The sequence below is a fragment of the Heloderma suspectum genome, chromosome 2 (genome assembly GCF_057233095.1).
Source record: "Heloderma suspectum isolate Gila_16-S chromosome 2, 16-S_ref, whole genome shotgun sequence".
Lineage (NCBI taxonomy): Eukaryota > Metazoa > Chordata > Lepidosauria > Squamata > Helodermatidae > Heloderma > Heloderma suspectum.
This window is the reverse complement of record NC_139459.1, coordinates 350,728,900-350,800,836: the sequence shown is the minus strand read 5'-3', so window position 1 is coordinate 350,800,836 and position 71,937 is coordinate 350,728,900. Positions and strand designations below refer to the sequence as shown.

At 47.0% G+C, this 71,937-nt stretch overlaps 1 protein-coding gene across 1 annotated transcript; it reads left to right on the top strand.

Moving 5' to 3' along the window:
• The first annotated feature begins 19,148 nt into the window (after nucleotides 1-19,148).
• LOC146355494 (vomeronasal type-2 receptor 26-like) lies at nucleotides 19,149-48,791 on the top strand. The gene is made up of 4 exons (XM_084840965.1): nucleotides 19,149-19,199; nucleotides 36,081-36,372; nucleotides 41,270-41,336; nucleotides 48,307-48,791. Exons 2-4 carry the CDS (start codon nucleotides 36,091-36,093, stop codon nucleotides 48,348-48,350), a joined length of 393 nt encoding a protein of 130 aa, XP_084697091.1. The 5' UTR covers nucleotides 19,149-19,199; nucleotides 36,081-36,090; the 3' UTR covers nucleotides 48,351-48,791.
• Nucleotides 48,792-71,937: the final 23,146 nt, after the last annotated feature.

Here is a 71,937-nt window from a genome sequence, read left to right as displayed (position 1 = left end):
ATAAATCTTTACGTAGTCTATCACTTTTTTTGTTTGTTTGTTTGTTTGTTTGTTCAACTGGAAATGGTGGTGGCGGCAGCTGGTTGGAAGACCGGCCACCGCTGCCACCCAACTGCCGCCGGAGCCGCCGCCAGGAAGCCGCCCAAGGTAAGTCCCGTCCTGGGGGGGCGGGGGGGCAGACCGTTCCCCCACTGATTTCGGGGGGCCGAATGCGCTGGCATTCGGCCTCCCCGAGATTCGTGGCGGAATTCTCTGACATCCCTATGTGTTTTTCTCTCCCAGCAATGGCTTTCTTCTCGCCACTCTGCCTTGAAGCCCAAAGAACAAGGTAAGGAAAGGTGGAAAGTAATCTTTCGAACTTTCTAAATAAATTATCTAGAAAAGAAAGAAAGGGAATAGTTGAAAGAAAGTGGCATTGAAAAAGGCTGGGCGGGAAAGAATAAGAACAAAACTTCAATACAACACACACACACACACACACACCACAGATCTACCTAACAACCCAGCACAGCTCTCTCTAACTGTAAGCACCAGCTCTCTCTCCCACAATGAAACAAACACAGGCTGATCTGCAATATACCCAGTATCAGCCCACCCTCCTCCACTACTATAACTGGTTGGAGACTGCTGGGTGACGTTCAGCCCTAATTTGGCAACTAGAGTTGCCATTTGCCAAAGCTCCCTCCCTCCTCCTCCTCTCCCCCTCCCTGATCTTTCTCCACTTGATACATTTTGAAGACAGACTGTCTGGGCTTCAGAAGGCATCAGAATAGCTCAGAATCTCCAAGGTGGATGGAGGCACTGCTTCGGTGACATGCTTCACTTTGGACCACCTTGGTGCTGGTCTGATTTGCTTCAAATCACACAGAGGTGCCCCTGAAGTGCCCCAGACAGCTTTGGGGTTTGGATTTAGCACTGAAGTGATGCACAGCCCTGGTTTCCACACCCACCTTAACGCTGGCCCATATAAAGTGCATCACAGAATTCCAGTTTTGAGACTACACTCCTGCTCCTTCAGAGAAGAGTAACCCCATCCAGATCAGGCAACTGACCACGTTCCTGGACAATGAAGCCACTCACCCATGGAGTGACTTTGACTGGTAGAGAATCTGGAATCTCAGGGAAAATCTCGGGAAAGGGGATTCCTGGAACCTTCTTTCTGGGATCGTTTTGGGGTGGTGATGCAGAGGACAGAACCTGCAACCTTCCCCATGCAATCATGTCCCCTGCCACTGAATGCAAGCAGAGCCCTGTTGGTTCACATCAATGGACCATCTAGTCCAGCAGGCTTTTCTGAAACCATACAACCAGGTGCCTCTGAGAAGCCCATAAGCAGGACATGAAGGCAATAGCCCTCTCCTGTTGTTACTATCATCAGCTGGTATGCAGAAGCAGACTGCTTTTGTATCTGTAGGATGTATATAGCAATTTATGATTGGATTATGCAAAGCATTTTTATCCTGCTCTTCAGAAAAAAAGGTTCCCCGAGTGGCCTACAATAGATCAGAAAAAAGACAATGCTGATGGGCTTACATTATAAAAAGACATGGCACACGATGAAAAGGGATGGGGAGGCCACCATATAGGCACCATGATCACAAGGTACCATGATCACAAGGTATTGATAGACCTCCATGGATGTTTCTAATCTTTGTTTAATGCTACAGGCCACCACCACATACTGTAGCACGGCATTCTGAAATCTGGCCTCTATTCAACTCTAATTCATTTTGTTAGTTTGTGCTCTCTCCCGCATCCTTGTGTCACCTTCCTCTCATGGCATCCATGCTTCCACCCTTAACATAACTTATAGGGCAGGGCTGGGCATAAAGTAGATCTCCAAATGTTTGGAATTCAGCTTCCAGAAGCTCCTGCTAACATGGCCAATGGAGAGAAACCTGGGATTGGAATTCTAAAACCTCTGGAGATCTATTTTCTGTCCACCCCTGTTTTAGAGAATGTGATAGACCACTGACTAAGAATGATGTAAAACTGAGTGTAGCAGCTTTCCCCAACCTGATTCCCAGAACATGTTCTGGAGTTCAACTGCCATCAGTCCAAACCATGATGTCCAATGGTCAGCAATGCTGGGAATTGTAGTCCAAAACGTTTGCAGGGCACCACCACCTGGATAAGCCTGGATTATAATAATGCTGCAGCTAGTCTTTCTCCTTCTTCTTCAGATGCAGGCCATTGCAACAAGTGTCCAGATGATCAACATCCAAACAAGGACTGAGATCAATGTGTTCCTAAGGTTGTAGCAGCCATATCAGGGGTCAGACTAAGTAGCCTCATGCAGTCTCATGCTTCATGTTCTTGCTGAGCTCTTTCTCCCTTGAATATATTGTTGTAAGCTGACGAGACACAGGAATTCCTTATCTTGTCAAAGGTCATACAGTTGTATATCTTGTTCTCTGCTGTTCTCTTCTGTTCTCTCCTTATCATGGCTACCCTATAACCCAGTTCTTGTATTATAAACAATAGTGCTAAGAGAAGAAATGTTGAGGATTGCAACCCCATGCGGGAGGGGGAGGAGGAGCCGTTTCATATGTGTCACAATGTCTATAAAACCAATGTGCTAAGGTAAATCGGGGCTTCTGGCTCTTTGGAAATGATTCCAGCCTTAAGCCCGCGCGTTAAATAAAGAATCTCTTTTTCCTTCACTCTGTGGTCTCTCTGACTCTGGGTTCTGCAACATAAATGGTGCCGTGACTCGGATGTGGCAGGCTCTGAGCCAGACAGGTGGCAGTTGCCTGCTCTTGATCGCCGCACCGGGAAGACGAGCTCGGCGCATGCCTCCCTTTCTTGGCGCCACCGACCTTTTTGTCGAGTGAATGGGAGAAAGCCTGCACCGGGATCGCCCAAACGGTAGTGAGCAGCAAGAGAACCTTGGGAAGCGGAGGAAGGAACTTGAGCCCTGCCTGTATCGCAGCTGCAATTGAGTTGAAACCCACATTGGAAGCCTTCAGGAGAAAGGCAAGTATATGGGAAAAAGAGGGCCCCGCCTTTAGGGAGAAAGGCCACTGGGCAGAAAAAAAGAGGGCCCCGCCTTATGAAGGTCAGTGTTGGTGGTATACGTATACAAAAGAACCTACTCCTTGCGGGTAGAAGGGGGGCCTGATCACACCCCCGAGTGGGCGCCAGTACCTAGCACGCCAGTACTCAGTAGGAAGCTGAGGAAGCTGGGGAAGCCGTTTTCCGCTCTGGTAAAAAGTGGGAAAAGTGGGTGGCAGGGACATATGGATGCAGTAGAGAGAATGATGATTGTGTGAGTGGCTACTGCGGTTTCTGAAGCATACCGTTGACCGTCCGGGTGCCCAGGCCAGTAGCAAAGTGTGTGGTGTGAAAAATCCTCTTGTGTCGGCCAGTGAGACCCCTTACTCACTGACCAATTCCCATTCCCTAATTGTGTCTGTCTTCAATTTAGGAGGGAGGCTATGGGTGGTGGGGGAAGCAAACCTTGCACCCCCTTGAGATGTATGTCAAACAAAGAAGGAAAAAGGTTTTTTTAAAAAGATTCAGAATAGAGAGAGAAAACAGCAAAAAGCTCAAGGTCGAGCTGAGAGGAAAAAAAACAAGATCTGAGGCTGTTAATTAGAAAAATGTTGCAGGACAGTCTGGCTTTTAACAAAGCGTGGGAGCGTGAGAGTGTAAGGCCGAAAAAGTAGCTGTTAGCCTAGCGCGCCGAGAGGGGGGGGGCAGGAAAATTGCCCACAACGTTCTGAGTTGTGCAACATCATCACCTCGCCTAATTGAGATGAAATCCCTAAGAAATGGAAACTGAAAATGAAGACCCAGAAGATGAAGGCAAAATAGAAAATAAAGGTGAAGAATCAGCCCCCAGAGCACAGGCTAGACCCCTCTTCGAGTGAAAAGTGTGCCATAAGACTGGCCCAAAGCAGAATGAAGCGGAAAGACCACGTTGAAGATCTCTGTCAAGGTAACCGTGTTTAGCTTTGAACTGTGTTAAAATTGCATAGAGCCTGTAGCTACTGACCATCAGGTATATGATTTCTGAAGAGCGTAACCATTAAGCTTTTGCCGTGGGATTCCCTGCAATGAAGAAATCTCACTGATTTGAGTGTCCAGTGTTACACTGCCTAAGTGTGTGTGCTAAAGAGACCGAGAAACCAGACAGCATGTTCCTGGCCAAGCCAAAATCACGCTACTGCCATGCTCCTGGAAGCTGCAATAAACTGTGTAAGCTGGGAGACCCAACCTGATTGAGAAGAAAACAAGATATTGGAGCAACTGTCTTGAAAAACAATGAGATCTGTGTAGCTGGCTGGCTGACGCTGTCAGTGATGTTACAACTTTAAATTAAGACTGTTTTCCTGTTTGAGACCCCAGCGAAGAAAGCTGACCTGAGTTATTTGTTGCCCGTGCCAAAGCAAGAATTTGGCTGCCCTGTACCTCATCGTGTCCTGTTTTGAGCTTGGGATTTACAAATACAAACAAACTGAGAAGCTTGCCTTTGAAGTCCTGCAAATCACCCCACCGCCTCCCCGAAGATTAATGGCTGCTTGAAAAATGCAAGTATAAGGCGATGCCCATCACCCCCCAGCGTCCTGAGTTTCGGCACTCAGTGTTTCAGTGCTTTCGTGTACCAGGTTAGAAGAAAAAAAAAAAGAGTAAGTTTTTAAAATGTCTGTGAGAGAACCTGACAGAAGTAAAATAAAATTTACAAAGGAGTTGCCCAGGTTAAAGTGTCACGGCTAGAGAGCTGAGCTGTGCCGCTCTGTTTAGACAGAGGCCTTGCTAAAAAGTTAAAGGCCCTTGTCTGTCAAAAGGGGTGTAGGGCCACACTTTCCCTTTTTAAACTGATGCAAAAGTAGAGAGCCTTTGCTGGAAACATCACATCTTCATTGCCCAGAGCCGTCTCTGTTTGCTTCCATCAATGTCTGGGCTTTTTAGAGACACTCTGCACATGAACTAAAATTTTAAATTGTCAAAGACTTGCCATGGACAGTGCTGTGAAGCTTTTGATAAACTTGAACTCTCATCGCTGTGGACCATGTGTCTATGTTTGTAGTCAGCTCAGTGTACAGCAGGCTAAGTTTGATTTATAACTTTTAAATTTCCTTCTGCTAAAACTCATGCAGCATAGAGTTGCTGATGCAAAAATGGTGACCTAGAACTCTTTGTGTGTGTGGGTATGCCTTTCCCTTGATTTTGATGAGCCCTGAGCTTTCAGCCAGAAGAGCAGTATAATTGCTGGATCTGCTCCATCATGCCTTACCATGCAAAAAGTGTTTTCCATTCATTGTGTTAAATTGCAGAAAAAGTTTGTTGTGTATATTTTATGATTTCTTAAATATCATGAAATATATGTGATATTTGCAAATTAGTGTTAGTTGCAACTCCAAATGATACTAAGTGTAGTTCCCAATGGATGACGAAGAGAAAAGACAAAAGCAAGTAGAAAAGAAAAAATAGAGAAAGTAGAAGACAGATAGAGAAGAGAGAAAAAGAAAAGGCAAAAGGCAAAGAAAAAACATTTGTAAAAAAGAAGCGTGGCCATAGTTGCCCCCAGGGTAAATTAAAAGCAGCTGATTGTGCCTGGAGCTTATTACCTGGAATAAAGTAGCCACAATAATGTAATAGTTCTTTAAGATAAAGAAAATGTAACTAGAAGGAGAAGAAGAGCCTATCCCAAATGTGTGTCATTGGGACTAGTGTAAGGCAGAAAGGTTTAAGTAAGTTTAACTTGAAAAAGACAAATAAAGAGACAAGGCTGGTGCATGGAGCAGAAAGTTTTGTGTAAAAAGTTTGAAACATGATCTGCAATACAGGCAGATCAGCAAAGAAAAAGAAAGCAAAAAAAAGAGAAAAAATTTGTCTTCCCACACTAATAAATAAAAGTGTTCTCAAGCACTCTGAGAAGCGAAATTGTTTACAGGAAGCTGTGCCTGAGAACCAAACACTTCTAGCCTATGCTGAAAATGCTTGCTAGTGTTGTGCTGCCTCATGGGTAACATGTATGGTATAAAACCCATTTAGCCCAATAGCTCGTGGTTCAGAGAAGCTGTCTGATCCAACCATTAAGTACGCCTGTGTGCTGTAAGTTACCCAATAAAGCCTCCTTGTAAGTACCCCCCCCCCGCTGGAATCCCAAAACACAAGTGGGGCTAGAGCGCCTCACCCAGTATCAAACCCTGCTGTTAGAAGCCATGAAAGCAGGTATGAAGAAGTCAGTTAATATGACCAAAGTGTCTAAAGTGCTGCAAGGTGCCACCGAGGCCCCAGAGTGTACTTGGAGCGTCTTTCAAATGCCTATCGCCAGTATACCTCCCTCAACCCAGAGGCCCAAGAAGACATGGATGAAAGAAGAAAAGAAGAAGACCCAGCAGAGGCAAAAGATTCTTAAAAAAGAACCAGTGTGCCCAGTGTGGACAAGATGGACATTAGTGGCATGAATGCCCAAATAAAATAAATCAAATACACAAAGGAAAAAACCAAAGGGGCCAAAATGGGCGAAGAGGGAGACAGCTTGAGAAGGGCCGTGACATTGACTGTGAGGGGCCGTGACATTGACTTCATAATTGGCACTGGAGCAGCATCAAGAGCAAGCAAACCTTAGCCTTAAACAAGAAGTCCAAACACTGAGCGAAGTTCTTCAAGCCCAGCGTCGCTTTGTCTTAAAAAATAAGCCCCCAATTCCCATCACAGAAGTTCATCCTTTCCAACCAAGAGTTAAAGTATGAGTTAAAGAGGGAAAAATAACCCTTTGACTCCCAGATAGAGAAGACTGAAAACTGTCATACTTTCCACCCCCGCAGCTATGAAAGCAGCTAGAGTTAAACCCTAGATACATTGGACACGAGTCAAGAGAGCGAGAGGGGGAAAGTAGAATATAAACAGAAATCCTGAAAATCCTTTAAAAATCATTCTGAAAAAGCAGTAAGAAGACTCAGGCTAGACCTTACTGTGGACACACCGGGAAACTGTCCCCCTGCGTACAGTCAGACCTGCAACTGGAGAATTGAAGAAGGGGACTAGACCCTACTGCAGCTTGCCAGGTGAATAGCTGCCCAGCGTACGGTCAGATCCCAAAGAAGATCAAACATGTGTGTTGTAGTGTTAGTAGTGTTGCATTGTGTTTCCTTAATAAGGTGCAAAAGGGGGGTCTGCCACTGGAAAAAAAAGTTTGTCCCAGTGATTTGCTGATAATTACTGGCTCCACCTGGCTAACATCACGAGAGTAAAACATTTTTGTTTGCCAAGAGGTATACCTGCAAACAGGCTTATTAGCTCTTGCCTAATACCTGTCTGTAGACATCCTGGGAAAATTCAAAAAGATACCATGTTAAGAGTTTATGGTGTAAGTTTAACTTATTCCCAAAATGCTAATTGGGGCGTAGTTGCAAAGATCCTACCCCCTACAGAGTTCACTCTATGCACCCCCATCGTTGCTGAAACAAATGCTACGTGTGCACGAATGCTTAATTGTCAAAAAATTTTTTCCAGAAAATACAAAGCTATCCCTGGCCCCCTTCCACTGTAATAAAATTCAAAACATATCTTTTAATGATGCCCACATACTTTTGCCTCATGGATGGTTTTAGACATGTAATTCCCGCACTTGGTCATTCATTCCTGCCAACTTGTCTGATAACCACCCATGTTGCCTCAGCCGCCAATTGAACTGGTGCCAATTCTTCCCCTGTAGCCCGAGAAAATCCGTCAACGGCAGCCTCGAGCACTCCAACTAACTAAAAATTGTAATAGTCATGTGCAGTGATATTCTGACTCAGAAAAATTGGCCTTAGCAATGTCACTAGTTGAGGTTCCAGGTTTAGCCGTGGCTGATGGTCTGGAAATCAACCGGTTAGCTTGCAGCTTAGCCAAAAGCATAAATGCAACCTCACAAGCATTGTCATTGTTAAATAAAGAGTTGCGTGATCTAAGAGGTGCAGTTCTAGAAAATAAAGCTGGTATAGATTACCTCTTCCTTCTTCATCATTTAAGTTGTGAGACACACCAAAAGCTCTGTTGTTTTAACTTAACTGATAATGGCAATGCTGTAAATAAACAAATCAACAAGCTGCACAATATAGTAGCTAACAAAACAATAAGACAAAACAATTAGCTCAATTAGTTAACCCCTTGGCTTCCAGATCTTAGCTAGCTTGAAAGCATTGTTCATCCTAATTCTACCAGTGTTGTTCATAAAGTTCTGTTATGTCTCTGCGTTCCTTGTCTTATGAGCTGTTTAACCAATCTGTTTTATGTCTCAGCTAGTAAAACTGCTGCCCTCTATGCTCTAATAGCCCAACAAAAGGCTAAGTAATATGTATGTCACAAAAAGCTTTGTATAGTTATCAGAAATGCTATAATTGTAATGAAATTATGCATTTAAGGGGGGAATGTAGCAGCCATATCAGGGGTCAGACTAAGTAGCCTCATGCAGTCTCATGCTTCATGTTCTTGCTGAGCTCTTTCTCCCTTGAATATATTGTTGTAAGCTGACGAGACACAGGAATTCCTTATCTTGTCAAAGGTCATACAGTTGTATATCTTGTTCTCTGCTGTTCTCTTCTGTTCTCTCCTTATCATGGCTACCCTATAACCCAGTTCTTGTATTATAAACAATAGTGCTAAGAGAAGAAATGTTGAGGATTGCAACCCCATGCGGGAGGGGGAGGAGGAGCCGTTTCATATGTGTCACAATGTCTATAAAACCAATGTGCTAAGGTAAATCGGGGCTTCTGGCTCTTTGGAAATGATTCCAGCCTTAAGCCCGCGCGTTAAATAAAGAATCTCTTTTTCCTTCACTCTGTGGTCTCTCTGACTCTGGGTTCTGCAACAAGGTGATCAACTTTCTCTCCTACAAAGGAATGTTGGGGATCATCCTCGTCTTCTTTTCCCTTTTCTTGTCCCTAACCACTGGACTTCTTTTAGTTATCTTCATTAAATATCAAGAAACACCAGTAGTCAAAGCCAACAACCATGACCTCACCGACATGCTCCTCGTCTACATGCTCCTTATATCTGGATTTTCATGAAATTGGTTTTGGTCTGCCAGGGGTGCATGAAATGAGAAAAGCTGAGTACACTTTACTTAAAGACCTAGTTTCACATGTCACACACTTGAAAGCGCCATACTTCAGCTGCATCCAGCCAGTGTAAGCTGAGCGAATGAGAGAGGCTTGTTCCCCACTCCTGACCAAGTCCCTCTGCTCGGGGAAGATTTCATCCCTGTATCTTCCCCACACCTCTCCCCTGTCATCCACCATTGGGATATTGTGAAAGATTCAATGATACTGCGCTATTATGAATGGGGAAAACAGGCATCGTATTGTGATATAGGGGTGTATGAAACCCTGCTTACCTGGCTCTGCCAGGTTCCGCAGGTGGGGGGAGGAGATCCGTTCCTCCCCCCGGAATCCTCAGTGGGGGGGAGGCAATCCGTTCCTCCCCCCCCCCCCGGAAACCTGCCTGGCTGGCTCTGTTCCGTGGCCAGGCCAACTCGCAGTGGGGCCTCTAGCCGCTGCCGGGCTGCTGCGGACGCAAATGGCATCCTGTGTAGGGGACGTCATTTGTGTCCCTAGGCCAGCCCGTGATAGGCTACATAAATATTTACGTACCCTACCACGGCTAAAGCAGGGATGCAAATGCTATCCCCTATGCCATTTGCATTCCCGCTTTACCCGTGATAGGCTACATAAATATTTACGTAGCCTATCATGGCAAAAAAGAAAAAGAAAAAAAGGGGGAACGCAAATGGCGGCGGCTATGGTGGCAGGCATTTGTGTTCCCTTTTTTAACTGTGATAGGCTCCCTGCATTAGCTGTGATAGGCTAGATAACTATTTATGTAGCCTGTCACGGCCATTCGAAAGACGCGAATGGAGACTGCAGATGCAGCCACCATTCGAGGAGCACCGGAACGGCTGACAAAGGTAGGCTCTGTTCCGGGCCCATTTTGCGGGCTGGGGGGGCCGGGGGCTTCGTTCCGCCATGGATTTTGGGGGCCGAATGCGCTGGCATTCGGCCTCACCAAGATCCGTGGCGGAATTCTCCACCATGCCTAATTGTGAATGGGAAAAGCGGCTTCTGCGCTGCTCTGAATGATTGAAACTGTACTACTGTGCTATCATGAATAGGAAAATCAGGCTGTATACTGTGAATGGGTAAAGTGGTTACTGTGGTAGGCTTTATATTGTGAATGGAAAAACAGTACTATGGTGATATAGTGAAAAGATGAAACAACGTGAAATAGTGCTAAGTGGGAAAGGAAGCCTGTGTCCAAAAGGGCCCTGCTTTGAATGGGAAAAAAGAAGGAACAGGGGAGGGGAGGCAGGGGGAAGGGGTGGCCCCACCCCTTGACAATGTCACTGCCGGGTGACAGAGGCACGCCCAACCAGGATTCAGTGCTGGGTGGAGGGGGCACACTGTAGCAGAACCGTATGGGGGCTACGTTTAAGGGGAAAAATATGTACTAAAAACTGAGTTTCCAAAAATGTGCCATTTCCAGGGGGAAGCTGAGGGGTTGTTGTGGATTGGCAACAACATCATGTCTCACAAGCAATTGCTTTGCACTACATCATCCTTGTCGATTGGCCCCAGGAGTGTTTAAGTCTGCTTGGTCCTTGGTTGGCATTTCGGTGTGCCAGTAGCGAGATACACATGTGAATTGGATCATTTGCAGCTTCCTCTCCAGCTCAAAGCCTGATACAGCAACAGAGGGAGTAGAACAATCAGAACACCACTGCCCATGCATGTGAAAGATGCAAAACATCTATCCTGAGATCAGCAAAGGACGAGGGCTGTTCTGGTGGGAGCGGGAACTCTAGCTGGTGCTTGGAGAAGGGGACCTTCCTTGCAGAGCTGCTGAGTGGTGGAACAGGCTACTTCAGGAGGTGGTGGGATCTCCTTTCTTGGAGGTTTTTGAGTAGAGACTGGAGGTCTGTATAGCAGGAATTCTGTAGCTGTATCCGTCATTTGAGGGGATGGATTGGGCAGGGGGTTGAACTAGTGGATCTTCACGCTCCCTTCCAACTTCGTAATTCTACAGTTATACAAGGGAGAGCCCTGGAAAAGTTATTGCCATGGTTGGAAGCGAGAGATGTTAGACACATAACGACACAGCCTCCTCTTCCTTGCCCCTATCCTGAGAAAGAGAGCATGGGGAAATGCTACACTTCCAAGGAGATGGGCTGGGGGGAGGAGCTCAGCCAGAGTCTGTGAGGAAGGAGTGGCCAGAGTCTGCTGCATCTGTGGAGTCTGAGCCTGTGTTTGTCTCTGTCCCTGCCCACCAGGTATTTAAGGTGGGGCTGCCAGGGGCAGCGCCTCAGCGATGCACCAAGCGTGACGCTAAGTACACACTTAGCATTGCACTTGGTGTCACACTCGCTGCTGCACAGGAGGTCAGCTACCTCAAGAGGCTTCAAGCGGTCTCTACAATACATTGGAACATACTGTGGCATGACGACCCATCGTAAAACATCAGAAGGACATTCCATGGGACTTGGTCTCACTGTAGCAGCCATATCGGGGGTCAGACTAAGTAGCCTCATGCAGTATCATGCTTCATGTTCTTGCTGAGCTCTTTCTCCCTTAAATATATTGTTGTAAGCTGACGAGACACAGGAATTCCTTATCTTGTCAAAGGTCATACAATTGTATATCTTGTTCTCTGCTGTTCTCTTCTGTTCTCTCCTTATCATGGCTACCCTATAACCCAGTTCTTGTATTATAAACAATAGTGCTAAAAGAAGAAATGTTGAGGATTGCAACCCCATGCGGGAGGGGGAGGAGGAGCCATTTCATATGTGTCACAATGTCTATAAAACCAATGTGCTGATGTATTTCGGGGCTTCTGGCTCTTTGGAAATGATTCCAGCCTTAAGCCCGCGCGTTAAATAAAGAATCTCTTTTTCCTTCACTCCGTGGTCTCTCTGACTCTGGGTTCTGCAACATAAATGGTGCCGTGACTCGGATGTGGCAGGCTCTGAGCCAGACAGGTGGCAGTTGCCTGCTCTTGATCGCCGCACCGGGAAGACGAGCTCGGCGCATGCCTCCCTTTCTTGGCGCCACCGACCTTTTTGTCGAGTGAATGGGAGAAAGCCTGCACCGGGATCGCCCAAACGGCAGCGAGCAGCAAGAGAACCTTGGGAAGCGGAGGAAGGAACTTGAGCCCTGCCTATATCGCAGCTGCAATTGAGTTGAAACCCACATTTGAAGCCTTCAGGAGAAAGGCAAGTATATGGGAAAAAGAGGGCCCCGCCTTTAGGGAGAAAGGCCACTGGGCAGAAAAAAAGAGGGCCCCGCCTTATGAAGGTCAGTGTTGGTGGTATACGTATACAAAAGAACCTACTCCTTGCGGGTAGAAGGGGGGCCTGATCACACCCCCGAGTGGGCGCCAGTACCCAGCACGCCAGTACTCAGTAGGAAGCTGAGGAAGCTGGGGAAGCCGTTTTCCGCTCTGGTAAAAAGTGGGAAAAGTGGGTGGCAGGGACATATGGATGTAGTGGAGAGATTGATGATTGTGTGAGTGGCTACTGCGGTTTCTGAAGCATACCGTTGACCGTCCGGGTGCCCAGGCCAGTAGCAAAGTGCGTGGTGTGAAAAATCCTCTTGTGTCGGCCAGTGAGACCCCTTACTCACTGACCAATTCCCATTCCCTAATTGTGTCTGTCTTCAATTTAGGAGGGAGGCTATGGGTGGTGGGGGAAGCAAACCTTGCACCCCCTTGAGATGTATGTCAAACAAAGAAGGAAAAAGGTTTTTTAAAAAAGATTCAGAATAGAGAGAGAAAACAGCAAAAAGCTCAAGGTCGAGCTGAAAGGAAAAAAAAAACAAGATCTGAGGCTGTTTATTAGAAAAATGTTGCAGGACAGTCTGGCTTTTAACAAAGCGTGGGAGCGTGAGAGTGTAAGGCCGAAGAAGTAGATGTTAGCCTAGCGCGCCGAGAGGGGGGGGGCAGGAAAATTGCCCACAACGTTCTGAGTTGTGCAACATCATCACCTCGCCTAATTGAGATGAAATCCCTAAGAAATGGAAACTGAAAATAAAGACCCAGAAGATGAAGGCAAAATAGAAAATAAAGGTGAAGAATCAGCCCCAGAGCACAGGCTAGACCCCTCTTCGAGTGAAAAGTGTGCCATAAGACTGTCCCAAAGCAGAATGAAGTGGAAAGACCATGTTGAAGATCTCTGTCAAGGTAACCGTGTTTAGCTTTGAACTGTATTAGAATTGCATAGAGCCTGTAGCTACTGACCATCAGCTATATGATTTCTGAAGAGCGTAACCATTAAGCTTTTGCCGTGGGATTCCCTGCAATGAAGAAATCTCACTGATTCGAGTGTCCAGTGTTACACTGCCTAAGTGTGTGTGCTAAAGAGACCGAGAAACCAGACAGCATGTTCCTAGCCAAGCCAAAATCACGCTACTACCATGCTCCTGGAAGATGCAATAAACTGTGTAAGCTGGGAGACCCAACCTGATTGAGAAGAAAAGAAGATATTGGAGCAACTGTCTTAAAAAACAGTGAGATCTGTGTAGCTGGCTGGCTGACACTGTCAGTGATGTTACAACTTTAAATTAAGACTGTTTTCCTGTTTGAGACCCCAGCGAAGAAAGCTGACCTGAGTTATTTGTTGCCCGTGCCAAAGCAAGAATTTGGTGGCCCTGTACCTCATCGTGTCCTGTTTTGAGCTTCGGATTTACAAATACAAACAAACTGAGAAGCTTGCCTTTGAAGTCCTGCAAATCACCCCACCGCCTCCCCGAAGATTAATGGCTGCTTGAAAAATGCAAGTATAAGGCGATGCCCATCACCCCCCAGCGTCCTGAGTTTCGGCACTCAGTGTTTCAGTGCTTTCATGTACCAGGTTAGAAGAAGAAAAAAAAGGACTAAGTTTTTAAAATGTCTGTGAGAGAACCTGACAAAAATAAAATAAAATTTACAGAGGAGTTGCCCAAGTTAAAGTGTCATGGCTAGAGAGCTGAGCTGTGCCGCTCTGTTTAGACAGAGGCCTTGCTAAAAAGTTAAAGGCCCTTGTCTGTCAGAAGGGGTGTAGGGCCACACTTTCCCTTTTTAAACTGATGCAAAAGTAGAGAGCCTTTGCTGGAAACATCACATCTTCATTGCCCAGAGCCGTCTCTGTTTGCTTCCATCAATGTCTGGGCTTTTTAGAGACACTCTGCACATGAACTAAAATTTTAAATTGTCAAAGACTTGCCATGGACAGTGCTGTGAAGCTTTTGATAAACTTGAACTCTCATCGCTGTGGACCGTGTGTCTATGTTTGTAGTCAGCTCAGTGTACAGCAGGCTGAGTTTGATCTGTGACTTTTAGCAGACTTTTAGCTGATCTGTGACTTTTAGCAGATTTCCTTCTGCTAAAACTCATGCAGCATAGAGTTGCCGATGCAAAAATGGTGACCTAGAACTCTTTGCGTGTGTGGGTATGCCCGTCCCTTGATTTTAATGGGCCCTGAGCTTTCAGCCAGAAGAGCAGTATGATTGCTGGATCTGCTCCATCATGCCTTACCACGCAAAAGGTGTTTTCCATTCATTGTGTTAAATTGCAGAAAAAGTTTGTTGTGTATATTTTATGATTTCTTAGATATCATAAAGTATATGTGATATTTGCAGATTAGTGTTAGTTGCAACTCCAAATGATACTAAGTGTGGTTCCCAATGGATGACAAGGAGAAAAGACAAAGTCAAGTAGAGAAAAGACAAAAGCAAGTAAAAAGAAGAAGGAATAGAGAAAGTAGCAGACAGATAGAGAAGAGAGAAAAAAAGAAAGAAAGAAAAGGCAAGAGGCAAAGAAAAAACATTTATAAAAAAGAAGCGTGGCCATAGTTGCCCCCAGGGTAAATTAAAAGCAGCTGATTGTGCCTGGAGCTTATTACCTGGGGTAAAGTACCCACAATAATGTAATAGTTCTTTAAGATAAAAAAAATGTAACTAGAAGGAAAAAAAGAGCCTATCCCAAATGTGTGTCATTGGGACTAGTGTAAGGCAGAAAGGTTTAAGTAAGTGAGTTTAACTTGAAAAAAACAAACAAGGCTGGTGCATGGATCAGAAAGTTTTATATAAAAAGTTTGAAACATGATCTGCAATACAGGCAGATCAGCAAAGAAAAAGAAAGCAAAAGAAAGAGAAAAAATTTGTCTTCCCATACTAATAAATAAAAGTGTTATCAAGCACTTTGGGAAGTGAAGTTGTTTACAGGAAGCTGTGCCTGAGAACCAAACACTTCTAGCCTATGCTGAAAATGCTTGCTAGTGTTGTGCTGCCTCATGGGTAACATGTATGGTATAAAAACCCATTTAGCCCAATAGCTCGTGGTTCAGAGAAGCTATCTAATCCAACCATTAAGTATGCCTGTGTGCTGTAAGTTACCCAATAAAGTCTCCTTGTAAGTAAATCCCCCCCTCGCTAGAATCCCAAAACACAAGTGGGGCTATAGCGCCTCACCCAGTATCAAACCCTGCTGTTAAAAGCCATGAAAGCAGGTATGAAAAAGTCAGTTAATATGACCAAAGTGTCTAAAGTGGTGCAAGGTGCCACCGAGGCCCCAGAGCGTACTTGGAGCGTCTTTCAAATGCCTATCGCCAGTATACCTCCCTCAACCCAGAGGCCCAAGAAGACATGGATGAAAGAAGAAAAGAAGAAGACCCGGCAGAGGCAGAAGATTCTTAAAAAAGAACCAGTGTGCCCAGTGTGGACAAGATGGACATTAGTGGCATGAATGCCCAAATAAAATAAATCAAATACACAAAAGAGAAAACCAAAGGGGCCAGAATGGGCGAAGAGGGAGACAGCTTGAGAGGGGCCGTGACATTGACTGAGAGGGGCCGTGACATTGACTTCATAATTGACACTGGAGTGGCATCAAGAGCAAGCAAAGGTTAGCCTTAAACAAGAAGTCCAAACACTGAGCAAAGTTCTTCAAGCCCAGCGTCGCTTTGTCTTAGAAAAATAAGCCATTCCCATCACAGAAGCTCATCCTTTCCAACCAAGAGTTAAAGTATGAGTTAAAGAGGGAAAAATAACCCTTTGACTCCCAGATAGAGAAGACTGAAAACTGTCATACTTTCCACCCCCGCAGCTATAAAAGCAGCTGGAGTTAAACCCTGAATACATTAGACACGAGTCAAAAGAGCGAGAGGGGGAGAGTAGACTGTAAACAGAAATCCTGAAAATCCTTTAAAAATCATTCTGAAAAAGCAGTAAGAAGACTCAAGCTAGACCTTACTGTGGACACACCGGGAGACTGTCCCCCTGCGTACGGTCAGACCTGCAACTGGAGAATTGAAGAAGGGGACTAGACCTTACTGCAGCTTGCCAGGTGAATAGCTGCCCGGCGTATGGTCAGATCCCAAAGAAGATCAAACATGCGTGTTGTAGTGTTAGTAGTGTTGCATTGTGTTTCCTTAATAAGGTGCAAAAAGGGGGGCCAGCCCCTGAAAGGAAAAGTTTGTCCCAGTGATTTGCTGATAATTACTGGCTTCACCTGGCTAACATCACGAAAGTAAAACATTTTTGTTTGCCAAGAGGTATACCTGCAAACAGGCTTATTAGCTCTTGCCTAATACCTGTCTGTAGACATCCTGGGAAAATTCAAAAGATACCATGTTAAGAGTTTGGCCTTAGCAATGTCACTGGTTAAGGTTCCAGGTTTAGCCTTGGCTGATGGTCTGGAAATCAACCGGTTAGCTTGCAGCTTAGCCAAAAGCATAAATGCCACCTCACAAGCATTGTCATTGTTAAATAAAGAGTTGCATGATCTAAGAGGTGCAGTTCTAGAAAATAGAGCTGGTATAGATTACCTCTTCCTTCTTCATCATTTAAGTTGTGAGACACACCAAAAGCTCTGTTGTTTTAACTTAACTGATAATGGCAATGCTGTAGATGAACAGATCAACAAGCTGCACAATATAGTAGCTAACAAAACAATAAGACAAAACAATTAGCTCAATTAGTTGACCCCTTGGCTTCCAGATCTTAGCTGGCTTAAAGCATTGTTCATCCTAATTCTACCAGTGTTGTTCATAAAGATACTGTTATGTCTCTGCGTTCCTTGTCTTATGCACTGTTTAACCAATCTGTTTTATGTCTCAGCTAGTAAAACTGCTGCCCTCTACGCTCTAATAGCCCAACAAAAGGCGAAGTAATATGTATGTCACAAAAAGCTTTGTATGGTTATCAAAAATGCTATAATTGTAATGAAATTATGCATTTAAGGGGGGAATGTAGCAGCCATATCGGGGGTCAGACTAAGTAGCCTCATGCAGTCTCATGCTTCATGTTCTTGCTGAGCTCTTTCTCCCTTGAATATATTAATGTAAGCTGACGAGACACAGGAATTCCTTATCTTGTCAAAGGTCATACAATTGTATATCTTGTTCTCTGCTGTTCTCTTCTGTTCTCTCCTTATCATGGCTACCCTATAACCCAGTTCTTGTATTATAAACAATAGTGCTAAAAGAAGAAATGTTGAGGATTGCAACCCCATGCGGGAGGGGGAGGAGGAGCCGTTTCATATGTGTCACAATGTCTATAAAACCAATGTGCTGATGTATTTCGGGGCTTCTGGCTCTTTGGAAACGATTCCAGCCTTAAGCCCGCGCGTTAAATAAATAATCTCTTTTTCCTTCACTCCGTGGTCTCTCTGACTCTGGGTTCTGCGATGTTCTGTTCTATCAAATTGGATGTTAGAGTTACTCTGCAATATGTTATTGCAGACTGGGGGAGCCAGTGTGCAGAGACTGCTCCTTCAAACCGACTTTAATACAGGTTTTTTAACAAATTTTACTTGTTTAGTTAGAATAATACTTTTGCTTTTTATAGTTTTAGAGCCGATGAGGCCAAAATATCCTTTTTTAGTTCTCCGACGCTTGCGGAAACAACCTTAAAGCAGAAATATCACTGACTTATCCTTTTAGTTTGCTTGGCTGGTTGTTTGAAAGGAATTTTATTACGTTGTTGTTTTAATGTCGTTGCTTTTTTAAAACTATTCTGTACAAATTTTAAGATATTTTAAAATCTTTCTTTTTAATGCTGTTAGTATGACATCTTTCCCTTTTTCTTCTAACGAGGGCGTGGTCTAGATGGAGACTCTGAAAGGCTGACATAGCTCTTTTAGTGACTTCAGGGGTAGATAGTTCCTTGATTGGTAATAAATATTGCAGGAACAGAAAGTGGTTTGACCATGACTGTATGCTACTTAAGAATCAGATTACTCAGGTTTACACTATGTACCAGAATTAAAGAGCTAAATGTTTACCTGAAGAGTATTATAAACTGAAACGAGAATATCAAGCACTTATCGGTCAGAAGAAAAGACCTAAAGAGAGAGAGAAATGGAACCTACTGATATGTGCTACACAAAAGAGAGATAGCAAATTATTTTGGTGACTTGTTACGGGGGCCCTGTTGGAACTAGGGATGTACGAAAGTCACTTACCTGTTCGCGGATTATGTTGATGGGGGGGGCATTCCGTCCCTCCCCCCGGAATCCTCGCCGGGGAGGAGGTGCTCCGTTCCTCCCCCCTGGAATTCTCCGAGGCCGGCTGTGCTCCACGGCAGCTCTGCGGAGCAGCCGGCCAGGCCCGGCCAGGCCAGAGCCGTCCGCAGCCGGATTTCTGGCCGCGGAGGGCTCTGGGTAAAAAAACAAAAACCGCGTAGGCAAATGGCGGCGGCTATGGCCACTGCCATTTGCATTCCTTATTTTTGCCCTCTTAATCTACGTAAATATTTACGTAGACTATGACAGCGAAAATCAAGGGGAATGCAAATAGTGTAGCGGGCGCTATTTGTGTCCCTCTTTGATTCCCAGTTATAGCCTACGTAAATATTTATGTAGGCTAAAACGGGGAACCAAAAAGGGACGCAAATATCACCCACTACGCTATTTGCGTTCCCCTTGATTTTTGCCGTCATAGTCTATGTAAATATTTACGTAGATTAAGAGGGCAAAAATAAGGAATGCAAATGGCGGCAGCCATAGCCGCCGCCATTTGCGTACACGTTTTTGTTTTTTTTTTAACCCAGCCAGCCATGATAGGTTACGTAAAGATTTACGTAGCCTATCACGTCATGTTTTTTTTAAAAACCTACTCATGATAGGCTACGTAAATCTTTATGTAGCCTATCACATCTTTCTCTTTCTTTCTTTCTTTCTTTCTTTTACCAGAGTGGAAATGGTGGCGGCGGAGCCGCCGCCCGGAAGATCCGCCCCAGGTGAGTCTCGTCCCAGGGGGGATCCGCAGGGGGGGCAGGCCTTTCCGCCATGGAGTTCAGGGGGCCAAATGCTCTGGCATTCGGCCTCACCGTGATCCGTGGCGGAATTCTCTGCCATCCCTAGTTGGAACACCAGAAACATCCTGCCTTTGGTATTTCCAATTGTGAGTGGGAAAGACGGTTTTCTGCAATTCTTCAGGATCCTGACAAGTTCTCTTTGCTTAGGGCATTTCTGTACTAGCCTAATCCTGCATTTAAAATTGGGCTTTCTGTTTCTGTTTTAAATGCAGTATCACGACTGACTCCCTTTACACACGCTTTCTTCTCCGCTCTCCTTTCCCCACCATCTCCTTATATCTGAGTCTTCCCTTCTCTTTCATTGATCTCACTCCACTTCTTGCCACTTTAAGTCTTTGCATGGAGGAAACTCAAGTGGAACACAATGGGGTAATTTGATAGCTCATTATCTGCGATCTATTGACAAATGGCAGGGACGCGGCATCACGTAAAGAGCCCGCAAATGTCCGTGAAGGAGCCATCTCAATTGCAGGATAAAAGATCTGGGTGAGGAAGCCCATAGTTTCAAACTATCCTCTGACACTCCAGAATGGCAATCTGTTAGTCCAAGTGAAATTATTGATTTGATTGCTGAACTTAAATCTGTTAAAGCTCCTGGCCCACATTCTATCCACACACACACCCATCTTTTAAAATCTGACTCAGAATGGTGGGCTCCTTTACTTTCAGCTGTATTTATTTTCATTAGTAACTCTGGAAAGATCCCTGATATTTGGAGTCAACACAGATGTGGGCAGCAGGGACAAGTTTCTACTCCAATCTCTGCTACAAAGGGTGTAAAAGACAGGGTTGCATTTTGCCCTCTTTTCAATTTATTTTGAAACAATTTGGCCTCTTATGTTCGTATTGTTGATTCCCATCCTTCCAAGATGTCCAGCGTTAAGACGCCTCTACTTATGTGTGCTGATGATGCTGTACTGCTGTCACTTTCCAGAATTGGGTTAAATCGCTTATTGTTTGCATTTGCTATGTATTTCTCCAAGAATAGTTTGACTATCAATTACAGGAAGTCTAAAGTTTTAGTGTTCTCAAAAGCCTGTAAACAATATAATGGACTTTAAATGGTAACAGCATCAAGCAAGTCTCCCATATAAAATACTTAAGCATACAAATGCAGAGCACTGGATTCTGGTCTAAGCAGCATAGGCAGGCAATAGATTCAGCAAACTTTAGCCAGCAGCTGATCTCAAGATTTTTCTTTATTCATCCCCTCTGAAATTCAAATTTACAAAGTGAAGACTCTGGCCCAGCTCACTCATGGCATTCCTGTTTGGATGTCCGGATTCTATTCCCAAAGGGAAAGAGTCCAGTCTGTATTTGTTCGGAAGCTATTGGGCCTTCCTTCTGGTGTGGGGAACCCAGCAATCTATCTGGAAATGGGGATCCAATCAGTTGAATGGAAGGTATGGATTGATGCCTTCAAGTGGTGGTTAAGTTTATGCTTTCTAGCAGTTCCTGATAACCATATCTCCTTACTGCTTTTGGATTCCTTTGTTGCCTGCTGGATGAGAACAACTGAGAGCAACATAGGTAGGGATGTACAAATCCCTTACCTCTGGTCCGTGGGGGGAAGGTGGGGTCTGCGGGGGGGGGGAGGAGATCCGTTCCTCCCCCCTGGAATCCTCACTGGCTGGCTCTGCTCCATGGCCAGTCCGCGGAGCCGCCGGCTGGCTCCATACCACAAGTGATACAGCCGCCATTATCATGCTGTATCGCTGCTGAGCACAAACAGGAAGGGATCTGGATGCACATTGCATCTTCTACGCCATTTGCATCCCTGATTTTTCTTGTGATAGGCTACACAAGTATCTATGTAAATACAGATGCATAGCCTATCGCAAGAAGAAACAGAGACGCAAATGGCATAGAATCATAGAATAGTAGGGTTGGAAGGGGCTTACAAGGCCATCAAGTCCAACCCCCTGCTCAATGCAGGAATCCAAGTCAGAGCATCCCTGACAGATGGCTGTCCAGCCTGGTCTTGAACACCTCCAGTGTGGGAGAGCCCACCACCTCCCTAGGTAATTGGTTCCATTGTCGTATTGCTCTAACAGTAGTTCTTTTGCGTTCTTTTATCCTACGTAAATATTTATGTAGGCAATTACGGTGGGAAAAAAAGGAACGCAAATAGCACCCACTACGCTATTTGTGTTCCCCCTTTTTTTGCCGTAATAGCCTACATAAATATTTAGGTAGGCTAAAACGGCGAAAAATAGGGAACGCAAATGGCGGCCGCTGTAGCCGCCGCCATTTGCGTACGCGGTTTTGTTTTTGTTTTGCTTGCCATGATAGCCTACGTAAATACATACGAAGCCTGTCACGGCTATGATGGAGAAGCGAATGGCAGCGGCAGGGCAGCCGCCATTCGCGAGTCAGTGCGGACGGCAGCAAGTAAGTGCTCCATTCCATGAACCTTTCGTGGGTTGGGGGGGCGGGGGCTTCTTTCTGCCATGGATTTTGGGCATGCATTCGGCCTCACTGAGATCCGTGGTGGAATTCTCTGACATCCCTTTCTAACAGTCAGGAAGTTTTTCCTGATGTTCAGCCAGAATCTGGCTTCCTATAACTTGAGCCCATCATTCTGTGTCCTGCACTCTGGGATGATCGAGAAGAGACCCTGGCCTTCCTCTCTGTGACAACCTTTCAAGTACTTCAAGAGTGCTATCATATATCTCCTCAGTCTTCTCTTCTCAAGGTTAAACATGCCCAGTTCTTTCAGTATATCTTTACAGGGCTTTGTTTCCAGTCCCCTGATCGTCTTTGTTGCCCTCCTCTGAACCCTCTCCAGTTTGTTTGCATCTTTCTTAAAATGTGGTGCCCCAAACTGGACACAGTACTCCAGATGAGGCCTAAGCAGTGCTGAGTAGAGGGGGACTAGTACTTCCTGGGATTTGGAAGCTATGCTTCTGTTAATGCATCCTAAAAGAGTATTTGCCTTTTTTGCAGCCACATCACATTGTTGGCTCATATTCTGCTTGTGATTGACAACAATTCCAAGATCCTTCTCGCTTGTAGTGTTGTTGAGCCACGTATCCCCCATCTTGTAAGTGTGCATTTGGTTTCTTTTTTCCTAGGTGCAGAACGTGGCATTTATCCCTGTTAAATTTCATTCTGTTGTTTTCTGCCCAGTGCTCCAGTCTATCCAGATCACTTTGAATTTTGTTTCTATCTTCCAAAGTATTAGCTATCCCACACAACAACGTGTCATTTGCAAATTTGATCAGCATTCCCTGCACGTCCTCCTCCAAGTCATTAATAAAAATGTTGAAGAGCACTAGGCCCAGGACTGAGCCCTGCAGTACCCCACTCATTACCTCTCCCCAGTATGAGAAGGTCCCATTGATAAGCACTCTTTGAGTCCGATTCTATAGCCAACTGTGGATCCACTGGATCGTTGTTTCATCTAGCCCAATTTGAGCTAGTTTACTCATCAGGAGATCATGGGTAGGGGTGGACGAAAGTCACTTACCTTTTCTCGCAGCTTGTTCGCGGTGGGGGGGAGCGCTTCGCTGCTCCCCCCGCGAAGTTCAGGCTGGGGGGGGAGGCTTCCCGCCTCGCCCGGCCGAAATTCAGGCCGGGGGGGGAGGCTTCCCACCTCGCCCGGCCGAAATTCAGGCCGGGGAGGAGGCTTCCCGCCTCGCCCGGCCGCGAATACGAAAGTAAAAAAAAAAAATAAAGTCCCCTGATAGGCTACGTGATGATTCACGTAGCCTATCATGGCTAGATCTGCAAAGTCAGCCGTGATAGGCTACGTGAATCGTCACGTAGCCTATCACGGGTGACTTAAAAAAAAAAAAAAAACGCATACGCGAATGGCGGCCCCCATAGGGAGCCGCCATTTGCGTTCCTTATTTAGTTGCTGTAGTCTACGTAAATGTTTACTTAGACTACGGCGAAAATAAGGGCAACGCAAATAGCGTTGCCCTTATTTTCGCCGTAGTCTACGTAAACATTTACGTAGACTACAGCCACCAAATAAGGAATGGGAATGGCGGCTCCCTTTGGGGGCCGCCATTATCTGTACACTCTTTTTTTTTTTTTTAAAGTCACCCGTGATAGGCTACGTGATGATTCACGTAGCCTATCACGGCTGACTTTGCAAATCTAGCCGTGATAGGCTACGTGAATCGTCACGTAGCCTATCACGGGTGACTTAAAAAAAAAAAAAAAACGCATACGCGAATGGCGGCCCCCATAGGGAGCCGCCATTTGCGTTCCTTATTTAGTTGCTGTAGTCTACGTAAATGTTTACTTAGACTACGGCGAAAATAAGGGCAACGCAAATAGCGTTGCCCTTATTTTCGCCGTAGTCTACGTAAACATTTACGTAGACTACAGCCACCAAATAAGGAATGGGAATGGCGGCTCCCTTTGGGGGCCGCCATTATCTGTACACTCTTTTTTTTTTTTAAAGTCACCCGTGATAGGCTACGTGATGATTCACGTAGCCTATCACGGCTGACTTTGCAAATCTAGCCGTGATAGGCTACGTGAATCGTCACGTAGCCTATCACGGGTGACTTAAAAAAAAAAAAAAAACGCATACGCGAATGGCGGCCCCCATAGGGAGCCGCCATTTGCGTTCCTTATTTAGTTGCTGTAGTCTACGTAAATGTTTACTTAGACTACGGCGAAAATAAGGGCAACGCAAATAGCGTTGCCCTTATTTTCGCCGTAGTCTACGTAAACATTTACGTAGACTACAGCCACCAAATAAGGAATGGGAATGGCGGCTCCCTTTGGGGGCCGCCATTATCTGTACACTCTTTTTTTTTTTTTAAAGTCACCCGTGATAGGCTACGTGATGATTCACGTAGCCTATCACGGCTGACTTTGCAAATCTAGCCGTGATAGGCTACGTGAATCGTCACGTAGCCTATCAGGGGACTTTTTTTTTTTTTCTTTTATTGCAATGGCGGGGGCGGCAGCTGGTCGAAAGACCAGCTGCTGCTCCCGCCCCGCTCGAGCACCCGATGAACCGCCAGCCGGACCCGCCGCCGGGAGGGACATTCGGCGAAGGTAAGTCCCGTCCCGGAGGGGGGAGCGGGGGGCGGGGGGGGCAGAGGATTTCTCCCCGAAACTTGTTGGGGGGGCCGAACACGTTGGCGCTCGGCCCCCTGAAGTTTCGGGGAGAAATTCTCCGCCATCCCTAATCATGGGGCACTTTCTTGAAAGCTTTTCTGAAGTCAAGGTATATTATGTCTACAGCATTCCCACGGTCCACAAGGGAGGTTACTTGATCAAAAACTGAGATCAGATTCATCTTGCAGGATTTGTACTTCACAAATCCACATTGGCTTTGAGTAATCACGGCATTGTTTTCAAGGTGCTTCCAGATAAGAGATGTCAGAGAATTCCACCACGGATCTTGGTGAGGCCGAATGCCAGTGCATTCAGCCCCCCAATCTCCGTGGCAGAATGGCCTGCCACCTCCCGCCCCCCCGCGGATCCCCCTGGGATGAGACTTACCTGTGGCGGATCTTCCGGGTGGCAGCGGCTCCAGCGGCGGTTTCGGCAGCGGCGGCGGTGGCTGGTCTTCCGACCGGCTGCCACTGCCACCATTTCCAGGCTTCTAAAAAAAAAAAAGACGTGATAGGCTACGTAAAGCTTTATGTAGCCTATCATGGCTAGGTTAAAAAAAAAAAACACGACTTATTAGGGTACGTAAATCTTTACATAGCCTATCATGGCTGGGTGGGTTTAAAAAAACAAAAACCCGCGTACGCAAATGGCGGCGGCTACGGCCGCTGCCATTTGTGTTCCTTATTTTTACCATCTTAATCTATGTAAATATTTACGTAGACTATGATGGCGAAAGTAAAGTGGAACGCAAATAGTGTAGCGGGTGCTATTTTCGTCCCTTTTTGAATCGCCATTTTAGCCTAAGTAAATATTTACGTAGGCTAAAACGGTGAATTAAAAAGGGATGCAAATAGCGCCCACTACACTATTTGCATTCCCCTTTACTTTTGCCGTCATAGTCTACGTAAATATTTACGTAGATTAAGACGGTAAAAATAAGGAATGCAAATGGCGGCGCCATAGCTGCCGCCATTTGCATACGCGGTTTATTTATTTATTTTTTTACCAAGAGCCCTCCACGGCCAGAAATCCGTCTGCAGTTGGCTCTGGCCTAGGGATGTCAGAGAATTTTGGCACGAATCTTGGGGAGGCCGAATGCCAGTGCATTCGGACCCCCAAAATCAGTGGCGAAACGGTCTGCCCCCACGCCCCCCTGGGACGGGACTTACTTTGGGTGAATCTTCCTGGTGGTGGCGGCGGCTGCAGCAGCGGTTCAGCGGCGGTTTGGCGGCTGCGGCTGCGGCGGCCCGTCTTCCGACCAGCTGCCACCGCCGCCATTTCCAGTAAAAAAAAAAAAATGTGATACCTACGTAAACATTTACTTAGCCTATCACGGCTGATTTAAAAGAAAAAAAATGAGCGTACGCAAATGGCGGCGCCCATGGGTGCCGCCATTTGCATACGCGAGTTTTTTTTCTTTTAAATCAGCCATGATAGGCTACGTAAACTTTTATGTAGCCTATCACGGCTGAGTACAGGGACAGAAACGGCGGCGGCTACGGCTGCCGGCATTTGCAGACCCGGCCGGCCAGGATTCGGGGGGGGGAGGGACAGAGCGCCTCTCCCCCGGCCAGAATTTCAGGGGGAGGGACAGAGCGCCTCCCCCCCACTGAGAATCACCCCCTTCAAAAAGGTAAGTGACTTTCGTACATCCCTACTCTGGCCTGGCTGGGCCTGGCTGGCTGCTCTGCGGAGCTGCCACGGAGCACAGCCAGCCGCGGAGGATTCTGGAGGGGAGGAATGGAGTGCCTCCCCCCCATCCAGGATTCTGGGGGGAGGGACGGAATGCCTCCCCCCCACCATCAACATAATCTTTGAAAGGTAAGTGACTTTCATACATCCCTATTCCAGATGGATTGCTTTGTCATCTGCTCCAGAATTTTCCCAGGGACTGATGTCAGACTGACTGGTCTGTAGTTCTCTGGTTCCTCCTTTTCATCCTTTTTGAAGAGAGGGACAACATTAGCCCTCCTCTAGTCATCTGGCACTTCCCCCGTCCTCCATGATTTCTCAAAGAGAATAGACAGCAGTTCTGAGAGTTCTTCTGACAGTTCCTTTATTACTCTAGGATGCAGTTCATCTAGCCCTGGAGATTTGAACTCATTCAAAGTAATTAGGTGTTCCTTGACCATATGCCTATCGATCTCAAGCTGCAATCCTGCCCCTTCAGCCTGTACTTCACCTTTGCCAGGGGTCTTATAGACCCTCTTTTGGGACAAGACTGAGCCAAAGTAGGAATTGAGCACCTCTGCCTTTTCTTTGTCATCTCTTATCATTTTGCCATCTGTATTTAATAGCTGAACAACCATTTCTTTCCCCTGCCTTTTACTACGAACGTAGCTGAAGAAAGCCTTTTTGTTGTTTTTAGCTAACCTCAGCTCGTTCTCAGCTTTAGCCTTCCTGACACCATTCCTGCAATTCTGTGCTACCTGCCTGTACTCTTCCTTTGTTACTTGGCCTTCTTTCCACTTCCTATATGTGTCCTTTTTTTGTTTTCAGGTCATCTCTAAGCTTTTCGTGAAGCCACATTGGCTTCTTCTGTTGTCTTCCCCCTTTTCTTCTTGTTGGAATGGTTTGTAATTGTGCCTTGGGAATTTCCTTTTTGAAAAGCTCCCACCCATCTTGGACTCCTTTTCTCGTTAGAGTCACTTGCCATGGGACCTTACTGATCATTGTTCTGAGTTTATTAAAATCAGCTTTCCTAAAATCCAGGGTACAGGTTTGACTACACTCAGCTTTTGCTTCCCATAGAACCAAGAACTCAAGTACAACATGGTCGCTTTCCCCCAGAGTTCCTGTCACTGCTACTTTATCCACTAAGTCATCTCTGTTGGTTAGGATCAAGTCAAGGATAGCCGATCCTCTAGTTCCTTCCTCTGCTTTCTGTAGGAGGAAGTTATCCACCACACAAGTCTGGAATTTCCTGGAGGGGCTATGTTTTGCAGAATTTGTCTCCCAACAAATATCGGGGAAATTGAAGTCCCCCATTACTACTACATCATGCTTCCTTGAAACATTGGCTATTTGCTTTTCAAAGTTTCATCCTCGTCTTCTCCTTGATTGGGTGGCCGGTAGTAGACTCCGACCACCAGGTTCCTTTTATTCTTTCCTCCATTTATTTTGATCCAGATGCTCTCAATGGGGCTACCAAGCTCATCCTCCTGTATTTCTGTGCAGAGATATGTATTTTTCACATACAGTGCAACCCCACCCCCCTTTCTGTTCCTCCTGTTCTTTTTGAACAAGTTATATCTTTCAATTGCTGTATTCCAGTTATGTGAGTCATCCCACTAAGTCTCAGTTATACCTATCAAGTCATAATTTCCCTCTTGTATTAAGAGTTCAAGTTCGTTCTTTTTGTTTCCCATACTCTGGGCATTAGTAGGGATGTCAGAGAATTCCGCCACGGATCTTGGCGAGGCCGAATGCCAGCGCTTTCGGCCCCCCGAAATCCATGGTGGAACGAAGCCCCCTGCCTCCCCACCCTGCAAAAGGCACGCAAAATGGAGCACTTACCTGCTGCCATTTGTGCTGCTTTGAGAATGGCAGCCGCGCCATTTGTGTCCCTGCAGAGGCCGTGATAGGCCACATAAGTATTTACATAACCTATCTTGAGGGGGGGGGAAATGGAATGCAAATGGCAGCGGCTAAGGTGGCTGCCATTTACGTTCCCTTTTTATCACTGTGATAGGCTACGTAAATATTTATGTAGTCTATCACGGCAAAATACATGACCCCAAATGGCGGTGGTTACGGCGGCAGCCATTTGCATCACTGTGCAGGCTTCCCAGCAGCCAGATGTCCAGCTGCAGGCGGTCGTGGCCGGTGGCTCTGCAGACTAGCCGCGGAGCCGGCCAGGGAGAATTCCAGGGGGAGGGATGGAGCAACTCCCACCCCACAAATGTCACCCTTCGAAAAGGTAAGTGACTTTCGTACATCCCTAGGCATTAGTATATAGACATCGAAGACCATTTGCTTCATAGTCTGGCTTTCTTCCTACATGTGTCTGAAGACTATTATTGGTGCTATTAGAGCTGTTCTCTCTGTTGCTGTGCCTACATCCAAATGTTACCCCCAACTTTGCATCTCCCTTCCCCGTAGGATTCAGTTTAAAGCCCTCCTGATGAAGTTCTTCATGCTGTTGCCAAACACATTCTTTCCATCCTTTGTGAGGTGCAACCCGTCCCTTGCCAACAGACCATCTTCCAGGAATTATAGCCCGTGGTCCCAGAATCCAAATCTCTCTCGTCGGCACTACCTTCGTAGCCAGTCATTCACCCGGAGTATTTTTCTTTCCCTTTCTGTCCCTCTTCTAACTACTGGAAGGATGTATGAGAAAACTATCTGGCCCCAAGTTCTTCACTTTCCTTCCCAAAGCTTCAAAGTCTGACGTGATTTCTTTGTAGCTCCACTTGGCGGTATCATTTGTTCCAGATGCAAATAGTGGATACCATTTGCATCCGGATCCCTTCCTGGTTGTGCTCAGCAGTGATACGGCACAGCAATGGCGGCTGTATCATTTGCTGCACAGAGCATCTGGCAAGGAGGATTCAGCTCCGCATGGGTCCTGCGGGAGGCGGAAGTAAGTGGAATAGTTACACCATGGACTCCGGAGGCCAGATTCCCTGGAAATCAGCCTCATTGGAGTCTGTGGCAGAATTCTAGGGATGGCGGAGAATTTCTCCACGAATCTCGGGGAAGCTGAATGCCAACGCATTCCCGAAATTGGCGGTGAAATTCTCGCCCCCCCCCCAGGATGGGACCTACCTCCTGTGAATGTCCCTCTTGGCGGCGGGTCCCGGCGGTGGTTCGGCGGCGGTTTGGCGGGGGTGGGGGTGGCGGCTGGTCTTCCGACTGGCTGCCGCCGCCGCCGCCATTACAAAATAAAGTAAAAAAAAAACAAAACACCCGTGATAGGCTACGTAATGATTAACGTAGCCTATCATGGCTAGATTTCCAAAGTCAGCCATGATAGGCTACATAAATCGTTACGTAGCCTATCACGGGTGACTTTGAAAAAAAACACAAAAAAGCGCGTACGCAAATAGCGGTGCCCATGGGCGCCGCCATTTGCGTTCCTTATTTGGGCCCGGAAATGGAGTAGCACTCATAGTCAACAAAAGGGTGGGAAAAGCAGTACTGGGGTACAATCTTAAAAATGATAGAATGATCTCAGTACAAATCCAAGGCAAACCATTCAACATCACAGTAATTCAAGTCTATGCCCCAACCACTGAGGCCGAAGAAGCTGAGGTTGATCGGTTCTCTGAAGACCTCCAACACCTTCTAGAACTAACACCAAAAAAAGATGTCCTCTTCATCATAGGGGATTGGAATGCTAAAGTAGGAAGTCAAGAAATCACCGGGATAACAGGCAGGCATGGCCTTGGTGTACAAAATGAAGCAGGACAAAAGCTAATAGAGTTTTGCCAAGAGAACATGCTGATCATAGCAAACACTCTTTTCCAACATCACAAGAGGCGACTCTACACATGGACGTCACCAGATGGTCAATATCGAAATCAGATTGATTATGTCCTTTGCAGCCAAAGATGGAGAAGCTCCATACAGTCAGTAAAAACAAGACCTGGAGCTGACTGTGGCTCAGATCATGAGCTGCTTCTTGCAAAATTTCAGCGTAAATTGAAGAACGTAGGGAAAACCACTAAACCATCCAGGTATGACCTAAATCATATCCCTGATGAATATACAGTGGAGGTGAGGAATAGATTTCAGGGATTAGACCTGATAGACAGAGTGCCTGAGGAACTATGGACGGAGGTCCGTAACATTGTTCAGGAGGCAGCAACTCAATCCATCCCAAAGAAAAAGAAATGCAAGAAAGCAAAGTGGCTGTCTGATGAGGCTTTACAAGTAGCTCACGAAAGAAGGGAAGCGAAAAGCAAGTGAGAAAGGGGAAGATATACCCAACTGAATGCAGAGTTCCAGAGACAAGAAGGCCTTCTTAAATGAACAATGCAAAGAAATCGAGGAAAACATAGGGATGGCGGAGAATTTCTCCCCGAAACTTCGGGGGGCCGAGCGCCAACGTGTTCGGCCCCCCGAAGAAGTTTCGGGGAGAAATCCTCCGCACACCCCCCGCCACCCGCCCCCCCCGGGACGGGACTTATCTTCCCTGAATGTCCCTCCCGGCGGCGGGTCCGGCTGGCGGTTCGTCCGGTGTTCGAGCGGGGCGGGAGCGGCAGCCGGTCTTTTGACCGGCTGCCGCCCCCGGCATTGCAATCAAAGAAAAAAAAAAAAACACGTCCCCTGATAGGCTACGTGACGATTCACATAGCCTGTCACGGCTAGATTTGCAAAGTCAGCCGTGATAGGCTACGTGAATCGTCACGTAGCCTATCACGGGTGACTTAAAAAAAATGTGTGTACGGATAATGGCGGCCCCCATAGGGAGCCGCCATTCCCGTTCCTTATTTGGTTGCCGTAGTCTACGTAAACATTTACGTAGACTACAGCAACTAAATAAGGAACGCGAATGGCGGCTCCCTATGGGGGCCGCCATTCGCGTACGCGCTTTTTTTTTTTTTTAAAGTCACCCGTAATAGGCTACATGACGATTCACGTAGCCTATCACGGCTGACTTTCCAGATCTAGCCATGATAGGCTACGTAAATCGTCACGTAGCCTATCAGGGGACTTTTTTTTTTTTTTTTACTTTCGTGTTCGCGGCAGGGCGAGGCGGGAAGCCTCCTCCCCGGCCTGAATTTCGGCCGGGCGAGGCGGGAAGCCTCCCCCCTGGCCTGAACTTCGCGGGGGGAGCAGCGAAGCACTCCCCCCCACCGCAAACAAGCTGCGAGAAAAGGTAAGTGACTTTCGTCCACCCCTAGGAAAACAACAGAATGGGAAAGACTAGAGATCTCTTCAAGAAAATTGGAGATCTCAAGGGAACGTTTTGTGCAAAGACGGGCATGATAAAGGACAAAGAAGGCAGGGACCTAACAGAAGCAGATGAGATTAGGAAGAGGTGGCAAGAATACACAGAAGAACTATACAGGAAAGATCTGAATGTCCCTGATAGCCATGATAGTGCGGTCACTGAACTTGAGCCGGACATCCTAGAGAGTGAAGTCAAGTGGGCCTTAGGAAGTATTAGTAACAACAAAGCTAGCGGAGATGACAGTATTCCAGCCGAGCTATTTAAAATCCTAAAAGATGATGCTGTTAAAGTGCTGCATTCAATATGCCAACAAATCTGGAACACTCAACAGTGGCCACAAGACTGGAAAAGGTCAGTTTACATTCCAATTCCAAAGAAGGGCAACGCCAAAGAGTGTTCAAACTACCACACAATTGCGCTCATTTCACATGCCAGCAAGGTGATGCTCAAAATCCTACAAGCTAGGCTTCAGCAGTATGCGAACCGAGAACTACCGGAAGTACAAGCTGGGTTTAGAAGAGGCAGAGGAACTAGAGATCAAATCGCCAACATTCGCTGCATCATGGAGAAAGCAAGGGAATTCCAGAAAAACGTATATTTCTGCTTCATTGACTACGCTAAAGCCTTTGATTGTGTGGATCACAACAAACTGTGGCAAATTCTTAAAGTGATGGGAGTACCAGACCACCTTACCTGTCTCCTGAGAAACCTGTATGAGGGTGAAGAAGCAACAGTAAGAACCAGACATGGAACAACCGATTGGTTCAAAATTGGGAAAGGAGTACGACAAGGCTGCATATTGTCACCCTGCTTATTTAACTTATATGCGGAGTACATCATGAGAAATGCCGGGTTGGATGAATCAGAGGTCGGAATTAAGATTGCTGGGAGAATTATCAACAACCTCCGATATGCAGACGATACCACCCTAATGGCAGAAAGCGAAGAGGATCTCAAGAGCCTCTTGTTGAGGGTGAAAGAGGAGAGTGCAAAAGCTGGTTTGAAACTCAACATTAAAAAAAACGAAGATCATGGCATCTGGCCCCATCACTTCCTGGCATATAGAAGGGGAAGAAATGGAAGCAGTGACAAATTTTACTTTCTTGGGCTCCAAGATCACCGCAGACGGTGACTGTAGCCATGAAATTAAAAGACGCTTGCTCCTTGGGAGGAAAGCTATGGCCAACCTAGACAGCATAGTAAGAAGCAGAGACATCACCTTGCCGACAAAGGTCCGTCTAATCAAAGCTATGGTTTTCCCAGTAGTAATGTATGGCTGTGAGAGCTGGACTATAAGGAAGGCTGAGTGCTGAAGAATTGATGCTTTCGAACTGTGGTGCTGGAGAAGACTCTTACGAGTCCCCTGGACTGCAAGGAGGTCAAATCAGTCCATCCTAAAGGAAATCAACCCTGAGTGCTCATTGGAAGGACAGATAATGAAGCTGAAGCTCCAATATTTTGGCCACCTAATGCGAAGAGAAAACTCCCTGGAAAAGACCCTGATGCTGGGAAAGACTGAAGGCCAAAGGAGAAGGGGACGGCAGAGGATGAGATGGCTAGATAGCATCATGGATGCAATGAATATGAACTTGAGCACGCTCCGGGAGAGAGCGCAGGACAGGAAGGCCTGGCATGCTATGGTCCATGGGGTCACGAAGAGTCGGACACGACTGAACGACTGAACAACAGCAACAACAAGTCTACGTAAAGATTTACATAGACTAAGGCGAAAATAAGGGCAACACGCTTTTTTTTTTCTTTCAAAGTCACCCGTGATAGGCTACGTAACGATTTACGTAGCCTATCATGGCTGACTTTGGAAATCTAGCTGTGATAGGCTACGTAAATCGTTACGTAGCCTATCACGGGTGTTTTTTTTTCTTTCACTTTTGTATTTCATGGCCGGGGAGATGGGGCGCTTCTCCCCGGCCTGAATTTCGGCTGGGCGAGGTGGGGCGCCTCCCCCCCCAGCCTGAATTTTGGCCGGGCGAGGCGGGGCGCCTCCCCCCCCGGCCTGAACTTCGAGGGGAGAACCAAAGCGCCTCCCCCCCACCGCAAAACAAGCTGCGGCACCAGGTAAGTGCCTTTCGTACATCCCTAGAATTCTCGGACATCCCTAAACATAGATGAGGCTTCTCTGCGGAAGTCGTGGGCAATGATGGGCTCAAGAAGGCCCAATTTCTTGTTGTTCAGAGACTAATCGATGTTGATCTGTAGCATCTGAGAACTGCTGCAAATGAAGCTTGTTCTCCATTACTTTATAATAAATATAATAATTCTAAAAATTATGAAATCACCGCAGCTCCACATCTGTCCACATTAACCATTCCAAAGTATAGAAGAGCATTTGCTCTTGCCTGGTTTACTGTGCTGCCTTCGGCACTATTAATGGACGATTTAGTAAGATCCCCATTAGTGAACAGCAATTATCTGGTGCTGGAGGAACAGAATCAGTTCAATACATTTTCTCATACTGCAACTTCTATAGGGAATGCAGAGAAAAGCTGATTTACTTTTGTTAACAGCCTTCTCAAGAAGCAGCTCCACCCCTTTGGTATCAGCATGTTCAAGGGATGAAACTTCTTGTGTCCTTGGAAGAGTTTCTCATGATTTCAGTACAGACCAGGAAAAAAATGTTATTTTCTTGATTGAAGGAACATTGCATTTTGTTCTTATACCAGTTGTAATTGTGTTTTATATGTTTCATATTGAGTTTGATGATCTGTGACCCTAATACATCACTGTTGGTTTTATTGTTGACTTTTACTGTTGTTTTTATTGTTTTTGTATTTTTTCAATTTTAATATTTTAATGGTTTTTATGTATTTTATTGTTGTAAGGCACACGGGGGGGGGGTTGCCCTGAAAGGGGGCCACGAAATAGTATAAATAAACAAATAAATAAATAAAGTAATACATGAATTTATCCATTCACTAATTTTATTGACATATTGTAACACTAAATACATCAGGAATTCAATTCCCCCCCCCCCCGAAGGTCAGTTTATTTTTGCCACCACTCATGTCTTTAGTAACTCCTATATCCTAGACATATGGGAATCCAGACATGAGGGTTGTATTCATGGAGAAGGACAAGTCATTTTTCCCAGAAATCTCTTGAAACTCCTTGAACACCAGGATGGCACCTGCCAAGTGGTCCAGGTGTGAGTAAACCACCCCAAGGTGGGCCAAAGAACTACATCAACCTCAATGTCCAATATAAATTTTGGAGTATATTTATTCATGAACTAAGCAGAAAAAAGTTCAGAAATGGTCAGCTGTTTTAAAGAAATAAAATGAAAGGTGACGTTAACTAGCTAATGCCAGCCAAAGCTTGTTGAGCTGCTGCCTCCCTGAATCATGAAAGAGAATTACACCGGGGAATGGTGCAAACATGTTTTCTCCAGATGGGCACCTGCCCATGGAGCCAGAGAGAGAGAGAGAGTCAACAAGTTTGCAGAAGAGATTTTTGCTCTCTTATAATTACACAAATCATGGTTATTTATTCCACTTCTCACCAAAGCCTGAGGGATGTTGATGTCCAAAGATCACTATTGAAAATGATGCAAGGAACATCGAATCAAGAGTAATAGTTGGTGACTCTTCATACCTGCACTTGAAACACTGGTGCATAAATAGCTCCTGAGCCTCTGGGAGCCTGCGGGGAGATGCAGGCTAGGAGTTCCAGTGTGAGGTTTCACTTCATCAGCTTCTAGGTTGGCCAAGCGTCGTACATTACAGAGGACAATCTTCCATTTTGGAGAGCTAGCAGAGGACAGTCCTGCCTTTGGAAGTATTCTGTCTCAGATGAGCTGTCCAGAGCAAGTCTGCTTTGAAAATAAAGAACCACAAGGAGGCAGAGGACGCAGGGGCCTTGAAGGTCCCTAGCAATACAACCCGGACAGCTAACTGAGTAGGCACACAGGTCACCTAGGCAGTCTCTCCACTATGGTGGGATGTCTTATATTTCCATTTAAACAATAGTTATTATTTGCACCTATACATATAAAATTGCATATGCAAATGTATTTGTTCTCTTTTCTTGGCAATCTGTAGCTGGGCACCCTATGGCCCTTTCATTGCTGAGGCCACTCCAGACCACAGCTTCATTAGTCAAGGCACTGAAGCAGTGAGAGAGGCTGGCTCTGAATTTGTTGTTCCTCAGACCAGTCACAGGGGTTTGTAATTGTGTCTCCGTCTGCAGACAGACACAGGGGAAACAGAATGGGGCTGTAGCTGAATTTTCTAGCATGATGCTGCTGCTCTTGCTTATTCTCTTGCTCCATGTTCCATGTGGGATGCCGAAGACAAAATGCCGATTGAATGGGATAAATGAAGAAAACAGGCCATTTAATTTTAACAGGCCAGGAGAGTACCTGATTGGTGGGATCACATTGAACGCAAACACTGCATTTGGTCCATTCATTTTCTCGGAGCCTCCCTCTACACAATTTCCCTCGTAAGTGATGATGTGCCCAACTCTGAATTCCTATTCTCCAGAGTTTTCTTTTTAGCAGAGGGGACACAGTGAAGCTTTACTAGGTACATGACCATGAGGTACATGGGTACAAAGGGAGAGGGAGGGGGAGTGTAAACCTTTCCCTCTCTGTCATGGTCCTCACAGAACTCCCCCCCCCCACACGTGGATACGGCTCTCTGCATTGGGAGGAAAGATTCCCTTGATGTCAATGAGTTTGTAGCTCTTAGAGTAAAGGGCAGAGATTTCTATTGCTTGGAAAGGTGCTTTTAATAAATGATGCAAGAATGTGATACGCTTTCATGGACTAGAGAATGAAAATCTGATGACATCTGTATTTGTTACAGTGTGAATGAAATGAGGTACTGGTCCATCCTGCCCTTCTTGTTTGCTATTCATGAGGTCAACCAGAATCTGAGGGTCTTGCGCAATGTCACCCTGGGATACAATATCTATGAGAACTATTTCAACGCAAGAATGACTTACGAGGCCATGGTAGACCTGCTGTCTATTGGGGAGCAAAGTGTTCCAAACTTCAGCTGTGGAAGACAGAATAACATCCTGGCAGTCCTTGAAGGGGCAGACTCTGAAATCTCCACCAAGATTTCATCCATGCTGGACATCTACAAGATCCCACAGGTACATGAATGGGGGTGAGGGATTTTTTTTTCTTCATTATATAAGTAAAAACAAACATGGAATGCTCGTACGCTCCTTGTCCACAGAGAGAGCCCTCTATCAATCTGCATCTAACTGTCTCTCCAGAAAATATATAAAATATTCCTTATAATTAAATTACCTTTGAACCACTTCCAGTCTATAATAAGGATAAAGAGTCTTGCACATCTGAAAAAAATTACATATTTATTACGGCAGATGTGTTTATGGACAAGAATGCACATTTCTTTGTTATGTAATTTCTCCCCAGTGAATAGACCTAGTGGAAAATCCCCTTCCCTCCCGCCCCTTCCTAGAAAGAAGCATCATGACAACCCTTGCTGGGGAAAGATGGGGAACTGCTGCAGAGCAGAAGTGTGCACTGACCCCCAGTGTGAGTTTGCACTGATGCTGATTCAGTGCTTGGAAACCGGCCCTGTTCTGCTCGGACTGATTTGGAGCCAATCTGCTTTGAGTCATTATCAAACCTGAGTTATGGTTTGGAAATCTGAGGCTTCCTGCTCCCATTGACTCTCATGGATGATATTTGTAGGCATAGTAGCCCCTTAGGAGATGTTTATGCCCTTCAAGTGCCAGAAAACTTCATCCAGGATTTTCCGTGCTCTGTGTGCGTGTCTCTATGTGCCTTTTGGTCTTCCTTTCTTTCTAAGGGGAACTGCCGGGAACTTGTTTATTCCTTGGCATATGTGGATGAAATTTGCCAGGACAGTGGCTGCTTCAGAGGGGATCGAACCTGTCTGGGCTTTATGCAAGAGTAGCTGTGACATTTTGCAGGCATCCTTATGATATCCACCTTTGATAGGAATATAAGAGCCCTGCTGAACCAGAGCAAAAGCCTCTCTAGTCCAGCAAAGGCCTTGCTAGTCCAGGCCAACCATCTGCCTATGGGGACCTTGCAAGAAGGCTGTGAGGACCGGAACACCCTGCTGTTCATGTTCCCAAGCAACACGTATACATGGGCATCCTGTCTCAATAGAGGAGGTCATAGATACCCACATGATTAGTAGCCATTGATAGGTTATCTGCCATGAATTTGTTTAATCCCCTTTGGAAGCCATCCAAGCTACTGACCATTTTGTGGTAGTGACATCCATAGTATAAATATACACTGTGTGAAATAGTATTTCCTTTAATCTGTCCTGAATCTCCCAGCATTCAGCTTCATGGCATGACCATGGGTTACAGTGATATGGGACAATTTTTCTCCCTATCCATTTTTTCCACACCATGCAAGATTTTGTACACCTTTTAGGGATGGCGGAGAATTCTGCCAATGATCTCAGTGAGAGATCACCCGAAACCTGTGGCGGAATGGCCTCCCACCCCCCCATACCACCCCGCGGAATCCCCCCGGGACGAAGCTTACCTGGGGCGGAGGTGGAAGCGGCGGTGGCTCTGGCGGCGGATCTGGCAGCAGCGTTGGCTGGTCTCACAGCTGGCTGCTGCAGCCGCAAATGGCGGCCTATCACGGTAAAGGTAGCCACGCAAATAGGATAGCGGCTGCCGTTTGTGTGGCTGCCTTTACCATTATAGGCTACGTAAATACTTACATAGCCTATCATGGCAAAGAGTGGGGAGCAAATGGCGTAGCGGCCGCCTGCTCTTTGCCATGATAGGCTACATAAATACTTACATAGCCTATCATGGCAGCCTGGAAAGATGCAAATGGCAGCCGCTACAACAGCTGCCATTTGCGGCCGCAGCAGCCCAGCCGCGGCCGAAACTCCGGCTGCAGCTGGACCCAGCTGGCGGCTCCGTGGACCTGCTGCAGAGTTGAGCTGGCCGGGGAGGATTCCAGGGGGAGGGCCTCCCCCCCACCGCGGATGCCCCAGCACGGAGCCAGGTAAGTGTTTCGTACACCCCTTTCACATCTCTCCCCATGAACACCTTCTAGGCAAAACTGTCTCAAAAGTTATAATCTTTCCTCACAGTGGAGTTACTCCAGCCATGCTGGTTGCCCTTTTCTGAACTTCTTCCAACTCCACAACCACCCTTTTGAGGCATGAAGGAGTATATTAGGTGTTTATTTACAGTTAGCTTTATACTTAGTCATGGCCAACAGAGAATGTTCCTTTTTCACAGCAGACACACACTGGATCACAATTTCCATCGAGCTGTTCACCACAGCCCCAAGATCTCTTTATTTGCCGAGTAATCGTAGCTCAGATCCCAGCAGTATTTGTGTGTGTTGCTTGGCTATACTGCTGTGGAGGAATGTAGCCTGGTGTTTTCCCTCTGTATGTGTTTCTCTAAGCATCACCAATTTTCTTTGCTTGCTTTCTGGAGGAAAACATGGGATTGGTATTCAGACTCCATCTGTGCCTTGTATGTTCCTTGGCCAAGTTAGTTTTCTTGAGATAGATGAGTTTACCTTCTGTCATATGGGAAGGGATAGTAGAACCAGCAGGTTTCAAACTTGCTGAAATTCTCCAAAATTCACCTGAAACCTTCTTCTGCTTTCATCCTGCTTTTAAGCTGCTGAAATGGGAAAAGTGAATATATCCTTGTGTATCAGAACAAAAAATGTCACTTTTCTCCATTAGACTGAAGTGAGGAAACACTTATTATTTTTTGGACTACACCCATCTCTCTCTCTCTTTCCTAGGTCAGTTATGGCTTTGTCAGTCAAGTTCCCAGGGACAGACATGAGTTCCCCTGTTTTTACCGGATGGTCCCCAAACCAGAACCTTCTTACCTGGGGATTGTCAAACTGCTCCTGCATTTCAGATGGACATGGATGAGGCTTCATCCATGTCCATCTGATGCAACAGCCAAGCATTTCAGATGTATCCTGCTTGGCTACCATCCTAAACATATTCAGTGGAGATGATGTGGCAGCATGTAAGGTCTGTGCCACAGCCTGGATGGAAGTGTAAATACTGTAGGAGTCTTGAGACAGGATCTTTTCAATCACATCCTGGGGCAATTGCTCCCAGTTCTCGTTTTCTGTACAACTCTTCCAGGCTTTCACAGACAACGTCTTCCTTGAATATGTGCAATGAAATACTGTCTCCCCAAACTGCTTGGTAGCTTTGAGAAATGAGTCCAAATTGTCATATTGTGTCCTTCTGTTTTTCTTGATTAAGAAGGACAAGGAAACATGGGTGTGCTGGAGATGGACCATTTTGTACAACAAGCTTATGCTGACATCCTGCAGAGCTGTTGCAATCAGAACTTTTCCCACTGTTGATTTTGTGACTTGTTCAACTCTCCGAATGATTAGTATGACAATTAGGATGATCCGAGCGTCTGCTGGAAAAACAACTACATTGACCCGAATGTCCATAAAATGTGAAACTATGTCAAAAATCCTTTTCCCCCGATCCGCCACTGGAATTCTTCCAGAGAAGGCAATGCAAATTCCATTTTTTATGAGCACAGGTGGAAAGCTTCTCATGAACCTTTCTCCATCATCATTGTCTGGAGCCAGGAGACACATCCAAGTCCATCTGAAATGCAGGAGCAGTTGGACAATCCCCAGGTAAGGAGGTTCTGGTTTGGGGACCATCCGGTAAAAACAGGGGAACTCATGTCTATCCCTGGGAGCTTGACTGACAAACCCATAACTGACCTAGGAAAGAGAGAAAGAGATGTGTGTACTCCCAAAAATAATACCTGTTTTCTCACTGCAGTCTAATGGAGAAAAGTGACATTTTTTGTCCGATACACAAGGATATATTCACTTTTCCCATTTCAGCAGCTTAAAAACAGGTTGAAAGCAGAACAATTTTCAGGAGAATTTTGGAGATTTTCAGCAAGTTTGAAACCTGCTGGTTCTACCATCACTTCCCATATCACAGAAGGTAAACTGATTTAGCTCAAAGAAAACAAACTTAGCCAAGGAACATACAAGGCACAGATGCAGTCTGAATACCAATCCCATATTTTCCCCCAGAAAGCAAGCAAAGAAAATTGGTGATGCTTAGAGAAACACAAACAGAGGGAAAACACCAGCCTTCAGACCCTCCACAGCAGTATAGCCAAGCAACACACACAGAAGTTGATGGGAACTGAGCTACGATTACTTGACAAAGAAAGAGGTCTTGGGGTTGTGGTGAACAGCTCGATGAAAATGTTGATTCAGTGTGTGTTTGCTGCGAAAAAGGAACATTCTCTGTTGGCCATAATTAAGTGTAAATCAAACTGTAAATAAAACACCTAATATACTCCTACAAGACTGGCTCCAAATCAATCCGAGCAGAATGGGGCCTGTTGCCAAGCCCTGAATCGGCATCAGTGAACACGCTCAGTGGGGGCCAGTGCACGCCTCTGCTCTGCAGCAGTTCCCCCTCTTTTCCCAGCAAGGGTTGTCATGATGCTTCTTTCTAGGAAGGGATGGGAGGGAGGGGGATTTTCCACTGGGTCTATTCACTGGGGAGAAATTACATAACAAAGAAATGTGGACTCTTGTCCACAAACACATATGCCGTAATAAATATGTAATTTTTCCAGATGGCCAAGACTATCCTTATTATAAAATGGAAGTGGTTCAATGGTAATTTAATTATGAGGAACATTTTATATATATTCTGGAGAGACTGTTGGATGCAGGTTGATAGAGGGCTCTCTCTTTGGACATGGAGCGTACACGCATTCCATGTATGTTTTTACTTATACAATTCAAAGAAATACATAGTTGGATCCAGCCTAAAGTAATCTGACTTACATCCCATTGAAATCAATGTGAAATTTAGCCCTGATTTAAGTCCCATTCATTGCAGTGGGATTCCAGTATGACTGACTTTTGGGGCTTCCAGGGGATGATTTTTATAGGAGGAGCAAAAGGAGATGTCTTCATTTTCAAACCCTCCCATGTTTCACCAACTCTTGTTGTTGTTGCTGTTTTCATACCATATAGATATACGTTAAGCAAAGAAACAAACAAGCGAACACCCATCCAAAGGGCTGCAGAATGACTTTGGAGTGTGAGTATTGGGAGCCCTCCACATAGAAGCACCCCCAATCTAGAGTCAACCCGTCATCAAACACTGACAATTCACTGCACCCGTTGTACTGTTTCAAACTCCCCTGTGCAGAGATGACAGGGGGACCAAAGAAATAAGGAATATAAAACCAATCTCAAACAATGTTGACCTTTAAAACCCTATATGGTTCCGGCCCAGCCTATCTTAAGGAGCGCCTCCAGGAGCACCAGACAGGCCGCTTAACAAGATCAGCCTTGGATGGCCTTCTCTCTGACCCATCAGCCAGGACAGCTAGACTGGTGGGGACGAGGGAGAGGGCCTTTGCTGTGGTGGCCCCCACTCTGTGGAACTCCCTCCTTAGGGAACTCCGCCATGACCCCTCTTTAATGAGCTTCCACCGTGCATTAAAAATGTGGTTGTTCAGGCAGGCATTTGGAGTGGGTTAGGGTATTTTAGAAAAGGTCTTTATTGTAGAATTGTATTGTTTTAAACTGTTTTATTGTATGTTTTACATCACCCAGAGTGGCTGGGTGACCAGCCAGATGGGCTATTAATCAATTTAATAATAATTGAATTTAATTTTAATAATTTCAATGCTTTTTAAAGTACTGCCTGTCTCCAGCCTCACTTGGTGATGCCTGGCCCAATGCCACCTTCTGGGCTTCTCTGGCCAAGTGGAAGCAGACTCAGCCTGCATCCCTCACCCCATTCATATACCTGTGGGATCTTGTAGATGTCCAGCATGGATGAAATCTTGGTGGAGATCTCTGAGTCGGCCCCTTCAAGGACTGCCAGGAGGTTATTCTGTCTTCCACAGCTGAAGTTTGGAACACGTTGCTCCCCAATAGACAGCAGGTCTACCATGGCCTCATAAGTCATTCTTGCATTGAAATAGTTCTCATAGATATTGTATCCCAGGGTGACATTGGGCAAGAGCCTCAGATTCTGGCTGACCTCATGAATGGCAAACAAGAAGGGCAGGACGGACCAGTACCTCATTTCTTTCACACTGTAACAAATACAGATGTCATCAGATTTTCATTCTCTAGTCCATGAAAGCACATCACATTCTTGCATCATTTATTAAGAGGGCCTTCCCAAGCAATAGAAATCTCTGCACTTTAAGAACTACACTCTCTTTGACATCAATGGAAACTTTCCTCCCAATGCAGAGGGACATATCCGTTTGTGTGTTTGTGTGTGTGTGTGTGTGTGTGTGTGATTTCAGTGAGGACCATGACAGAGAGGGAAAGGCTTACACTCCCCCTACCTCTCCCTTTGAACTCATGTACCCAATAGTCATGTACCTAGCTGAGATTCACTGTGTCCCCACTTCTAAAAAGGAAAATCTGGAGAATAGGAATTCAGAGTTAGGCATATCATCACTTACATGGGAAATTGTGTAGAGGGAGGCTCCAAGAAAACGAATGGATCAAATGCAATATTTCCTGTGGATGTGATCCCACCGATCAGGTACTCTCCTGGCCTCTTAAAGTTAAATGGCCTGTTTTCTTCATTTATCCCATTCAATGGGCATTTTGTTTTCTGCAACCCACATGGAGCAAGAGAATAAGCAATAGCAGCAGCATGCTGGAAAGTTCAGCCACAGTCCCCTTCCGTTTCCCCTGTGTCTGCACACAGAGACACGAAACCCTGTGACTGGTCTGAGGAACAACGAATTCGGAGCCAGCCTCTCTCACCGCTTCTGTGCCTTGACTAACGAAGCTGTGGTCTGGAGTGGCCTCGGCAATGAAGGGGCCATAGGGTGGCCTGCTACAGGTTGCCAAAAAAAGAGGACAAAATCATTTGCATATGCAATTTTATATGTATAGGTTCCAATGCAGAAAAAATCGCTATAGTTTAAATGGAAATTTAAGACATCTCATCGTAGTGGAGAGACTGCCTAGGTGACTTGTGTGCCTGCTCAGTTAGCTGTCCTGGTTGTATTGCTAGGGACCTTCAAGGCCCCTGCGTCCTCTCCCTCCTTGTGGTTCTTCATTTTCAAAGCAGACTTGGTCTGGACAGCTCATCTGAGACAGAATACTTTCAAATGCAGGACTGTCCTCTGCTAGCTCTCCAGAATGGAAGATTGTCCTCTGTAATGTACGATGCTTGGCCAACCGAGACGTTGATGCTGTGAAACCTCACACTGGCACAGGCCCTTCCTTCCCTGCATCTCCCCCCAGGCTCTCAGAGGCTTAGGAGCTATTTATGCATCAGTGTTTCAAGTTCAGATATGAAGAGTCACCAACTATTGCTCTTGATTTGAGGTTCCTTGCATCATTTTCAAAAGTGATCTTTGGACATTAACATCCCTCAAGCTTTGGTGAGAAGTGGAATAAATAACATATTGGAGAAGTGGATTTGTATAATTATAAGAGAGTATTATTATAAGGTGCAAAACAGTGGAGTGGGGGGGGGAATTCACACAGTCACAGAAAATGAGGAAGAGGATAAAGTTCTCAAACCATCCCTAATCCACCCCTTTGAATGTTGTAACAACAACACAAGATGTCCTCACAAAAATATTCATTTGGTTCTGGCCCAGATTCTTCTGTTTCAACAGCAACTCCCATTGTTGCTGTTATTCTTCCAGAGAATAAAGTGACCTGAATAAAGTGACTGCAGAACAGCGGAGGCAGCCACACAAAACCTCAGAGCCACGTAGAAAAGCAGCTTTTGCAACTTGACAACAAATAGTGAGATCATCCAAATTCCACTTGTTTTAATGACAACAAAGAATCTTGTGGAACATTAAAGACTAATGAATTAATTCTGGCCTACGTTTTCTGGGCACCATTCACTTCATCAGATGCAACTTTCATACCTGTTCAAAAGTCACTATGACAATCTGCACATTACAAAACTCCACTTATAAATGTATACTAATATGTAAAGAGGACTGGGGCCCCATCTACACAAGCTATTTACTCCGAGGCCGCTGTGATTCAAGGTCCTTTGGGACATAGGATGTAGTGCCACTTTGCAGCCTAACTGTGGTTTTCACCCGGAAAATTTGGATTTCCAAATACGCCTTCTGCTGCAATGTTGTTGGTTGGCTGTGATGCGTTTCCTTTGGTTGTGAACTGTCTGTCTGTTCCCTGAACTGGCTTTTCATTTTGTGGTGGGTGTCTGGTAAACGTGCACAGTGCTTGCGTCACTCTATGCCTAACACGGAGTTTTCCTTCTTCACAGCAGCCGCACACTGGGTTGACATTTTCACTGACACTAAAGACAGGAAAATTTTTAAAAAACAAAGAGGTCAAATACAAGGGATCCAAGAGACCCTTCAACACTCTGTGTGTGTGTGTGTGTGTGTGTTTTGGTGGGTCCATTGGAAGAGGCACATCAAATCCCCCTTGTTCCATTGCTTCCATAGATCACGTGAGCACAAACTCTGGCTGAAACGTAATTTTATCACTCAAAAGGTGTTGAGTTACATCACCGACAGCCCACACAAAACAACATAGAAACTCCCAAGCCAGGGAACCACTACAGCAACGTTCCTCCCTTCAAGTCTCTCTAAAGTTGTGCGTTTTGGCTGGCAGGCAGATCAGCTCCTCCGTTCTCACTGTCTTCCCAGGCTACTGGGGAAATTCGCTCTGAGGACAGGAGTTCTTTTGCTTTGCCCTCCTCCGGGAGCTGTTCCTCAAGACAGGATTTTCTAAATATGCTCTCACACATCCACTAAGGCCCAGATAAGCAGTTTCCACAGGATAAGGAAACCCACCCCACAGTTTACCCCATCTGGAGCTGAGGTGACTCTTCTGTTAAGTCTCCCGTCACCTGCAGCTTTGGGCTCCGTTTCTTCCCGCCAGGTCAGTGCACGGTTCCCCACCCTGTTCCTTCTCCATCTTTGCAGCCCCTGCTGGCTCTTACTCCTCTTCCCAATGCACTAACAGCTGCAGGATTTAGGCCAGGGGTGGAAACACCTCCTTTCTCTGGTCTTCGTCCCCTCCCTCTGCTTGCTGGCAGTCTTTGTCCTTGCCGGCAGTCTTTGTCTTCCACCTCCAAACTCTCAGTGTTCTGTCCGGCTTCAGTCCATGTTGGTCTCTGACTTGCTTGCTCCGTCTTATCCCTGTCCTCCCTGACTGGCCTAAACACTGCCTCTTAAATATGTGCTCCCGGTGTAGCCCCACCCTCAGAACTCTGGCCGGCCGAGCAGCGTCTCCCTGCTACTTACGGGACGTGCTGCATAGGAGCAGGACCTGCTTGCCTGGCCTCCCCCACTTGCTGCCACTCCCAAACAGCCTGCTGACTGTTCCTCTCACTGCTTTGGCTGAGGGGTGACTGGCCTTGGGAGGGAAACAGCTGCAATGGGCTCTCCTAGGGTAGGGCATGCCTCGGCGATCCCCGATAAGTCATCACAATACATGTGCACGCGCGCACACACGCACGCACACACACACACAGATAGATACACACATACACACGCACACACATATATACAAACATACACACACGCACACACAGAAACCTACCTTCCTATAACGTGTGGTCTGAATTCAGTCAGCTTGTCTCGCTATACCTCTCTCTCTCTCTCTCTCTCTCTCTCTCACACACACACACACACACACATACACAGCCACCACATTCACACAGGACATCCTTGCTGTAAAGCAATTTTTGGGTCTCACACCTACAGAGGAGACCCAAACATTGCCATACAATGGCATACCTGTTGGGAGGCAGGGGGATCGATCTCTTGGCTACCCTGCTTCCCTGCTCTCTCTACTACCTTCTGTGAAATTTATGTTTCGTGATGGCCGTGCTCACCACAATAGCCATTATGTGAATGGGCACACCCCTAATGGGTGCCATTTTGTGACAGCAACCATAGCAGATTTGAACATTTCAAATATGGCCTGAAAAAGTTAAAGGAACACTGGCTTAGTAGACTTCACAAGTGTTCCATATAATCATGTTAAACTTCTATATTCATAGTCACTATGTTATTTCAGTACCAATTAATGGACTAGGAATCACATTCCTAAAGTGTTATGTGCAATAGCTAACAAACAGATAGAGCTTACAGCTGCAATCCTATGCCCATTTACATGGGTGTAAGCCCCACTGGACTTAATGACCAAGGATATTTCGAATTAGGCATGTATAGGATTGCCTGAGAAGAGATATCAAGAAGCATCAAAGGAAACCAATCATTTTTCCCACCTGGTTCATCAGCTTGGGCCAGCCAATGGCCTTCTGATCAATGGTGAACTTGATCTCTGAGGAGGCCTCTCTCTCTATACTCCCAACTTCCACTCTGGCAGTGGACTTGTTGGGAAACACCACCCAGTTCACGATATAAAAGTCGGATGCCAGTTCCCCGTTCTCATCCAAATAAGCTCCATCCACAGAACTATTGTAAAGCTGGAAATTTCTCAGGAAAGGGTGAAGCTGGAATGACATGGGAAAAGCACCCAGTTGGTAAAGAGGATGTTCTGTTGAACATCTTGGCTTTCCACATGTGGACCCCTAATCTGCAGAGAGTCTTCCAGGCTGATGAGGCCTGTTCAAGCATTATGCTTCAACATGGTATCTTAGCCTCTCTGCAGAATTCCCAGTTGCCTTGGGAGTTCTACTTACATTTAAGTGGATGTGCTTGTGTGTGTGTGTATGGGGGGGGGTGTCTCCATGAGCGATTTACTCTGAGGTGGCTATGTTTGGAGGTTGTTAGGGATGCATGACATCCTGGCCATCCTACAGCCACTTCGGAGCTTATCACAGAAAAAACGGTTCTTCTGAGACTTCTTTTAGTCCAATGCTTTCCCTTAATTCGGCTTGGCTGCTCTTCTCTTGTGGCATGCACCCCCATTCCACGTTTACTCTGGTATGGTAGCCCTGCCCAGGGGTGCATATTTCACCTGACCATGACTTCACTGACCCCAGGCAAGGGGTGTTTCCCCAACATTTTCCCCACCTGTGTCTCCCCCACGTTTCTGCCATTTCACTGCTGGCAAGAAGCAAGAGGTTTTACGGATTGTGAATGTTTAATGTGAGTTGTAAAAGTTGGTGTCAGACTTCAGGCTCCCTCCCCAGGTCTGTATAAAACAAATAGACAAGTAGGGAGCAGGATGCTTCTCCTGTCTAGCAGAAATGTGTGTAAATACGTGCACACAGCAATGCAATGCACAGAGGTCCATTTTACACCCTCAGAATACTGTGAGGCAGGCAGGTGAGGCTGAGAGGAAGTGCCAGGCGCAGATCAGCCCTTGTGAAATGGGAGGCATTGGCTGGTCCAACCCAGGCAGCAAAATGTCCTGGCCCAGCAGTGGCTGTGTGTGTGATTGTGTCCTGCTTGGCTGTTGCTTCCGAACGAGGCAGAGAGTCAGTTTATGTTTCTTTCTTGAGGGCGTGCATGTATGGGAAAGGGCATCGATGCCTGTTTATGTGTTCTGTCCCTGTATGCTGTTTGTTGCCAAAGGAAAAGCTTGTGTTTGTATCTGAGTTTTCTACAATGGAACAGATATAAGTCTTTTGCTTCCAGGAGAGCGTGAAAGACGATTCCCACAAAACTATATATTGAAAAATGTTTTTGCATTATTGCACAATGTTGACTCTCTCTCTCTCTGTCTCCCTCTGTCTCCGTCTCTCTCCCTCTCTTTCTCTCTCTCTCTCTCTCTCTCTCTGTGTGTGTATGTTGTGTGTGAGTTCAGTATTGGGCCAGACGCTTCCTGCAGAGGACCACCCTGAGGCTCAACATTGCCGTCAGCTGGATGAGGCTGTGCAGCTCTGACAATATCATCATCTGCAATGCCAGCATCACGATTTGGGGTGATTGTGTGAAACACACACACACACGGATACACACAGTTCATTAATGATTCCATGTAGAATGTGCGTTACTTCTGGAACAAGATAATGTGGGACCAAATGTGCTTCTGTGTGGCGGTGATTTCCTCACCCCTTCTTTTGCATGTACAATCTTGAAGTTTGTGTGCCTCTGTTCTTCCTTTTTGTGGTATAGGTTGCCAGCTGTTGGGGATACAAACACTGTTCCACCTCCTGTGACCCGTTGGCTCCACCTATGCTGACCTGTCCCTCCACCCCCGTCGCCTAATCAGACTAGCCACCAGCCTCCACTGGAAACAGCCATGAAGCCATCTGAAATTGAATGTATTCAATTAAATTGAATGTATTGAAATTAAATTAATTAATTGTATTCAATTAAATGTATCCAAGCAGGATACATTTCAGATGTATCCTGCTTGGCTGTTGCATTTCAGATGCAACAGCCAAGCAGGATACACACACACACACACACACACACAGCCACTCCTGGCCCAGGACATTTTGCTGCCTGGGGAGGACCAGCCAATGCCTCCCCTTTCGCAAGGGCTGATCTTGGTCTGGCACTTCCTCTCAGCCTCTCCTGCGGCACAGTATTGTGAGGGTAAAATGGGAAGCCAAGGCAGAATATAAATGTAATAAAACAAAGTAATTGTATACGAGAAAAACATAATTGTCTGACGCTATGTTCTTAAGAAGCCTCCTAGCATGTAAAATGGACCTCTGTGCATTGCATTGCTGTGTGCACGTATTTACACACATTTCTGCTAGACAGGAGAAGCATACTGCTCCCTACTTGTGTATTTGTTTTAAACAGACCTGGGGAGGGATCCTGAAGTCTGACACCAACTTTTACAACTCTCATTAAACATTCACAATCCGTAAAACCTCTTGCTTCACCTGTGCCTAGGGATGTATGAAAGTCACTTATCTTTTCGAAGGGTGACATTCGTGGTGGGGGGAGGCGCTCCATCCCTCCCCCTGAAATTCTGCCCAGGGGGGGAGGCTCTCTGTCCCTCCCCCACAAAATTCTGGCTGGCTGGCTCCGCTCCGCAGGGATTCTGCGGAGCCGCCAGCCAGCTCCACCAGCGGCCGGATATCCGGCCGCTGGCTAGCAGAGACGCAAATGGCGGCGGCCGTAGCCACCACCATTTATGTCCCTGCAGTCAGCTGTGATAGGCTACGTAAATGTTTATGTAGCCTATCACGGCTGATTTAAAAAAAACAACAACGCACGTACGCAAATGGCAGCGCCCATGGGCACCGCCATTTGCATTCCATATTTTGGCACGTCTTAGTCTTCGTAAACATTTACGTAGACTAAGACGGCGAAAATAAGGGGAACGCAAATAGCGTAGACACTACGCTATTTGCGTTCCCCTTATTTTCGTCATCTTAGTCTACGTAAATGTTTACATAGACTAAGATGTTCCAAAATAAGGAACGCAAATGGCCGCACCCATGGGTGCCATCATTTGCATACATGCATTTTTTTTCTTTTAAATCAGCCGTGATAAGCTACGTAAAGATTTACATAGCCTATCACGGTGTTTTTTAAAAATCTAGCCATGATAGGCTACGTAAATCTTTACGTAGCCTATCACTTTTTTTTTTTTTAACTGGAAATGGTGGTGGCGGCAGCCGGTCAGAAGACAGACCGCCGCAGCCGCCACCGCCACACCACCGCCGCAGCCACCGCCGCCAGGAAGATCCGCCCAAGGTAAATCCCATCCCGGGGGGGGCAGGCGGGTGGCAGACCATTCCGCCACCGATTTCGGGGGGCCGAAAGCACTGGCATTTGGCCTCCCCGAGATTCATGATGGAATTCTCTGACATCCCTACCTATGCCCCACCCATCCTCACACAACAAGGCCTTTATACCCAGTGACACATCTGCCCTCTTCCCTTAAGCCTTCAATCCTATGCATACTAACATGGGAGTAAGTCCCATTGAATTCAGGGAGATTTACTTCTTAGTTTACCTATAGGGTTGCTTCATATCTCATTAACCTCTACCCCTTCTCTCTTACAAACACATCGCCAGATTCTCCAGAGTATATGGCAACAGAGAGAAAACAGTTTGTGGCCGAGTCCAGATTTGAAGAAAGGAATGGGATGGAGAGAGCAATGATTTGAATGATGAAGAAGATGATGAGGATGAATTGAATACTCCCCCCCAATTGCCTATTTTAAAAAGTTTACATGCCAGGATTGCACTGAGCTGGTTCCTCCAGGGAAACAGGCCAGCACGAATGCACACCTCACACACACACGCACTCACTCTCCTCTCTCCTCCTGCCCTCTCTTTTTTAGCTTAATGACGTTTAAGCCAATGACCAAGCCAGTACTGCACTGATGGGAGACAGCCTCATCCGCCAAAAGACCCCCTCCTTGTGGATGGGGTTGTCTCCCATCAGTGCAGTACTGGCTTGGTTATTGCCTTAACTGTCATTAAGGCAATAATCAACTGGAGAAGACCTCTTCCTTGCTGGCGGAAGAGGTCTTCTCCAGTTGTATATTTCAGGCTCATCACTTAAGCTGAGCAAATTCGATAGATCATTATTATTATTATTATTATTATCATGATCACCATCATCATCATCATCATCATTATTATAAATATGCCTCAAGACAGCAGGCTCTGACGGCGAAGCTGGGCAGCCTCAGCGCATTTCAAGGCTCTGCAAGTGCATGAGCAGCCTCAGCTGAAGGAGGGGAGCCACCGTGCTGGGAAAGGAGGTGCTCAGCATGGGGCAGGCACAGCTGTGGCCACTGCAACCACTGCTGAGGATCACTGTGAATGGAAGTGCCTTGGAAAAGCGTTGTTTTTTAAATGAAGGCAGGCTATTTGGCAGGGCTGTAAGGAAGGGTCTTCCTTTTCTGGGTGGGCTCTAGGGATGTCCACGGAATCCGCTACGGACTCCAATGGGGCCGAATTGCAGTGAATTTGGGCCTCCAAAGTCCACGGCGGAATAAGCGCACTCACCTGTGGCTCTCATGACACATGCTGATTGAATCTACGCCCCGCCCCGACGTTTCCGTTCCACCATCTGCCCGGAAAGTGATCGGACACAAATGGCGTCCCGGCTATGCCATTTGCATCCCTGTTTTTCCTTGAGATAAGTAAGTATCTTGTGTAGATACTTACGTAGCCTATCGCATGAAAAAAACGGTACACAAACAGCGTAGTGGACGCCATTTGCATCACTGGTTTTCATGTGATAGCCTATGTAAATATCTCCCCCCGCACCATCCAGGCTCTCCCTTCTCCTTCCGCTGATTCTCCCGTAATGCGATGGATTGAAGCTTAGCACCAATTCCTGCCTTACACCAACAAAGCAAATATTAAGGAAACACAGCTGCAGATCCTTTGCTACTCTATAAAGTCCCCTGAGGTCTCCTCCCACAAAATGATCTTGCCAAAAATTAATCTCTTTCTCTCTCCTTCCCCCACCCATTAATTACTTCCTTTCAGCAAAGCAAGAAGAAAAGACACACAGCATGGATATTTATGGAACAAGGCTCATTGACCACAGTGGAAGTTACTTCTGAGGTGACACCTGTTTCCTCAAACTATGCCCAATTCTGCCAATTACTTTTTCCCCCTTCCCCGCTAAAGGCATTATCTCATTTTGTAACTAGCTTACGTTTGTCCAGCAACGCCTACACCCGCATCTCGCGATGCCATTATCATTTCATGGCTCTATTATGCAATTCTGCAATTCCATGGAGGAGCAATTGCGTGACAGAGGCATAGTGAGATGGAAGAAATTGCCCATCCTGAAAGGAAGTAGTGAGACAAACCACACCTACAAAGGTGTTTTGAATGTCACTGTGTCGCTATGATGCATTTGTCCAGCAATACCTATACCCCCATCACACTATCTCCCATTTTCCAGCTGTTCCTATACCCCCTATCTCACTGTCACACAAGAGTGTGAGAGTGAGATCCTGACATGGGGGGGGTAGGTATTGCAGACACAAGTGCTATTTCACTTTAATGCTTTACTTTCTTTTTTTAAAAAAGCTACAGGCTGCCCAGAGCACACCTATACTTTTCGGGGAATAGCCACCAGAGTTTAGTCATAGGCAAGGAGAAGTAAATGCCGTGAGGTAGCTCAGAACTCCGATGGCCAGCAGTGAAATGGCAGAAATGTAGGGGAAACACAGGTGGGGAAAACGTTAGGGAAACACCCCTTGCCTGGGGTCAGTGAAGTCATGGCCAGGTGAAAGACACCCCCCCGGGAGGGCTATCATGCCAGAATAAACGTGGAACGGGGGTGCGCGCCACAAGAGAAGAGCAGCCAAGCCCAATTAAGGGAAAGAATCAGACTAAAAGTAGTCTCAGAAGAACCGTTTTTTCCATGATAAGCTCTAGGGTGGCTGCATGATGGCTAGGACATCATGCATCCCTAACAACCTCCAAACACAGCCACCTCAGAGTAAATCGTGCATGGAGACAAACCCCTCCCCCCACACGCACGCACATAAGCACATCCACTTAAATCAAGTTAAATGTAAGTAGAACTCCCAAGGCAATGGGGAATTTTGCGGATAGGCTAAGATGCCATGTTGAGGCATAATGCTTGAACAGGCCTCATCAGCCTGGAAGACTCTCTGCAGATTAGAGGTCCACATGTGGAGAGCCAAGATGTGCAACAGAATGTCTTCTTTACCAAATGGTTGATTTATTTGTTTGTTTATTTATTTCTATACTGCCCAATAGCAGAAGCTCTCTGGTTAGTTCACATAAACCATGTTTTTTCCAATATCATTCCAGCTTCACCCTTTCCTGAGAAATTTCCAGCTTTACAATAGTTCTGTGGATGGAGCTTATTTGGATGAGAACGGGGAACTGGCATCCGACTTTTATATTGTGAACTGGGTGGTGTTTCCAAACAAGTTCACTGCTAGAGTGGAAGTTGGGAGTATAGAGAGAGAGGCCTCCTCGGAGATCAAATTCACCATTGATCAGAAGGCCATTGGCTGGCCCAAGCTGTTGAACCAGGTGGGAAAAATGATTGGTTTCCTTTGATGCTTCTTGATATCTCTTCTCAGGCAATCCTATACATGCCTAATACAAAATATATCCTTGGTCATTAAGTCCAGTGGGGCTTACACCCATGTAAATGGGCATAGGTTTGCAGCCGTAAGCTCTACCCATTTCTTAGCTATTGTACATAACACTTTAGGAATGTGATTCCCAGTCCATTAATTGGTCCTGAAATAACATAGTGACTAAGAATATAGAAGTTTAGCATGATTATACGGGACACTTGTGAAGTATGCTAGGCCAGTGTTCCTTTAACTTTTTCAGGGCATATTTGAAATGTTCAAATCTCCTGTGGCTGCTGTCACAAAATGGCAATATTTGGGTCTTCTCTGTAAGTGCAGAAACCAAAATTGGCTTTACGGCAAGGGTGTCCTGTGTGAATGTAGTGGCTGTGTGTGTTTGTGTGTGAGAGAGAGAGGTGTAGAGATGCAAGCTGACTGAATTCTGGACGTCTCTTATCAGACACATCAGGAGCACAAGAGGAGGGGCTTCATCTGTGGAAGAAGGGTGGCCTTCCTCCACAGATGCTGCTCCTCTTGCTGCTGGCTCTTCCTCCTCCTCCTCCTCCTCCTCCTCCTCTTCCTCCTCCTCCTCCTCCTCTTCCTCTTCCTCTTCCTCTTCCTCTTCCTCTGTCCTCTCCCTCTCCACGGCCCTCAGTGCCTCCTTCACCAGCAAGGCACGATGCGCAGCTGTGGGATGTCACAGTAACAGAATGAATGCATTTATATGTGTGGTGAGTGAACAAAACCACAGTCACTGATTGATCTGTCTATCATGGTTCCACTACCATAAGAACCACTGATTCTGTCCTCCCACCACAAGGTCTAATGATGAGGGGATAATTAGGGAGGCAGATTATACAGTACTGACAGTTTTGGTGTGATGGGGACTGTTGGACTTCTGTAAACATGCACAGGATTGCACTTCTAGTCACCCCATTTCTACATTTGCAATGCCATGGTATCTGTTTATTCTATTGATGCATTGCATAAATGCCACCTTTTTTCCTAGCGCAAGGAACCCAAGGCGGCTCACATTAGCCTCTTCCTCTCCATTTAAGGCTCACAACAACAACACTGAGGTAGGCTGGGGCTTTCTGACTGGCCAAAGTCACCCAGCAAGCTTCCATGGCTGAGTGGACTGTACCCAGATCTCCAAGCTCTCAGATGAACACTTGCTCCTGAGTTGACTTGAGTGCCAATGTCTTGGTAGAAAGGTGGGGTGGGTGGGGTGCAAAAATTCAGCAATCACTACATGAAGAAGGAAGACGACACCGAGAGGCTGGCCCTGTTGCTGGCTGCTGGGCTGGTGCCAGTCCCCCTGTGTGCACTGCAGAGACCGGCAGCAGCAGCATTTCCCTGGAAATGGACAGCGTGTCAGTGTGTAATATGAGTTGTAGCCAGGCCTGCATAATCCTATGCATGTGGTTGTACAGGAAAAAGCAATGCAGTTCCCAGCATCTCTTCTTCAACCAGCCAAAGTGGCCGGAAGATGATGGGACCTTTTTCTGTCAAAGTTCAGCAAGCATAGGATTGCAGGCTAAATGTCAGGATTTGTTTGTTTCTCCATGAGAGAGACCACAAAGAGATAGCTTCATTTTCGGTACACATCCTTGTCTTCATATTTAGTTGAGCTTGATGATGGGATGGGATAACTAATAACTTACCAGGCATATACCTCTGCAAAAATGGGGGTCGGCCTGCTTTGACCCACACTCTGTGGATGCGCCAGTAGTAGGCGGGGGGGTTGGACAGCGGTGCCCTCCTCTCTGCAGCAGCAATCCCCTCTCTGATGAAGTACTGCTTCAGTGCCTTCCATTTTGACCTCAATTGCCCAACTGTGCGATGGTGGCCCGCTCGCTCCATCCTCCTCTTTATCTGGGCCCAATAAAGTTCATTGCGGCAGGAGGAGCTGCCAAACAGCACTGCCACCACCTCGCTGCTCTTAATGTTGATGAGGAGGGCCTTGGTCTCCTCATGGTCCCACCTCCTGCCACGCACTGGTGCAGCCATTTTAGAGCAGCCACACCACTACTGCACACAAACACACACACACCAAGAAAGCCACACACAACCACCACTTAACTACACACACACAGACCAAACCAGACAAAAACACCACAATGCACAACTACACACACACACACACACAGACCAGACAAAACCACAACAATGAACAAACAACAGGAAATCCACTAAGCACCACCACTAACACACTACCACCACCACACAACAGAACTCCACCCACAAATCCCCACGCAGACGCAAGCGCAAATGCAGACGACATTCAGGAAGTTAGCAGGAAGTTGACGACAGATTTTGCGGAAGCGGAGCTGCAGCCCGTTTTTTTTTTTTTTATTGTGAGGCGGTTAGGTTAACAAGACCAGTAAATGCGAGGATCATCAAGCACAAATACACAGAAATTAATAAAATCACAGTCCCTGTCCCTGTCCGAGAAAAAAAGACAGTGGGGGAGCGCACAGAAGGTGGGAAACATTTCGGGCAGCAACAAAAAAAAATACGTAAATAATTACGAAAATAGTGGGAAAGTTCTGGCCAAGGCAATCCACAATGGCGAGAGTACGGCGGAAGCTACGGGGGGATTCCCCCTACGGAGGAAATACGTAAGCAATCACAACGTAATATTTACAATTACACTGTGACTGTAAATATTTACGTAGACTACGGCGAAAATAAAGGCAACGCAAATAGCGTTGCCCTTATTTTCGCAGTAGTCTATGTAAATATTTACGTAGACTACCCGTGCCTAAATAAGGAACGCAAATGGCGGCACCCATGGGCGCCACCATTTGTGTATGCGCTTTTTTTTTTTCAAAGTCAGCCGTGATAGGCTACGCAACGATTTACGTAGCCTATCACGGCTGACTGAAAATCTAGCCGTGATAGGCTATGTAAATAATTATGTAGCCTATCACGTGTGTGTGTGTTTTTTTACTTTACTTTTGTATTTCACAGCCGGGGAGACGGGGCACTTCTCCCCGGGCTGAATTTCGGGGGGAGAGCCGAAGCACCTCCCCCCCACCGCGAAGCAAGCTGCGGGACCAGGTAAGGGACTTTCGTCCATCCCTATTCAGACCACACTCTATAGGAAGGTAGGTTTCTGTGTATGCGTGTGTATGTGTGTATATATGTATGCAGGTGTATGTATATATATATGTGTGTGTGTGTATATATATTGTTGTTGTTCAGTCGTTCAGTCATGTCCGACTCTTCGTGACCCCATGGACCATAGCACGCCAGGCCTTCCTGTCCTGCGCTCTCTCCCGGAGCGTGCTCAAGTTCATATTCATTGCATCCGTGATGCTATCTAGCCATCTCATCCTCTGCCGTCCCCTTCTCCTTTTGCCTTCAGTCTTTCCCAGCATCAGGATTTTTTCCAGGGAGTTTTCTCTTCGCATTAGGTGGCCAAAATATTGGAGCTTCAGCTTCAGTATCTGTCCTTCCAATGAGCAGTCAGGGTTGATTTCCTTTAGGATGGACTGATTTGACCTCCTTGCAGTCCAGGGGACTCGTAAGAGTCTTCTCCAGCACCACAGTTCGAAAGCATCAATTCTTCGGCACTCAGCCTTCCTTATAGTCCAGCTCTCACAGCAATACATAACTACTGGTAAAACCATAGCTTTGATTAGACGGACCTTTGTCGGCAAGGTGATGTCTCTGCTTCTTACTATGCTCTCTAGGTTGGCCATAGCTTTCCTCCCAAGGAGCAAGCGTCTTTTAATTTCATGGCTACAGTCACCATCTGCGGTGATCTTGGAGCCCAAGAAAGTAAAATCTGTCACTGCTTCCATTTCTTCCCCTTCTATATGCCAGGAAGTGATAGGGCCAGATGCCATGATCTTCGTTTTTTTAATGTTGAGTTTCAAACCAGCTTTTGCACTCTCCTCTTTCACCCTCAACAAGAGGCTCTTGAGATCCTCTTCGCTTTCTGCCATTAGGGTGGTATCGTCTGCATATCGGAGGTTGTTGATAATTCTCCCAGCAATCTTAATTCCGACCTCTGATTCATCCAACCCTGCATTTCTCATGATGTACTCTGCATATAAGTTAAATAAGCAGGGTGACAATATGCAGCCTTGTTGTACTCCTTTCCCAATTTTGAACCAATTGGTTGTTCCATGTCTGGTTCTTACTGTTGCTTCTTGACCCTCGTACAGGTTTCTCAGGAGACAGGTAAGGTGGTCTGGTACTCCCATCACTTTAAGAATTTGCCACAGTTTGTTGTGATCCACACAATCAAAGGCTTTAGCGTAGTCAATGAAGCAGAAATAGACGTTTTTCTGGAATTCTCTTGCTTTCTCCATGATGCTGTGAATGTTGGCGATTTGATCTCTAGTTCCTCTGCCTCTTCTAAACCCAGCTTGTACTTCCGGTAGTTCTCGGTTCGCATACTGCTGAAGCCTAGCTTGTAGGATTTTGAGCATCACCTTGCTGGCATGTGAAATGAGCGCAATTGTGCGGTAGTTTGAACACTCTTTGGTGTTGCCCTTCTTTGGAATTGGAATGTAAACTGACCTTTTCCAGTCTTGTGGCCACTGTTGAGTGTTCCAGATTTGTTGGCATATTGAATGCAGCACTTTAACAGCATCATCTTTTAGGATTTTAAATAGCTCGGCTGGAATACTGTCATCTCCGCTAGCTTTGTTGTTACTAATGCTTCCTAAGGCCCACTTGACTTCACTCTCCAGGATGTCCGGCTCAAGTTCAGTGACTGCACTATCATGGCTATCAGGGACATTCAGATCTTTCCTGTATAGTTCTTCTGTGTATTCTTGCCACCTCTTCTTAATCTCATCTGCTTCTGTTAGGTCCCTGCCTTCTTGGTCCTTTATCATGCCCGTCTTTGCACAAAACGTTCCCTTGAGATCTCCAATTTTCTTGAAGAGATCTCTAGTCTTTCCCATTCTGTTGTTTTCCTCGATTTCTTTGCATTGTTCATTTAAGAAGGCCTTCTTGTCTCTCCTTGCTATTCTCTGGAACTCTGCATTCAGTTGGGTATATTTTCCCCTTTCTCCCTTGCTTTTCGCTTCCCTTCTTTCGTGAGCTACTTGTAAAGCCTCATCAGACAGCCACTTGGCTTTCTTGCATTTCTTTTTCTTTGGGACGGATTTCGTTGCTGCCTCCTGAACAATGTTACGGACCTCCGTCCATAGTTCCTCAGGCACTCTGTCTATCCGGTCTAATCCCTGAAATCTATTCCTCACCTCCACTGTATATTCATCAGAGATATGATTTAGGTCATACCTGAATGGTTTAGTGGTTTTCCCGACGTTCTTCCATTTAAGACGAAATTTTGCAAGAAGCAGCTCATGATCTGAGCCACAGTCAGCTCCAGGTCTTGTTTTTACTGACTGTATGGAGCTTCTCCATCTTTGGCTGCAAAGGACATAATCAATTTGATTTCGATATTGACCATCTGGTGACATCCATGTGTAGAGTCGCCTCTTGTGCTGTTGGAAAAGAGTGTTTGCTATGATCAGCATGTTCTCTTGGCAAAACTCTATTAGCTTTTGTCCTGCTTCATTTTGTGCACCAAGGCCATGCCTGCCTGTTATCCCGGTGATTTCTTGACTTCCTACTTTAGCATTCCAATCCCCTATGATGAAGAGGACATCTTTTTTTGGTGTTAGTTCTAGAAGGTGTTGTAGGTCTTCAGAGAACCGATCAACCTCAGCTTCTTCGGCCTCAGTGGTTGGGGCATAGACTTGAATTACTGTGATGTTGAATGGTTTGCCTTGGATTCGTACTGAGATCATTCTATCATTTTTGGGATTGTACCCCAGTACTGCTTTTCCCACCCTTTTGTTGACTATGAGTGCTGCTCCATTTCTTCTAAGGGATTCTTGCCCACAATAGTAGATATGATGGTCACCTGAATTAAATTCGCCCATGCCTGTCTATTTTAGTTCGCTGATTCCCAAGATGTCGATGTTCAATCTTGCCATCTCATGTTTGACCACCTCCAGCTTACCTTGATTCATTGATCTGACATTCCAGGTTCCTAAACAATATTGTTCTTTACAGCATCGGATTTTCTTTTCACCGCCAGACACATCCACAGCTGAGTGTCCTTTCGGGTTTGGCCCACCCGCTTCACTCTTTCTGGCGCTACTTGGAAATACCCTCTGCTCTTCCCCAGTAGCATATTGGACACCTTCCGACCTGAGGGGCTCATCTTCCGGCGTCATCTCTTTTAGCCTTGTGATACGTTCCATGGGGTTTTCTTGGCAAGAATACTGGAGTGGGTTGCCATTTCCTTCTCCAGTGGACCACATTTTGTCAGAACTCTCTGCCATGACCTGTCCGTCTTGGGTGGCCCTGCACGGCATAGCTTATGGCTTCACTGAGTTATGCAAGCCCCTTCGCCACAAAAAGGCAGTGATCCATGAAGGGGTGTGTATATATATATAGGGGTATATATATATATATACACACACATATATATATATATATGCCCACGCGTGCGTGTATTGTGATGACTTATCAGGGATTGCTGAGGAAAAACAACATGGAGGTCAAAGACTGCAGGCAAGCTGAGGGAGGGGACGAAGACCATAGAAAGGAGGTGTTTCCACCCCTGGCCTAAATCCTGCCCCTGTTAGTGCAGTGGGAAGAGGAATAAGAACCAGCAGGGGCAGTAAAGATGGAGAAGGAACAGGGGTGGGGAATCGTGCACTGACCTGGCAGGAAGAAATGGATCCCAAGGCTGCAGGTGATGGGAGACTTAACTGAAGAGTTGCCTCAGATCCACATTGGGTAAACTATGGGGTGGAAGACATAGGCATTCCCAGCTCTTATCCTGTGGAAACTGCTTATCTTGGCCTCAGTGGAAGTGTGAGAGTGTATTTAAAAAGTCCTGTCTCGAGGAACAGCTCCTGGAGGAGGGCAAGGCAAAAGAACTCCTGTCCTCAGAGCGAATTTCCCCAGCTGCCTGGGAAGACAGTGAGAACGGAGGAGCTGATCTGCCTGCAAGCCAAAATGCACAACTTTAGAGAGATTTGACTAGGAGGAACATCGCTGTAGCAGTTCCCTGGCTTGGGAGTCTATATGTTGTTTTGTGTGGGCTGTTGGCGATGTAACTCGACAACTTTTGAGTAATAAAATTAAGTTTCAGCCAGAGTTTGTGCTCATGTGACCTACGGAAGCAATGGAACAAGGGGGATTTGATGTGCCTCTTCCAATGGACCCACCAAAACACACACACACACACACAAACACACACACACAGTGTTAAAGGGACTTTTGGATCCTTTGTATTTGATCTCTTTGTTTTTAATTTTTTTTCCTGTCTTTAGTGTCAGTGAAAATGTCAACCCAGTGCGCGGCTGCTGGGAAATAGAGTGACACAAGTTAGGCATAGAGTGACACAAGAACTATGGACATTTACCACATGCCCACCACAAAATGCAAAGCCAGTTCAGGGTACAGACAGAAAGCTCACAACCGAAGGAAACCCGCCGCAGCCAACCAAAAACATTGCAGCTGACAGCGTATTTGGGAATCCACATTTCTCGGGTGAAAACCACAGTTAGGCCGTGAAGTGGCACTGCATCCTATGTCCTGAAGGACCTTGCATCACAGCGACCTTGGAGCAAATAGCTTGTGTAGATGGGGCCCCAGTCCATTTTACATATTAGTATACATTTATAAGTGGAGTTTTGTAATGTGCAGATTGTCATAGTGACTTTTGAACAGGTATGAAAGGGGGTCCATCAGATCCGATGAAGTGAATGGTGCCTGTCAGATCTGATGAAGTGAATGGTGCCCAGAAAACATAGGCCAGAATGAGATGGTTAGTCTTTAAGACTCCACTGTTCTGCAATCATGACCTTAAGGTCACTTGGTTCCCTGTGCAATGGGAGTTCCTGTTGAAACAGGAGAATCTGGACCAGAACCAAATGAATATTTTTGTGATGACAATTTGTGTTGTTGTTACAACATTCAAAGGGGTGGATTAGGGATGATTTGAGAACTTAATCCTTTTCCTCATTTTCTATGACTGTATGAATTCCCCCACCCCATCCTTCTGTTTTGCACCTTTGATCTTAAAGTCACTTCAATCTCTGTGCAATGGGAGCTGTTGCTGAAGCATGAAAATGGGAATCCAAAGGTGTTCTTTCCTGTGGATGTGGGAATCCCCACTACCTACTTTGCACTCATGATCTTAAAGCTCATATGCTTCAGTTTCCCATTTCTGTAGAATTCGGTTGCTGGATTTAATGATTCAAAAAACTGCTCCTCACATCTCCCCCAATTTTATTGGGAGGTACCAGCCTTAACTGACTGAAACCAAACTTGTTCTGGCTCCTTCCAAGAATTCAGTTTTCACTAGACCATAACAAGCTGCAGTACTCTTGGTCAATCCATTCAATTATTGTCTGTCCTGAATGGCAGTTATGTTGTCAGACTATAGCAACAATTTTCACACCAACTCCTAACTGTTACTTTTGACTGGAGATGCCAGGTCTTGACCACAAGACCTTCTGCATGGCAAGTATGGACTCTTGCACTGAGACAAGATCCCTCCCCAAGATCTCTCTCCTCTCCTCCCCTTCTCTTTCTTACTTCTTCAGGTGGAAGGGTGGGATTATGCCCCCAATTTCAGTTTTCCAAATCTAATCACCAATTTAACCTCCTTAATTCTGGTCTTCATTCTGGTACAATGTTTAACTAACAACCTAAATTTCTGTGCTACGCTGTTTCCAACTTTATAACTATTTCCACCAATTTCAGTATAACTTCCAGACTAATGACTTTCGCTGGATGTTTCTTCTCTTCATGGATAGACCGTGCCTTTTTCCAGATGTACTGAAAGTTGCCAGCCTGGATTTGCCAAGATGATGAAGGAAGGAGAGCCCATCTGTTGCTATGCTTGTGGCCCATGTGCAGAAGGGACCATCTCCACTCAGGAAGGTAGGAGACTCCAGAGCAAAGAGCTGCTCTGTAGGAACTGGGTACACACGCAATGATACTTGCTGAGAATGGATGTTTCAGGCTCTGGTTCTTTTGGGATGTCTGTATAGTTAATTATTAATATGTTCATTATTGTCATGAAGTGAGTTGAAATAATATCCTGATGTACAGAAGTACAGAGGAGAAAGCAGCCAGCCAGGGGAGTCTTCAACATGATCCACCAGTTCTCCCCTCATGCGCTATTGTATCACTTTCAGTCCCCCGTCTCCTGCCCACCTTACACATCAATGAAGAAACCTACATTGAAAGACACTGCAGAGATAGGGATGGCGGAGAATTTCTCCCCGAAACTTCGGGGGGCCGAGTGCCAACGCATTCGGCCCCCCGAAATCGGCAGTGAAATTCTCCGCCACCCCCCCACCCCCCGGGATGGTACTTACCTTTCATGAATATCCCACCCGGAGGTGGGTCCCGGCGGCGTTTCGTCGGGTCTTCGTCAGGGGTGGGGGAGGCAGCCGGTCTTTCGACCAGCTGCCGCCACCACCATTACAAGGAAAGTAAAAAACAAAACAAAACCCCGTGATAGGCTACGTAACAATTAACGTAGCCTTTCACGGCTAGATCTCCAAAGTCAGCCATGATAGGCTATGCTAATCGTCACGTAGCCTATCACGGGTGACTTTGGAAAAAAAAAAAGCGCGTAAGCAACTGGCGGCCCCCAGAGGCCGCCGTCATTTGCGTTCCTTATTTGGTCCCTCTAGTCTACGTAAAGATTTTTTTTTAGCGTTGCCCTTATTTTAATAGTGTTGCCCTTATTTTCGTCGTAGTCTACGTAAATTTTTACGTAGACTACAGGGACCAAATAAGGAACGCAAATGGCGGCGCCCTATGGGAGCCGCCATTTGCGTATGCGCTTTTTTTTTTCAAGGTCACCCGTGATAGACTACGTGACGATTTACATAGCCTATCATGGCTATCTTTGGAAATCTAGCCGTGATAGGCTACATAAATCGTTACGTAGCCTATCACGGGGTGGGTTTTTTTTTTACTTTTTTTTTCGCGGCCAGGTAGACGGGGCACTTCTACCCGGCCTGAATTTCGCTGGCGAGGGATGGGGCGCCTCCCCCCCAGCCTGAATTTCGGCTGGGTTAGGCGGGGCGCCTCCCCCCCCTCGCATGAACTTTGGGGGGAGAACCGAAGCGCCTCCCCCCCACCGCGAAGCAAGCTTCGAGGACAGGTAAGTGACTTTTGTCCATCCCTATGCAGAGATAGTTACGGACAGTCTGGCCCCCAGAGTGTATCCTGATGATCACAGGAACTGAGCAGCGGGGAGAAAGCTCAGGCTAGAGGTGTATGAGAATTCCATTGGGGGGGGAATCTAGGGATGTTGGAGGAACCTGTCTGGGAAGTGGGGGGGGGGGGACAAGCCCACCTAGCTTTGGGCAGCTCATCCCCCTGGACTCCAGGGCACTTGCCCATGATCTGGCCCAAGTCGACCCATGCTGAGTCGGGCCTGCTTGTGGACTTCTGCCACCCTTGTCACCGGTGCCAGCCACTCTGCACAACTCTCGCTGGAGTGAGTTGCATGGAGCAGCTGGTGGGCACCAGTGGAAGTAGTGGCATCAGGGGGCCGCTGCCTTTCCTGATGTATGTGTAAAGTTCTCCCTTCTCCCTGTCAGCACCCCAGCAGGGACAAGGGAGACTTCTACACAAAATGAGCGTCCCTGGAGTTGCCCACTGCTCTTTGTCAGCGAGGGTAAAAATTCCCCTTCTCCCTCCTGGGGCCCCAATAAGGAGAAGGGAGACTTGCAGAATCCACGAGTACTGGCAGGGAGCCCACGGCTCGGTTCACCAATGCAGGCCAAGCAGGGACTCTGGGGACCCCAAGTGGGCTGGATGTCCCCACGCTGGACATCCTTCATGAAACCTTGATGGATTTGTCCAGTTCAGCCCTGGCAGCTTTTGTTCTGTTTCCCCCCACTGGCATTTACTCGAGCTGTGGTAAATCAATGCAATACACAGACTCCTTTGTTTTCAATGGTGGCAATTTCTGCAAATCGGATGGGGGGAGGATCTTGAAACTTGCACAAATGGGATTCTCTCTCTCGACAGATAGACAGGTAGACAGATAGATAGATCACTCACTTATAGATCTAACCACCGTGAACGTATCTAACCTTCCTGAAAGTTACAGGCCACCATCACATATTGTGCATGGAATTCTGAAATCTGTCCACAACACATCCCAAATTTGTGTGGTTAATTTTTGCTCTCTCCCCCATCCTTGTCTCATGGCATCTCTGCTTTCACCCCCAAAATACCTTTAAAGCAGGGGTGGCAGAAAGTACATATCCAGATGTTTGGGACTTCAATTTCCAGAAATCCCAGCTAGCTAGGGATGTACGAAAGTCACTTACCTTTCCGCGGATTATGTTGCTGGTGGTGGTGGGAGGCATTCCGTCCCTCGCCCCGGAATCCTCGATGGGGGGGGAGGCAATCCGTTCCTCCCCCCCGGAATCCTCCACGGCTGGCTTTGCTCCATGGCAGCTCCGCGGAGCAGCTGGCCAGGCCCAGCCCAGGCCAGAGCCATCCGCAGCCGGATTTCCGGCCGTGAAGAGCTCTGGGAAAGAAAAAAAAAAGAACGCGTACGCAAATGGCGGCGGCTACGGCCGCCGCCATTTGAGTTCCTTATTTTTGGCCATCTTAATCTACAAAAATACTTATGTAGACTATGACGGCAAAAATAAAGGGGAAAGCAAATAATGTAGTGGCCGCTATTTGCGTCCCTTTTTAATTCACCATTTTAGCCTATGTAAAAATTTACGTAGGCTAAAATGGCGAATCAAAAAGGGACGCAAATACCACCCGCTACGCTATTTGTGTTCCCCTTTATTTTCGTCATCATAGTCTACGTAAATATTTATGTAGACTAAGACGGCCAAAAATAAGGAACGCAAATGGCGGCAGCCGTAGCCGCCGCCATTTGCATACGCGTTTTTTTTTTTAAAACCCAGCCAAGATAGGCTATCTAAATTTTTACGTAGCCTATCACGTCGTCGTTGTTGTTTTTGTTAAATGAGACAAGACTGGAAATGGCAGCGGTGGCAGCCGGTCGGGAGACCAGCCGCTCCTGCCGAAGCCGCCGAAGCCACCGCTGGAGCCGCTGCCGCCTAGAACATCTGCCCCAGGTAAGTCTCATCCCGCGGGGGATCCACGGAGGGCTGGGTGGGCAGGCCATTCCACCACTGAGTTTGGTGGGCCAAATGCAGTGGCATTTGGCCTCACCAAGATCCATGGCGGAATTCTCTGACATCCCTACAGCTAGCATGGTCAAAAGTCAGGAATGCTGGGAATTGTAGCCCAAAACATTTTCAGGGCACGACCCTTTGGATGCGGCTGGATTAGTGATGCTGCAGCTGCTGTTTCCTTTTTTTCAGATGCAGACCATTGCAACAAGTGTCCAGATGATCAGCATCCAAATGAAGACCGAGATCAATGTGTTCCTAAACTTATAAATGTCCTCTCCTATAGAGGACCCTTGGGGATTATCCTTGCTCTCTTTTCCCTTTTCTTGTCCCTAACCACTGGTCTTCTTTTGGGAATCTTCATTAAATATCGAGAAACTCCAGTGGTCAAAGCCAACAACCGCGACCTCACCTACATGCTCCTCATCTCCCTCCTGCTCTCCTTCTTGTCCTCCTTTCTCTTCATAGGTCGGCCCCAGAAGGTGACCTGCCTTCTCCGACAAACTGCCTTCAGCATCATCTTCTCAGTCGCCGTCTCTTCATTGTTGGCAAAAACGGTCACAGTGGTGGTGGCATTTCTAGCCACCAAGCCAGGAAACAGGGTGAGGAAATGGCTGGGGAAGAGTTTGGCAGTCTCCATCGTGATTTCTTGCTCCGCTGTTCAAATGGGCATCAGTATGCTCTGGCTGGGAATCTCCCCTCCATTCCCAGACTCCGACATGCATTCCCAGACTGGTCAGATTATCTTGCAATGCAATGAAGGGTCTGCTGTCATGCTTTATAGTGCTCTTGGCTACATGGGCTTCCTGGCTGCCATCTACTTCACGGTGGCTTTCATAGCCAGGAAGCTGCCTGGGGCATTCAACGAAGCCAAGCTGATCACCTTCAGCATGCTGGTTTTTTGCAGTGTTTGGGTGTCCTTTGTGCCCACCTACCTGAGCTCCAAGGGGAAATACATGGTGGCTGTGCAGGTCTTCTCCGTCTTGGCCTCCAGTTTGGGATTGCTGGGTTGTATCTTCATCCCCAAGTGCTACATTATTCTATTGAGGCCAGATCTGAAGAAAAAGGAGCATCTAATGATGAAACCAAAAGACTACTTGTGACTGAAGTACACCTACTTTGTCCAGGAGGGCAATGATGTTCTTCCTTTGTGTGCTGCTCTGACAGACGGTTGGTTGGGTGACGCTGGGATTAGTCCAGGACACCTGGGACTGCACCATTGTGGGGAAGGCTGATGTAGAGTATGGATATTAGTGTGATAGATTTGTCTTTGTCCTGTGATGTCATGCTATAGGGGTTAGGTATTTAGTGATTACAGATCAACAGGTATCCATCCCATGTGTATTCCCAATACAATGTTGTGTATTCCTGCATTTTTGCAAAAGTGCTGCTATTTACAGTGGCCATTGTGCAGAAAATGAACATTTACGTAAAAGGTGTCAGGGGCTCCATGGAGGCCTGTCTCAGTCTAATTTAGTAGCCATGTCCAGACACAGACAAAGGGATTCTTTTCAAAGCTTTATTCCTCTTTTACAACTTAACAACTCTACTGTTAGCAACTAGATATGAGCAGCAGAGTACCTATGCCCTAAGTTGGAACAGTTGGTCCCTGTTTGAAGGAGAATCACTGGCAGACCCTGAACTTATGGGCTAGGGAGAGTCCCTCCCCTTTTCCCTAGGATCCTCTGGGCACAACCATTGTTTATACGCCAAACGGGCACTACGCCTCCTTTCTGTGCCCTCCATTTGGCGCCGCTCCCTGCGTCGGCATCGCGCGTCCAGCAAGTCTGCTTCCCGCGCTCTCTCACTCCCAGGACTGCTATCTATGCTAGGAATGCCGGTGGGAGGAATCTCTCCCAGCTGTTGGCCCTGGGAAGGATGAATGCACTCCTCTCCCAGGAGCAGCTGCTCTTCCTCAGAATCAGAACTACTCTGGGATTCTTTGGGCTCAGTGTCCACCCTGACAAAAGGCTTGCCCATGGTTTTCCACTAAATGGCAGCTCACAGCTAAATGGGCATCCTTGAGCTGACCAAACTGAGCACCTGCCAAGTCGGGCAAGGATGTGGGGCTCTGGACAGGTGTCCAGGGGCTGAGTGGGAGGATGGCCACTTGCCTCCATCCCCTTCGCTGACTTCCGCGATACCCTTACTGGTGAGATATGTTTCTCACAAAACAGGAATTGCTCTAACTATTCTTTATTTTAACAAGTTCTCATCTATGTATTTTGGAATTAATCTACATATTTCATTTGGTCAGCTTTCCTGATCTACATTACCTTCTGTCTTCCTAATGTGTTTAATATACAGAATAAATCCTGACAGAATACTTGGGTGATTTCCTGACCCCCACCTCCTTTTTTCCACCTCCTCCTCACTCTCATGGAGCACAAGCCCTTGCTTGGGTTATACGGAGAGAAAAGGAACTGTTTTTATTCCCAGATTCAAGAGAACTTCCTCTTTTTTCCCTCCTCCGCAGTGGAAGCGAGAAGCAGCAGGATTTTAGCATACCTGAGAGTGGACAGTCGGTGTCCCTTCACAGATCAAGAGGTGGCAGCTGCAGTCAAGGCCTGTGTTGCTGCATTTCCGAAGTCAGATCTCCTTGGGGGTTTCTCCAGGGCTGAGTTCTTTCTCAAGTGAAGGTCATTGCTGTTGCTGAGGTGCTGCCTTGCTGTTCTGCAATTCTGTGCATTAAACCTCCTGCCTTCCTGCTTTCAGCATTTTCAGATCACATTCCCACTTCAATCTCTTTCTGTTCCTTCCTGGCAAACCCGGTCAGTTCCAAATTCCAATGCTGTGCTCTCCTGTGCTGGTGGAGGCCACTGACAAGCTTATCTGGCAGCAGTGGAAGATGTGGTAGCAGATATCGGCAATACTCAGAATCAGCAGGTTCCGTGACTGGGAGGGGTCATGTCCCAAAATGCCTCCAATGTAGCAGTAGTCAGGGACAGTAGGGGAAATTTCAGAGGTGACTCTGAGTGCCATAGCTCTTTTTTGAAGGTAGGGACAGCAGTGCTGGAGAGGCGTGAGGGCAGAGCGGTCTCTGCGTTGCCTCAAACCCTTCATTCCCTGCATGGGGCTGCATGGGGTGGCAAGGCACCCTGGCATCCACTATTATATTAGGCTGGATGTTGCCACACACAGGCATGTGGGAATAGGCCTAGCTGTGAACCCAACCACATGCCCGTGATGCTAACCTTCGCTGCCTTGAACTTCTCCTTTCCAGAAGATGGGAGAAGATTTTGTGGCAGCTGCTTCAGTGGTTTGGGGAGATGAGACTTGGCATCCCGGATGTTGGCACTCTGTGGCATCAGCCCTGAACTCAGGAGGATGAAGGCCTCCTCCACTTCACCAGGGCAGGGTGAGAAGGAATCACCCACAGAGATCCTAGGAGCTACTGTCAATTGTTTCAGTTTTACTGGCATAGTGTCAGTTCCGTTGTATCGAACGTGTTTCTTCAGCAATGCTCAGTCAAAGTATGCTGGCAAGCATATGATGGATAACGCTTATATCCTAGATGCAGCATTATGGCATGTATTAATAGGGAAGGACCCCCTCTTTCCACAATATCCCCTTCAAACTCCTTAAACATTATGTTAGTGCATGCTACGTGGCCAGGCATGGGTAAGGCCAACCTCAGGCTAGGCCAAAGAATTAAATCAACCTCATTATCCATCTGAGTATATTTATTCAAAAACCAAGCAGACGAATTCAGAAATGGTTGACTGTTTTCATATGAAGATATACATCAAATTAACTCCCAAGGCAAGTCAGACTTTGTTGAACTACTCCATGCTGACCAATGAAAAAGAGCGACACTACTGAGTTGTGCAAACCTGTTTCTTCCCTGCAAATCTGCCCATAAAACCACACAGAGAGTCAGTGACCTTGCACAAGTGATTTTTCCTCCCGCATTATTATATGGAGTTTATTCTAGTTTATTCTATCACGGGGGCGTTTTTCTTTTTTTTTCTTTTATTGCAATGGCGGCGGCGGCAGCCGGTCGAATGATCGGCTGCCGCTCCCGCCCCGGACGAACAGCCGCCAAACCGACAGCTGGACCCGCCGCCGGGAGGGACATTCAGCAAAGGTAAGTCCCGTCCCGGGGGGTGTGTGCGGGGTGCGGGGGGGGTGCGGAGAATTTCTCCCCGAAACTTGTTCGGGGGGCCGAACACGTTGGTGCTCAGCCCCCCGAAGTTTCGGGGAGAAATTCTCCGCCATCCCTAGTTTATTCTCACCATGACTGTATGGTGCTGAAGAGTCAGATTACTCAGGTTTACTCTATCTAGTGGAAGAAAGGAGAGAAATGCCCTCACCCCAGTGCCAGCTTGTCTGGCTGAAAGGGGGGGACATTCCAGGCGTGTGGGTGACATGACGCAGGGGCCTCTGATTGGTGCACCCCAGTGGCACCACCATGCAGGGAGGGGCAGGCTGAGCTCCCTTAAACTCAGCCCCCCTCCCAATCTCAGCTCTCTGGCTCGATGCCGCTGGAGAGAACGACAGCTCTGCCTGGAAACGAATGAAGGACACCTGCCTGCTGGAGATCGGCTTCGTCGTTGTTCCAGCCTCCCGGACTCCTCGTGCAATCAGCGCGCCTAAACTGCTTCACGTCGATGTTTGCCTCGGCTCCAGCATTGCCGGTGCTTGCGGCAGGCCGCTCGTGCTCCAGCGCGGCAGCCTCGTGCCCGGCGCCTGCCCTGCCGGCGGGAGTGCTGGCGTTGGTGGGGGCAGGCGCTGGGGCACAGCGCTTGTCACTGCCGGCAGTTGTGGTCCCCTGAGGGCCCCGGCGCTTGTGGTGGTAGCCCGCCCTCCCCCCTTCCTTCTTCCCACCATTGGCTCAGCGCGCCTACCCGGCTCCGGGTTTCCTGGCGTGTGCGGCTCAGGCACTCGGGCTCGGGCACCGCCCCCTCCTCTGCCGGCTCTTGCCGTGTCGGCGGGTGGCCCAGCGGCTGTGCTGGCAGCGTGCGCCCAGGAGCGGCACCTTTTGTCCTGCTCCCATCCGGGGGCGCCGGCTCTCGCGGCTGCGGTGCGCCCACCCCCCCTTGTGTTCCTCCTCCTCCGGCGGACACGACATACTGACACCGCCGTGTCCCTGGGGTTGCTGTCGCTCCCAGGTGCAGCACCTGTGCATTTATGGCGGCGGCACACCTGCCCCCTTATTCTACCTCCTCCTCCGGTGGTTGCGGTGTGCAAACGCCGCTGCGCCCCTGGGGCGCCGTCACTCGCGGCGGGACGCACGTGCTTTGGTGCCGCTCCCTCCTCGTGGATCTTGCCGCACCAGCAGTAGCACCTGTGTCAGCGCTGGCGGCGGCACGCATCAGGGAGCAGCGCCTGTGTCTCGCTTCCCTGCAGGGGCACTGCTGCTTTCGGCGGTGGTGAGCTTGCCCCCGTTCGTTGTGCCTCCTTCCTCTGGCGGTCGCTGTGTGCCTGTGCTGCCGCAGGCCCTGGGATTGCCTCGCTCGTGGCGGGGCGTGCATGCTTCGGTGCCGCCCCTCCGGGCCGCGGATTGCTGTGCCAGCGGGAGCGCTGGCCTGTGTTACGGCGGTGCGCGCTCGGGTGCGGCGTTGGTTGCTGCTGCCGTTTGCCTGCCTGCGAGGCCACCGGCGCTTGCGTCACCAGCATGCCCGCCCCCCCGATTCGCCGGCTCTCGGTGCCTCCCGGGAGCGCAGAGCGGCGTGTCAACCCCCCCCCAAGGATGTGTCTGAGAGTGTGTGACAATGCCACTATGCTGCTGAAGCTAAGCAGGTCTGGGGCTGGTCAGTGCCTGGATGGGAGACCATCTAGAAACTCCATGTATGCCAGTTTGAATTCTGTGATGGAAGAAGGGCAAGATATAAGTGGCATTAATTTAATAAATACATTTTCCCCCCAAGTCAAAGTAAAACACACACACACCAAAACCATAATAATAATAATAATAATAATAATAATAATAATAATAATGATGGCGGGAGGGAAAGGCAGCGCCTGTGTTCAGGCCTGGCTCCCGTGGCCGCAGGCCCTTCCCGTGCCTTTTGGGTGCCAGTTCTTGGAACAGGTGACAATCGCCACCCCCCTCCGCACCACTCACCTCTTTAGCCATTATCGGCTGCAGAGTGTGGCCCTCCTATCTGGAGGCGCTCCCCACTTCCCATCCCAGGACTCTCTGCCTTAACTTGATCCCGGGTCTGTGGATCTCGAGGCCTTCGGGGTGTTGCCTGTTGCCCTCGGAGCCCAGGGTGTACCTTCCTGCTGCATTTACTTTTGGGGTGCTGGTTGGAGTGTTGGACTGGGTCCGGGCACCCGGGCCCTTGCCTCTTTCTCGCCAACACCGTGCCAAGCTTAACCCACTTCCTACATCATGCCCCCCAAGAAAGGCCAAGGTAGAAAGAATGGGAAGGGTAGGGCCGCTGACTAGGCCTGATTCTGAGTCTGATGAGGAAGCAGACCCAGTACTGGCATCAATTCTTGCTCGTTTGGAAGCTGATGAGTGTTCCTTGGGGATCTCTCCCCTTCCCCCGGCCAGGCCTTAGAAACCCTCACCTGTCCAGCCCAAGAGAACACAACAGCAGACCCAACGCTCGCTACTACTTTCTATTTCA

Bases quoted from the DNA above. Each gene is read 5' to 3' on its own strand.
- LOC146355494 (XM_084840965.1), top strand. From the start codon at position 36,091: ATGAGGTACTGGTCCATCCTGCCCTTCTTGTTTGCTATTCATGAGGTC. The intron at 36,373-41,269 runs GTACATGAATGG...CATACCATATAG, and splicing joins ACATCTACAAGATCCCACAG to ATATACGTTAAGCAAAGAAA. The intron at 41,337-48,306 runs GTGAGTATTGGG...TTTGTGGTATAG, and splicing joins CTGCAGAATGACTTTGGAGT to GTTGCCAGCTGTTGGGGATA.